Source organism: Aegilops tauschii, chromosome 1 (genome assembly GCF_002575655.3).
Source record: "Aegilops tauschii subsp. strangulata cultivar AL8/78 chromosome 1, Aet v6.0, whole genome shotgun sequence".
NCBI classification, from domain to species: Eukaryota; Viridiplantae; Streptophyta; class Magnoliopsida; order Poales; family Poaceae; genus Aegilops; species Aegilops tauschii.
The window spans coordinates 112,352,208-112,424,296 of NC_053035.3; the positions used below are offsets into that span (position 1 = coordinate 112,352,208).

The following is a 72,089-nucleotide window of genomic DNA, read 5'->3' on the forward strand; positions in this document are numbered from 1 at the left end:
TCCCACAAGCTTGGGGGAGGCTTCTCCGATTACTTAATGCTTTGCCTGATCATCCTCTCAAGAAAAATGAAATACTTGATATCTTTTATAATGGACTAACCGATGCTTCCAGACACCACCTGGATAGCTGTGCTGGTTGTGTTTTCAGTGAAAGAACTGTTGAGCAAGCTGAATTGCTATTGAATAATGTATTGAGTAATGATAATGATTGGACACTTCCTGAACCAACTCCGAAGAAAAGGGGTATTCTATTTCTCAGTCCTGAAGATATGCAAGAGGCAAAGAAATCTATGAAAAAGGGTATTAAAGGTGAAGATGTTAAGAATTTACCACCTATTGAAGAAATACATGGTCTTGATAACCCGACACAGGTAGTAAAGGTAAATTCTCTCTATAGATTTGATGAAGGTGATATTCCTCGTCATAAATCTGCTAGCCAATGCTTAGATGGGTTTGATAATTTTATTGCTAAACAAGAAAACTTCAATGCTTATGTTGGTAGACAATTGAAACGTAATCCTTATATGATTGAACACTTGAGTGATTATATGTCTAGAGTAAAGGGTGAACTTAAACTTATTAGTAAACGTGCTTCTATGGTTACCACTCAAGTAGAACAAGTGCTTAAAGCTCAAAATGATTTGCTTAATGAATTAAATAATAAGAAAAATGATAATGTTGTTAGAGTTGTGACTAGAGGGGGGTAGATTGACTCAGGAACCTTTGTATCCTGAGGGCCACCCTAAGAGAATTGAGCAAGATTCTCAGAGAACTAATGTTGAGGCACCTGGTTCTTCTAAGAAGAAGAAAAAGAAAAATGGTAGGACTTTGCATGCTTCTAGTGAACCTGTTGTTGACACACCTGAGAATCCCAATGATATTTCTATTTCTGATGCTAAAACACAATCTAGTAATGAACATGAACCTAGTGATATTGTTAATGATGATGCTCAACCTAGCAATGACAATGATGTAGAGATTGAACCTGCTGTTGATCTTGATAACCCACAATCAAAGAATCAATGTTATGGTAAGACAGACTTCGTTGCTAGGAAGCACGGTAAAGAAAGAGAACCATGCATTCAGAAACCCATGCCTTTTCCTCCTAAACCATCCAAGAAAAAGGACGATGAGGATTTTGAGCGCTTTGCTGAAAAGATTAGACCTATCTTTTTGCGTATGCGTTTGACTGATATGCTTAAAATGAATCCTTATGCCAAGTATATGAAAGACATTGTTACAACTAAAAGAAAGATACCGGAAGCTGAAATTTCCACCATGCTTGCTAATTATACTTTTAAAGGTGGAATACCTAAGAAACTAGGAGATCCAGGAATACCAACTATACCATGCTCCATTAAAAGAAACTATGTTAAAACTGCTTTATGTGATCTTGGAGCCGGTGTTAGTGTTATGCCTCTCTCTTTATATCGTAGACTTGATTTGAATAAGTTGACACCTACTAAAATATCTTTGCAAATGGCCAATAAATCAACTGCTATACCTGTCGGTATTTGTGAGGATGTGCCTGTTGTGGTTGCAAACGTTACTATTTTAACGGACTTTGTTATTCTTGATATTCCCGAGGACGATAGTATGTCTATTATTCTTGGTAGACCCTTTTTGAATACTGCAGGGGCTGTTATTGATTGCAACAAAGGCAATGTTACTTTTCATGTTAATGGTAATGAGCATACGGTACACTTTCCAAGGAAACAACCTCAAGTCCACAGTATCAATTCTATTGGAAAAATTCCAACGATTACTATTGGTGGTTTTGAATTTCCTCTTCCTACTGTCAAGAAGAAATATGATGTTCTTATTATTGGGGACGTGCATATCCCCGTTGAGGTAACTTAGTGTTATTCCAAAATTCTCCGGTTTCATGCAATTCGGAAAGAGTTTGTTAACAAGACTTGATCAACCTTGTTAGTGGATCCCTTTTTGATGAGCATGAGATGGATGAAGTTAGAAAGCACAACTCTCTGTACCCTCCTTTTACTTTCTGTTATTTAGATTAAATAAAGAAAAAAATAGTATTTTATGTCTGTTATCTGAATTATCCTTGCAATAAAAAATACCCTGAAAATAAAAGTTCCCCAAATGTCCTGAAAATGAAATATGATTTTTTGTAGAATATTTAAGAATATCTGGCACTGAGAACGCACCACAGGGGGCCACCACCTGGCCACGAGGGTCCAGGGCGCGCCCGCTGCCTCGTGGGCCCCACGTGGACCCCCTCCACTTATTCCTACACCCACTCACTTCGTCTTCCTCCAGAAAAAATCCTCCCATAGCTCAAACCCGTGTTGTAGCTCATCTTGCTGCCATTTTCGATCTCCTTGCTCAAAGCTCCATTCACAAAACTGTTTTGGGGGATTGTTCTTCAGTATGTGACTCCAATGGGTCCAATTAGTTTTTGTTCTAGTGCTTTATTTATTGCAATTTTTTGCTGCTTAGGTGACCCTGTTCTTGAGCTTGCATGTCAAATTTATATGGTCCCAAGTAGTTCTAATGCATGATATAGTCTCTAGGCACTTGTGGGAGTAGTTGCTATCAATCTTGTTGAGTTTGGTTCACTTTTATTTTGAGTCACTAAAACTTACAGAAATTTTCAGAGGGAGAAAATGTTGAAGAGATTGTTGAGAGGTTCTTCGAGCCGAAGCTCGAAGGATAAGCAAAATGAAGAGAACAAAAAGCCCAAATACAATCATCCTCGCACCGCGGAGGTTCGGCCATGTGAATGGCCTTGCGATGAGTTGAGAGCCGCGGAAATTTATGATGATTTTTGTCACTTGGCTGAGAATGCAGACCTTACCGACTTCCTCCACGACCAGCGTGAACAGTATCTCCTACTCACTAATATTTTCGTACAAAATTTTTATTTTCATGCTAAGAAATCACCACCTTCAGTGGAGTTTCATTTATATGATGAGTTTAAGGAGATGTCACTTTGTGATTTTTGTCGGGCTGCAAGATATCCTTTGTAGGCAGCATCGAGGAACCACACCGTAATGATGTGGAGGAATTTATTGATAAAATTGTTGTAGGGGAAACGAGGAAAGTTTCAGATGCTAGAATTACTAGTATACATTTTCCTGTTCTACGTTACTTTGCAATATTTTCTAGTAGATGCTTGATTGGTCGCGGAAACAGTGGAAATCTTAGTGCTCCTGATATTGTTATTTTGCGCCATGCTTTGTTTCATGATACAACTTTCAGTTTAGGCGCTATTATTGCTAAACGATTAAGTCTGAACCGTACAAAGGGCCCCATCTTCAGTGGCATCTTTGCTTCGCGCCTTGCTGCACACTTTGAGATGCCTATTAGGCATTATGAGAAAGAGGAAAAGTTGCTGCCTGATACGTCCATTTTGCATCATGCTTTTATATCGATATTTATTGCATTATGGGCATTTATTACATGTTATGTCACAATACTTATGCCTATTCTCTCTTATTTTGCAAGGTTTACATGAAGAGGGAGAATGTCGGCAGCTGGAATTCTAGGCTGGAAAAGGAGCAAATATTAGAGACCTATTCTGCACAGCTCCAAAAGTCCTAAAACTTCACGGAAGTCATTTTTGGAATTAATAAAAAATACTGAGCGAAGAAAGTACCAGAGGGGGCCCACACCCTGGCCACGAGGGTGGGGGGCGCGCCCCCTGCCTCGTGGGCCCCCTGGCAGGCCTCTGGTGCCCATCTTCTGCTATATGAAGTCTTTTACCCTGGAAAAAATCATAAGCAAGCTTTCGGGAAGAAACTCCGCCGCCACGAGGTGGAACCTTGGCGGAACCAATCTAGGGCTCTGGCAGAGCTGTTCTGTCGGGGAAACATCCCTCCGGGAGGGGGAAATCATCGTCAACGTCATCACCAACGATCCTCTCATCAGGAGGGGGTCAATCTCCATCAACATCTTCACCAGCACCATCTCCTCTCAAACCCTAGTTCATCTCTTGTATCCAATCTTTGTCCCAAAGCCTCAGATTGGTACCTGTGGGTTGCTAGTAGTGTTGATTACTCCTTGTAGTTGATGCTAGTTGGTTTATTTGGTGGAAGATCATATGTTCAGATCCTTTATGCATATTAATACCCCTCTGATTATGAACATGAATATGATTTGTGAGTAGTTACGTTTGTTCCTGAGGACATGGGAGAAGTCTTGCTATAAGTAGTCATGTGAATTTGGTATTCGTTCGATATTTTGATGAGATGTATGTTGTCTTTCCTCTAGTGGTGTTATGTGAACGTCGACTACATGACACTTCGCCATTATTTGGGCCTAGAGGAAGGCATTGGGAGGTAATAAGTAGATGATGGGTTGCTAGAGTGACAGAAGCTTAAACCCTAGTTTATGAGTTGCTTCGTAAGGGGCTGATTTGGATCCATATGTTTCATGCTATGGTTAGGTTTACCTTAATACTTCTTTTGTAGTTGCGGATGCTTGCAATAGGGGTTAATCATAAGTGGGATGCTTGTCCAAGAAAGGACAGCACCCAAGCACCGGTCCACCCACATACCAAATTATCAAAGTAACAAACGCGAATCATATGAGCGTGATGAAAACTAGCTTGACGATAATTCCCATGTGTCCTCGGGAGCGCTTTTCTCTATATAAGAGTTTGTCCAGGCTTGTCCTTTGCTACAAAAAGGATTGGGCCATCTTGCTGCACCTTGTTTACTTTCATTACTTGTTACCCGTTACAAATTACCTTATCACAAAACTATCTGTTACCGATAATTTCAGTGCTTGCAGAGAATACCTTGCTGAAAACCGCTTATCATTTCCTTCTGCTCCTCGTTGGGTTCGACACTCTTACTTATCGAAAGGACTATGATAGATCCCCTATACTTGTGGGTCATCAAGACTCTTTTCTGGCACCTTTGCCGGGGAGTGAAGCGCCTTTGGTAGGTGGAATTTGGTAAGGAAAATTTTATATAGTGTGCTGAAATTTTCTGTCACTTGTTACTATGGAACATAATCCTTTGAGGGGCTTGTTCGGGGTATCTTCACCCCGACAAGTAGAGCAAAGAGTTTCTCCTCAACCTACTGAACCTACTGAAAATGTTTACTTTGAAATTCCTTCGGGTATGATAGAGAAACTGCTAGCTAATCCTTTTACAGGAGATGGAACATTACATCCCGATTTGCACCTAATCTATGTGGATGAAGTTTGTGGATTATTTAAGCTTGCAGGCATGCCCGAGGATGTTATCAAGAAGAAGGACTTCCCTTTATCTTTGAAGGGAGAGGCATTGACCTGGTTTAGGCTATGTGATGATATGGGATCATGGAATTACAACCGATTGAAATTGGAATTTCATCAGAAGTTTTATCCTATGCATCTTGTTCATCGTGATCGTAATTATATATATAATTTTTGGCCTCGTGAAGGAGAAAGCATCGCTCGAGCTTGGGGGAGGCTTAAGTCAATGTTATATTCATGCCCCAATCATGAGCTCTCAAGAGAAATGATTATTCAAAAAATTTATGCTCGGCTCTCTATCAATAATCGCTCCATGCTCGATACTTCTTGTACTGGCTCTTTTATGATGAAGACTATTGAATTCAAATGGGATTTATTGGAAAGATATAAACGCAACTCTAAAGATTGGGATCTCGACGAAGGTAAGGAGTCAGGTATAACACCTAAGTTTGATTGTGTTAAATCTTTTATGGATACCGATGTTTTCCGTGAATTTAGCACTAAATATGGACTTGACTCTGAGATAGTAGTTTCTTTCTGTGAATCCTTTGCTACTCATGTTGATCTCCCTAAGGAGAAGTGGTTTAAATATAATCCTCCCATTGAAGTAAAAGTAGTTGCACCTATTAAAGTTGAAGAAAAGACTATCACTTATGATGATCCTGTTGTTCCTACTGCTTATGTTGAGAACCCACCTTTCCCTGTTAGAATAAAGGATCATCATAAAGCTTCAACTGTAGTCAACAAAAGTAATATTAGGACACACAAACCCCCTGAGCAAGTTAAAGTTGAACCTAAAATTGCTATGGTTAAAGATCTCTTGGCTGATAATATTGATGGGCATGTTATTTACTTCTGTGATGAAACTGCTAGAATTGCCAAACCTGGTGCTAAAGATAAACATAGACCTGTGGTAGGCATGCCTGTTATTTCTGTTAAAATAGTAGATCATTGTTATCATGGCTTGTGTGATATGGGTGCTAGTGCTAGTGCAATACCTCATTCTTTATACGAAGAAATTATGCATGATATTGCACCTGCTGAGATAGAAGATATCGATGTTACCATTAAGCTTGCCAATAGAGATACTATTTCACCGATTGGGATTGTTAGAGATGTTGAAGTCTTGTGTGGGAAGGTTAAATATCCTGCTGATTTTCTTGTTCTTGGTTCCCCACAAGATAGCTTTTGTCCCATTATATTTGGTAGACCCTTCTTGAACACTGTTAATGCTAGGATAGACTGCGAAAAGGATGTTGTTACTATTGGTTTGTGTGATATGTCTCATGAGTTTAATTTTGCTAAATTTAGTAGACAACCCCGTGATGAGGAATTGCCTAGTAAAGATGAAATTATTGTTCTTGCTTCTATTGCCGTGCCTCCTAGTGATCCTTTAGAACAATATTTGCTAGACCATGAAAATGATACGTTTATGAATGAAAGAAGGGAAATAGATGAAGTATTCTTTAAAGAGGGACATATTCTGAAACACAACTTGCCTGTTGAAAACCTAGGGGATCCTCCTCCACCCAAGGGTGATCCAGTGTTTGAGCTTAAACCGTTACCTGATACTCTCAAATATGCTTATCTTGATGAAAAAAAGATATATCCTGTTATTATTAGTGCTAACCTTTCAGAGCATGAAGAAGAGAAATTATTGAAAACTCTGAAGAAGCACCGTGCTGCTATTGGATATACTCTTGATGATCTTAAGGGCATTAGTCCCACTCTATGTCAACACAAAATAAATTTGGAGAAAGACGCCAAACCAGTTATTGATCACCAACGACGGCTAAATCCTAAGATGAAAGAAGTGGTAAGAAAGGAAATATTAAAGCTCCTTGAAGCATGTATAATGTATCCCGTTGCTGATAATCAGTGGGTAAGTCCTGTCCATTGTGTCCCTAAGAAGGGAGGTATTACTGTCGTTCCTAATGATAAAGATGAATTGATTCCGCAAAGAATTATTACAGGTTATAGGATGGTAATTGATTTCCGCAAATTAAATAAAGCTACTAAAAAAGATCATTACCCTTTGCCTTTCATTGATCAAATACTAGAAAGATTATCCAAACATACACATTTTTGCTTTCTAGATGGTTACTCTGGTTTCTCTCAAATACCTGTGTCAGCTGAGGATCAAGAAAAGACCACTTTTACTTGCCCTTTCGGTACCTTTGCTTATAGACGTATGCCTTTTGGTTTATGCAATGCACCTGCTACCTTTCACAGATGCATGATGGCTATATTCTCTGACTTTTGTGAAAAGATTTGTGAGGTTTTCATGGATGATTTCTCTGTTTATGGATCCTCTTTTGATGATTGCTTGAGCAACCTTGATCGAGTTTTGCAGAGATGTGAAGAAACTAATCTTGTCTTGAATTGGGAGAAATGCCACTTTATGGTTAATGAAGGCATTGTCTTGGGGCATAAAATTTCGGAAAGAGGTATTGAAGTTAATAAAGCTAAAGTTGATGCCATTGAAAAGATGTCGTGTCCCAAGGACATCAAAGGTATAATAAGTATCCTTGGTCATGCCGGTTTTTATAGGAGGTTCATTGAGGACTTCTCAAAAATTTCTCGGCCTCTGACTAACCTATTACAAAAAGATATACCTTTTGTCTTTGATGATGATTGTGTGGAAGCATTTGAAATACTTAAGAAAGCATTAATTTCTGGACCTATTGTTCAGCCACCTGATTGGAATTTACCCTTTGAAATCATGTGTGATGCTAGTGATTATGCTGTAGGTGCTGTTCTAGGACAAAGAGTTGATAAAAAATTAAATGTTATTCAATATGCTAGTAAAACTCTAGACAGTGCCCAGAAGAATTATGCTACTACTGAAAAAGAATTCTTAGCAATTGTATTTGCTTGTGATAAGTTAGACCTTATATTGTTGATTCTAAAGTAACTATTCACACTGATCACGCTGCTATTAAATATCTTATGGAAAAGAAAGATGCTAAACCTAGACTCATTAGATGGGTTCTCTTGCTGCAAGAATTTGATTTGCATATTATTGATAGAAAGGGAGCTGAGAACCCCATTGCAGACAACATGTCTAGGTTAGAGAATGTTCTTAATGACCCACTACCTATTGATGATAGCTTTCCTGATGAACAACTAAATGTCATAAATGCTTCTCGTACTGCTCCATGGTATGCTGATTATACTAATTACATTGTTGCTAAATTTATACCACCTAGTTTCACATACCAGCAAAAGAAAAAGTTTTTCTATGATTTAAGACATTACTTCTGGGATGACCCACACCTTTATAAAGAAGGAGTAGATGGTGTTATTAGACGTTGTATACCTGAGCATGAACAGGAACAGATCCTACGCAAGTGTCACTCCGAAGCTTATGGAGGACACCACGCTGGAGATAGAACTGCACATAAGGTATTGCAATCCGGTTTTTATTGGCCTACTCTCTTCAAAGATGCCCGTAAGTTTGTCTTATCTTGTGATGAATGTCAAAGAATTGGTAATATTAGTAGACGTCAAGAAATGCCTATGAATTATTCACTTGTTATTGAACCATTTGATGTTTGGGGCTTTGATTATATGGGACTGTTTCCTTCCTCTAATGGGTATACACATATTTTAGTTGCTGTTGATTACGTTACTAAGTGGGTAGAAGCTATTCCAACTAGTAGTGCTGATCATAACACCTCCATTAAGATGCTTAAAGAAGTTATTTTTCCGAGGTTTGGAGTCCCTAGATATTTAATGACTGATGGTGGTTCACATTTTATTCATGGTGCTTTTCGTAAAATGCTTGCTAAGTATGATGTTAATCATAGAATTGCATCTCCGTATCACCCACAATCTAGTGGTCAAGTAGAATTGAGTAATAGAGAGCTCAAATTAATTTTGCAAAAGACTGTTAATAGGTCTAGAAATAATTGGTCCAAGAAACTTGATGATGCATTATGGGCCTATAGAACTGCATATAAAAATCCTATGGGTATGTCTCCGTATAAAATGGTTTATGGAAAAGCATGTCACTTACCTCTCGAACTAGAACATAAGGCATATTGGGCCATTAAAGAGCTCAATTATGATTTCAAACTTGCCAGTGAGAAGAGGTTATTTGACATTCGCTCACTTGATGAATGGAGAACTCAAGCCTATGAGAATGCCAAACTATTTAAAGAGAAAGTTAAAAGATGGCATGACAAAAGGATAAAGAGCGTGAGTTTAATGTAGGTGATTATGTCTTGCTATTCAACTCTCGTTTAAGATTTTTTGCAGGAAAACTTCTCTCTAAATGGGAAGGTCCTTACGTTATCGAGGAGGTCTATCATTCCGATGCCATAAAAATCAACAACTTCGAAGGCACAAATCCGAAGGTGGTGAACGGTCAAAGAATCAAACAATATATCTCAGGTAGTCCCATAAATGTTGAAACTAATATTATAGAAATCGTAACCCCGGAGGAATACATAAGGGACACTTTCCAGAACGTTTCAGACTCCGAAAAGGAATAGGTACGTGGTACGGTAAGTAAACAGACTCCAAAACAGTTCTAATGGCAATTTTTCTCCATTTTGGAATATTTAGAAAAATAGGAAAATAAGAAGTAGTCCGGGAAGGACACGAGGAGTCCACGAGGGTGGAGGGCGCGCCCTACCCCCTGGGCGCGCCCCCCTGCTCGTGGGCACCTCGTGTGCCCTCCGGATTCCGTTTTCTTGCACGATACTTCTTTTGGTCGGTAAAAATTCATTATATAATCCCCCGAAGGTTTTGACCACCGTACCATGCAATTATCCTCTGTTCTTGTTTCGAGCTGTTTTTTCGACAGATCTAGATCACCATGACGTCTCCAAGTGCCCCCAAGGACAAGTTCTTCGAGAAGGTCATCAACCCCTACCTCGCGGAAGTGCTGCAACATCCTCAAACCATTGAGATGCGTGAGGGGTTGCTGCACATCCGCGATGTTGAGGGACCAAGGAGGACCGGAAGCGTGGAGACAAGGCTCGAGGCAATGGAGCAACAAGTTTTCAAGTGTCAGGAGATGGTGGAGCGCGGACTTGACTCCAATCACATAATGATCACGGAGTTCACCAACAACCACAAGCTGGATGCCAAGGACATTGGGGAGGCCATCTTCAAGCTTCACGAGAAAATCGAGCACCTCCAAGCCCAGATCTATGACCTGCAAAACCAAAACTGTGAGTATGAATATAGATTCAAGAGGATGAGTTTGGCTGCAGATTTAAGGATCCCGGAGACTCGATCATCCTTCTATGATGGTGAGCCTATGCCTGGAAGATGGACGACAAGCCTACATCATCAACAACCCTATCACCACCACTTCTGAGGAAGGAGATATAATCACATGGGTATGGGCACTCCCCTTGGCAACTGCCAAGCTTGGGGGAGGTGCCCCGGTATCGTATCACCATCACACTCCTATCTTTACCGTTTTTCTTAGTTTGATCCTTTTGGTAATATCTTGATCTAGTAGAATAAAGTTTTAGTGTGATTTAGCTTTGAGTTTTGCTTTATGATCCTTCTATGTAATCGAGTCCATGAGCCATATATAATAAAGATTAGTGTTGAGTCAAGGGCTTGATTATTTTGCTATGATCTCGAGGGAATAAAAGAAAAGAGAAAGAATAAAAAGAAGTAAAGAGATCATATTGATCTTATGGAGAGTAATGACTTCACATATAAAGAGTATGATGAATAAAAGTTGTTGAGAGTTGACAAACATAGTTTTGGTCATCGTTGCAATTAATAGGAAGTAATAAAGGAAGAGAGGTTTTCACATATAAATATACTATCTTGGACATCTTTTATGATTGTGAGCACTCATTAAAGTATGACATGCTAAAGAGTTGATGTTGGACAAGGAAGACAACGTAATGGGTTATGTTTTCTTATATCCGAAATAAAGTATATTGTCATGGATCATCCAGCATGTTGAGCTTGCCTTTCCCCCTCATGCTAGCCAAATTCTTTGCACCAAGTAGAGATACTACTTGTGCTTCCGAATATCCTTAAACCCAGTTTTGCCATGAGAGTCCACCATATCTACCTATGGATTGAGTAAGATCCTTCAAGTAAGTTGTCATGTTGCTTGCAATAAAAATTGCTTTCTAAATATGTATGATCTATTAGTGTGGAGAAAATAAACTTTATACGATCTTGTGATATGGAAGCAATAAAAGCGACGGACTGCATAATAAAGGTTCATATCACAACTGGCAATATAAAGTGACGTTCTTTTGCATTAAGATTTCGTGCATCCAACCCTAAAAGCACATGACAACCTCTAATTCCCTCTAAGAAGGGCCTATCTTTTACTTCTACCTTATGCAAGAGTCATGGTGATCTTCACCTTTCCTTTTTACATTTTATCCTTTGGCAAGCACATTGTGTTGGAAAGATCCTGATATATATATATCCAATTGGATGTAAGTTAGCATGAATTATTATTGTTGACATTACCCTTGAGGTAAAAGGTTGGGAGGCAACACTATAAGCCCCTATCTTTCTCTGTGTCCGATTAAAACTCCATAACCATAAGTATTGCGTGAGTGTTAGCAATTGTGAAAGACTAAATGATAGTTGAGTATGTGGACTTGCTGAAAAGCTCTTATATTGGCTCTTTCCGATGTTATGATAAATTCCAATTGCTTCAATGACTGAGATTTTAGTTTGTTGGTTCTCAATGAAGTTTCTGATTCATACTTTACATTGTGAATAGATTATTACTTGAGCATAAGAAATCATATGACAATATCCATATATGTTGCTGTTATAAGAATGATCATGATGCCCTCAAGTCCGTATTTTATTTTATCGACACCTCTATCTCTAAACATGTGGACATATTCATCGTTATCGCTTCCGCTTGAGGACAAGCGAGGTCTAAGCTTGGGGGAGTTGATACGTCCATTTTGCATCATGCTTTTATATCGATATTTATTGCATTATGGGCTGTTATTACACGCTATGTCACAATACTTATGCCTATTCTCTCTTATTTTACAAGGTTTACATGAAGAGGGAGAATGCCGGCAGCTGGAATTCTGGGCTGGAAAAGGAGCAAATATTAGAGACCTATTCTGCAAAGCTCCAAAAGTCCCGAAACTTCACGGAAGTCATTTTTGGAATTAATAAAAAATACTGAGCGAAGAAAGTACCAGAGGGGGCCCACACCCTGGCCACGAGGGTGGGGGGCGCGCCCTACCCCCTGGGCGCGCCCCTGCCTCGTGGGCCCCCTGGCAGGCCTCCAGTGCCCATCTTCTGCTATATGAAGTCTTTTACCCTGGAAAAAATCATAAGCAAGCTTTCGGGAAGAAACTCCGCCGCCACGAGGCGGAACCTTGGCGGAACCAATCTAGGGCTCTAGCAGAGCTGTTCTACCGGGGAAACATCCCTCCGGGAGGGGGAAATCATCGCCATTGTCATCACCAACGATCCTCTCATCAGGAGGGGGTCAATCTCCATCAACATCTTCACCAGCACCATCTCCTCTCAAACCCTAGTTCATCTCTTGTATCCAATCTTTGTCCCAAAGCCTCAGATTGGTACCTGTGGGTTGCTAGTAGTGTTGATTACTCCTTGTAGTTGATGCTAGTTGGTTTATTTGGTGGAAGATCATATGTTCAGATCCTTTATGCATATTAATACCCCTCTGATTATGAACATGAATATGATTTGTGAGTAGTTACGTTTGTTCCTGAGGACATGGGAGAAGTCTTGCTATAAGTAGTCATGTGAATTTGGTATTCGTTCGATATTTTGATGAGATGTATGTTGTCTTTCCTCTAGTGGTGTTATGTGAACGTCGACTACATGACACTTCGCCATTATTTGGGCCTAGAGGAAGGCATTGGGAGGTAATAAGTAGATGATGGGTTACTAGAGTGACAGAAGCTTAAACCCTAGTTTATGAGTTGCTTTGTAAGGGGCTGATTTGGATCCATATGTTTCATGCTATGGTTAGGTTTACCTTAATACTTCTTTTGTAGTTGCGGATGCTTGCAATAGGGGTTAATCATAAGTGGGATGCTTGTCCAAGAAAGGACAGCACCCAGCACCGGTCCACCCACATACCAAATTATCAAAGTAACGAACGTGAATCATATGAGCGTGATGAAAACTAGCTTGACGATAATTCCCATGTGTCCTCGGGAGCACTTTTCTCTATATAAGAGTTTGTCCAGGCTTGTCCTTTGCTATAAAAAGGATTGGGCCATCTTGCTGCACCTTGTTTACTTTCATTACTTGTTACTCGTTACAAATTACCTTATCACAAAACTATATGTTACTGATAATTTCAGTGCTTGCAGAGAATACCTTGCTGAAAACTGCTTATCATTTCCTTCTGCTCCTCATTGGGTTCGACACTCTTACTTATCAAAAGGACTACGATAGATCCCCTATACTTGTGGGTCATCACTGCCCCCCTGTTTTTCTAGATTATAGGAGTATGGTAGCACATGATTTTATTGTTAAAAGTAAGAAGAAACTACTTAAGTATAGTTTGATATCTGGTAAAACTCACTGTGAGGTTATTACCTTGCCTGCACCCTCTCTGTTTAATATACTTTCAGGCACGTACCTCATCTTGCCAGAGGCCATTTATGCATACTGGAGTCTGGCACAAGTTCCAGAGCCTGAACCTGAGCCACCACTTGACCCTTATCGACAGTCTGTTTATCAGTGGGATCCGAAGGAGATCACCAACCAGTGGCACCCAGAGGACACTCCTCCGTACACCAGAGAGAGTAGCTTCGACCCGTGGCCCTAGACCAACTTAGTCCAAAAGCCTAAGCTTGGGGAGTACGTATTTCTCACCGACATTACATTCATGTTCACACACTCATGCCAGTTGTCGGTGCTCATACTTTTTTATTGTACTATCCATGCTAGTTTATTTTCTGTTTTAAGCCTTCTTCTTGTGTGTTTGAAAAACCTTAAGAAAAAAATTAGTTGTAGTTTTTAGCTAGTTTACTTTCCATGCGTGAAGTAGTAATAACTAAAAGAAAACCCAAAAAGATTTCTCGTTCTTCTTTTGCTTGTTGGGAGCTCTCCCGTGTAAATAGTTTTATTTCCTTTCTTTTCTTTGGGGGTCGAGAGGAGAAGACCATGATGAAAATGTTGAAGTGGCTCTTATATGCATTATTGTTGATTTAACAAAGAGCCCATATTACCTTGTCTTCTCATGTGTATTAAATGCTTGCAGATTCCAGCTTAGTGCAATGCACGTGCACTATTATTATTATCCACACCATTCGATCGTGCAAGTGAAAGGCAATAATGACGATATATGATGGACTGATTGAGATGAGAGAAGCTGGTATGAACTCGACCTATCTTGTTTTGTAAATATGATTAGTTCATCGTTCCTGATTCAGACTATTATGAATGAAACATGTTTGCAATGACAATTAGAGATTATAGTTGCTCATGACATGCTTAATTTGCTAGGAGTTTATAATGGTTTACCTTGCGTGCCAACATGTTATTAAAATGGTTGTGATGTGGTATGATAGGGTGGTATCCTCCTTTGAACAATTCGAGTGGCTTGACTTGGCACATGTTCACGCATGTAGTTGAAACAAAATCAACATAGCCTCCACGATATTTATGTTCATGGTGAATTATATCCTACTCATGCCTGCACACAGTGTTGATTAATTTTAACGCATGTTCATGACTGTTGTCACTCTCTAGTTGGTCGCTTCCCAGTCTCTTTCTAGCCTTCACTTGTACTAAGCGGGAACTCTGCTTGTGCATCCACTTCCATAAATCCCAAAGTTATTCCATATGAGTCCACCATACCTTCCTATATGCGGTATCTACCTGTCGTTCCAAGTAAATTTGTATGTGCCAAACTCTAATCCTTCAAATGAAATTCTGTTTTGTATGCTCGAATAGCTCATGTGTCAACTAGGGTTGTCTATATCTTCCATTCTAGGTGGGTTATTCTCACGAGGAGTGAACTCCGCTCCTCATTCATGAGAAAATGGCCAGTAACCGGGATGCCCAATCCCAAGCTCAAACCAAATCAAAATAATTGCAAACAAAACTCCCCCAGGACTGTTGTTAGTTGGAGGCACCCGTTGTTTCGGGCAAGCCATGGATTGATGCTTGTTGGTGGTGGGGGAGTATAAACTTTACCATTCTACTTGGGAACCGCCTATAATGTGTGTAGCATGGAAGATATCGAGACCTCTCGGTTGTTATGTTGACAATGAAAGTATGCCACTCAAAATATTTTTTATCTCTATTTCAAAACTCGAGCTCTGGCACCTCTACAAATCCCTACTTCCCTCTGCGAAGGGCCTTTCTATTTACTTTTATGTTGAGTCATCACCCTCTTATTAAAAAGCACCAGTTGGAGAGCACCGCTATCATTTGCATGCATTGCTATTAATTTACATTGTGTATGACTATGACTGGATCTCTTTTACCATGAATTACAATGTCTAGTCAGTCCTTGATCTTCAGAGGTGCTCTGCATTTATGTTTTGCGGTCTCAGAAAGGGCTAGCGAGATACCATCATGTTATATCATATTATGATTGTTTTGAGAAAGTGTTGTCATCCAAAATTTATTATTGTTGCTCGCTAGTTGATTATGCCATTGATATGAGTAAACATGAGACCTAAGTGTTATTGTGAATATGGTTAGTTCATAATCTTTGCTGAAAACTTGAATGCTGGCTTTACATATTTACAACAACAAGAGCAAACAGAGTTTGTAAAAGTTTTTCTTTATCACTTTTAGTTTGTCAACTGAAATGCTTGAGGACAAGCAAAGGTTTAAGCTTGGTGGAGTTGATATGTCTCCAACGTATCTACTTTTCCAAACACTTTTGCCCTTGTTTTGGACTCTAACTTGCATGATTTGAATGGAACTAACCTGGACTGACGTTGTTTTCAGCAGAATTGCCATGGTGTTATTTTTGTGTAGAAATAAAAGTTCTCGGAATGACCTGAAACTTCATGGAGAATATTTTTGGAATTAATAAAAAATACTGGCGAAAGAATCAACACCAGGGGGCCCACACCCTGTCCACAAGGGTGGAGGGCGCGCCCACCCCCCTGGGGGGCGCCCCCTGCCTTGTGGGCCCCCTGAGGCTCCACCAACGTCAACTCCAACTCTATATATTCATGTTCGGGAAGAAAAAAAATCAGGGAGAAGGATTCATCGCGTTTTACGATACGGAGCCGCCGCCAAGCCCTAATCTCTCTCGGGGGGGCTGATCTGGAGTCCGTTCGGGGCTCCGGAGAGGGGAATCCGTCGCCGTCGTCATCATCAACCATCCTCCATCACCAATTTCACGATGCTCACCGTCGTGCGTGAGTAATTCCATCGTAGGCTTGTTGGACGGTGATGGGTTGGATGAGATTTATCATGTAATCAAGTTAGTTTTGTTAGGGTTTGATCCCTAGTATCCATTATGTTTTGAGATTGATGTTGATATGACTTTGCTATGCTTAATACTTGTCACTAGGGCCCGAGTGCCATGATTTCAGATCTGAACCTATTATGTTTTCATGAATATATGTGAGGTCTTGATCCTATTTTGCAAGTAAATAGTCACCTACTATGTGTTATGATCCGGTAACCCCGAAGTGACAATAATCGGGACCACTCCCGGTGATGACCGTAGTTTGAGGAGTTCATGTATTCACTAAGTGTTAATGCTTTGGTCCGGTACTCTACTAAAAGGAGGCCTTAATATCCCTTAGTTTCCAATAGGACCCCGCTGCCACGGGAGGGTAGGACAAAAGATGTCATGCAAGTTTTTTTCCATAAACACGTATGACTATATTCGGAATACATGCCTACATTACATTGATGGACTGGAGCTAGTTCTGTGTCACCCTATATTATAACTGTTGCATGAGGAATCGCATCCGACATAATTTCCATCACTGATCCAATGCATATGAGCTTTTCACATATTGACCTTTGCTTAGTTACTTTTCCGTTGCCACTGTTGCAATTACTACAAAACTGCTACTGTTACTTTTGCCACTGTTACCGTTACTTTCATACTACTTTGCTACTAAATACTTTGCTGCAGATATTAAGTCTTTCAGGTGTGGTTGAATTGACAACTCAATTGCTAATACTTGAGAATATTCTTTGGCTCCCCTTGTGTCGAATCAATAAATTTGGGTTGAATACTCTACCTCAAAAACCAAAACGCCACCCCGGTGCCCGGTGGCTCGTCATCCGGAGGCGTGAGGAAACGCGCGCGGCAGACGCCGGGCGGCGTGCTCCCGGACGCCCGCAACCTGTTCGAGGGAATGTTGTTCGCCGTCGACGAGGACTACATGCAGAACCTCATCTTCGAGGGCGGTGCGCCGGCCGCTGGCTACGATCTCGACGAGACACAAAGCCAGGACGGCCGCGGGGCGTTCACGCCGGCCGCTGGCTATGATCCTGATCAGATGACCTTCATGCGTTATCAGATCGACATGGACCTGGACGGCTTCGCACTCGACCACGAGTTCCCGGACGACCAACTCCAAGAAGGAGGACAAGCGGGATGCGGCATCCAACGCCTTGATCGCAAGCGTGGAGGGCATGATGAACAAGAAGAACTCAAGGAAGAAGGAGCGCCGACGCTTCGAGGAAGAGCAAATGAACGCCTTCATGGAGATCCAAAGGAGGAGGCTTGAGATGGACTCGAAGACTCAAGCCAAGATGCTCGAGCTGGAGGCGGAGAAGCAAGCCAAGATGCTTGAGCTGGAGGCGGAGAAGCAAGCCAAGATGCTAGAGATCGAGGCCACCAACGCCAAGACCAAGGCAAAAGAAGTGGCTCTCGCGAGCATGATGACCGGGGTGGAGATCATGAAGGTGGATCTCAACATCGTGTCGCCAAGGAAGAGGCCGTGGTTCGAGAAGATGCAGGCCGACATGCTCAAGTTCACCGACGAGTGATCTCATGGCCGTGAGCGCCTTTCTTTTTTGTATGCCGGCTTGCGTGCTGGCATGACCACGTGGCCGCGATGACCATGTGTGCCGGCACGATCTATGGCCGTTGGCATGATCTGTGGCCGTAGACCTTTATTTTTAAATTGAATGTGGACATGAAATGGGTCGGCGCATTGGGCGCACTGCCGACTCAAATGCAAAACTGGGTGGACGCCGAGCGAGCGGTCGACCCAAACGGACAACAAGCGAACAAATGCGCCGTCCGTTTGGATCGGCCCGTTGGAGTTGCTCTAATATTTTCAACACATTGTTTAAGTTTTCAGAATCATGTTTTTCAAAAGTATCCCGAGACTTCCAAAAGGCATAAACAGCGTCGACGCAGCTCTGCCCGCCATTTGGAGCAGAGCGGCCTCTCGTAATCCCGTTTCCAGTCTTCTCGTCCACACCTCGCGACCCCGTGGGCCCACGCCCAGCTCACGCACTCACGCCTCTTCAATTCATCTTCCCACCAAATTTCCCCCCTCTGCCCCGCGGGGCCGCCCCCAATTAATGACCCGCTCCTACCCCAGCAGGAGCCAGAAAACGTCCAAACCCGCCTGCCGTTCTCACCCGCGAGGACCCTTTCTTCCTCCCGGACCCAAGAAGACTGTGCTCAAAATCTCGCCAACCTAACCTCCGGGCCACCATCGCCATCACCATCGCTCCTTCCAAAATCCCCATCCAGCCGAGCATTCGGATTGCCATTCCTTTGTCCGCTTCGCCCAAAAGTTAAAGCGGCGGCGGCGTGCCGTTGTCCGCTTCTCCGCCAGTTCCGTTCCACCTGTGCTCCATCAGCCCATCCCTCTTCTTGGCTGGCTTCAAGAAAAGACCGGTTCTGGCTCTGGCTCTGGATCCTCCGCTTTCCCAACCGCCTGGCTGAAGTTCTTGCGGGGGCGAGGCAGCTTGTTTGGGCGGAGGCAAGAGGCGATTCAGAATTTCAGCTGCTGGGACTGGGAGGCCTGCACTGCAAAGGTAGCCCCTCGTGTCAGCTGGGGGATTGGGTTGATTTCACTCGAGGGATTTTATTCTGTTTTTCCGGGCTCCTGCATGTTGGAGATGATACTGATTTTGTCTTGTGGGACTATTGTGCAGATCCAGTTCGCGGTGGATGGAGCGATGCTGCGGGTGTGCTTGATAAGGTTCTTGCTTGCCTGATAAGCAAGGTTTCTTTCTGGTGGCTCCTCCTCCTGCCGACCAAGACACAGAAAATCTAAGCCTGTTCACACCTTCTATTGCTTCAATTTCCGAGTGCTCTTGCTGCCTGAGATGACATCAGTTTTGAGGGACTGCATGCCTTGGACTCTGGAAGAGATTCATCATCTCTACTCTCTTCAGCTGTTCTAGCTCCCCCCTTTTCCTTGCTGGCTGGCTGCATCTTTGTTCAATTCAGGGTTCTTGTGTCCCTGTAGCCCCAGTTTCTGTTTGGATTCATCATGGGCACCACTACCGGGCAAAAGACAGCTCTGCTCCTTCTTGGGACCCTCTGGGTTCTTCTTGGTACCTGCAATGCTGCTGAATTCTCCCCTGCAGACAACTACCTCATCAACTGCGGCTCCACGGTCGACGCTAATCTCCACGATGGGAGGGTCTTCAAAGCAGACAATTCCGGCTCGACTATATTGACATCACATCACAGCGTCCCTGCAAACACCTTGCCGGATGCAGTCATAAGTTCTGACAATCCTGTGCTGTATCAAACTGCAAGGATATTCATTGTGCCGTCGTCCTACTCCTTCAACATGAAGAGCCGTGGCCGGCATTTTGTCCGGCTACACTTCTTCGGTTTCAGATACCAGAGCTATGATCTTGCCGCGGCAAAGTTCAAAGTGTCCACCCAGCATGTTGTGTTACTGGACAATTTCACTCCGCCGAGCAATTCCTCACCGTTGGTCAGGGAGTATTCGCTGAATATTACCGAGGATATGCTAATTCTCTCATTTGTGCCTCTGGGAAACAGCACATCTTTCATCAATGCTATTGAAGTAATATCTGTTCCTGATGACCTGATACAGGATTCAGCGCAAACTGTGAATCCCTCCGGCCAGTATCTCGGCCTTGCAACACAGTCATTTCAGACATTCTACAGGATTAATGTGGGTGGACGGGAGGTGACCGTTGTCAATGACACACTCTCGCGTTCATGGGATACTGACCAGAACTTCTTCATAAATTCCACTACCACTGAACTGTTTGCTTACCAAGGGAGGCTGAATTATCAGAAAGGAGCTGCAACCAAGGAGGATGCACCGGACAGTGTGTACAACACTGCAAGGCGGTTGGCTGTGCAAAATAGAACCAGCCCAGCGTCCAACATGACATGGCAATTTGATGTTGACGGTCGTTCGAGCTATCTGATCCGGTTCCATTTTTGTGACATAGTGAGCAAGGCAGCATATTCCCTCTACTTTGATATTTATGTGGATGGCGGGTTAGCGTTAGAAAATCTTGACCTCTCTGAAAAAGTTTTTGGTACCTTGGCTGTGCCATACTACACGGAATTTGTCTTGAAGTCAAGCAATCCTTCTGGTAAGCTAAGTGTCGGCATTGGGCCTTCCAGCTTGAACAATGTGGCACTAGATGGCATCTTGAACGGCCTGGAGATCATGAAGATGAACATCAGTACTGGCACTATTTATGTTGTGTGGCCACCAGCAACGCCAAAAAGGAAACTGGCTATCATATTGGGCCCTGTTCTCGGAGGTGTTGGTGCTGTTAGCATTGCTATTATTCTCTGCTTTGTCCTCAGAAGAAAGAAGAAGGAGAAGAAGCCGCGGCGGGCACCGACAAGTCGACCTTCAAGTTCTTGGTCACCACTTACCCTCAATGGCCTTAGCTTCCTTAGCATAGGTACCCGAACAACCAGCCGGACCACTCATACATCTGGGACAAACAGTGATGTAAGCTACCGAATACCTTTTGCTTTGCTGCAAGTGGCAACAAAACACTTCGACGAGCAGATGGTTGTCGGAGTTGGGGGGTTTGGGAAGGTATACAAAGCAGTTCTGCAGGACAGCACCAAAGTCGCAGTCAAGCGGGGCAACCAGAAGTCCCACCAAGGGCTCAAAGAATTCCGGACAGAGATCGAGTTGCTGTCGGGGCTGCGACACCGTCACCTCGTGTCGCTCATCGGATATTGCGATGAGCAGAACGAGATGATCTTGGTGTATGAGTACATGGAGAAAGGTACGCTGAAGAGTCACCTGTATGGCAGTGACATGCCTCCCCTCAGCTGGAAGAAAAGAGTGGAAATCTGCATAGGGGCTGCAAGGGGGCTCCACTACCTGCACACAGGTTTTGCAAAGTCGATCATCCATCGTGATGTCAAGTCGGCAAACATTCTCCTCGACGAAAATCTCATGGCCAAGGTTTCTGATTTCGGTCTCTCGAAGACGGGACCTGAGTTGGATCAGACACATGTTAGCACTGCGGTGAAAGGGAGCTTCGGGTATCTTGACCCTGAGTACTACCGGAGGCAGAAGCTGACCGACAAGTCGGATGTGTACTCATTCGGCGTGGTCTTGCTGGAGGTGATCTGCGCGAGGCCAGTCATCGACCCGACGCTTCCAAGAGACATGATCAACCTTGCAGAATGGGCAATCAAGTGGCAGAAGAGGGGAGAGCTTGGTCAGATCGTCGATCAACGGATCGCTGGGACAATCAGGCCAGAGTCATTGAGGAAGTACGGTGAGACGGTCGAGAAGTGTCTTGCGGATTACGGCGTCGACCGCCCTACCATGGGTGATGTCCTGTGGAATCTGGAGTTTGTGCTCCAGCTGCAGGAGGCCGGCCCGGACATCTCCAATGTGGACAGCATGAATCAGATCTCTGAACTTCCTTCAGGCGCCAGAAGGATGGGCTCTCTGGAGATCGGTACCGCAGACGAAGCAGACGAAGGCCGCACGAACATGGATTACTCTCAGATGTCGACCAACGATGCCTTCTCGCAGCTGATGAACACTGAAGGGAGGTGAACTGGACTGCATTGTTTCTGTGTCACTAAGGAAGTTGGTAAAAACATGTTGACCTGGGGAAAAGAGATGTCTGTTGCTTGTCCATACCATGTATTGTTGTTTCCGACAAGCCCTTAATTGCATTCATGTTCTGATATATGTTTTGTTCTTTGAATTATACTCCCTATGATGATCTGTTAGATGTTTGTCAGCATATTCAAGAAGTGTTAACTACCTATTTGGAACACATGGACTTAATTTTCAGCCAAAAACAATTCCTCACGAATTTGACAGAAAATTGACCATTCATGGAGGTGCAGGAACACTAGATAGACCATAACCAGCTTGCTGATCCTGATTCATTTTTTGAACGATGCCTAAAAGGTGCTCCCTCCGTCCCATACTAGTAACGCTCTTATATTATGTGGGACGGAGGGAGTAGAACAGTAGTTTACGATTAAGGGGCAACAATTATTTAGCTAGTGACGTCTGGACAACACTGATCATGCTAGCCAAGTCCAGATAATCGCAACTGCAAAAAGACTTTTTCAGGTTCAGACAAGGCGGCATAACACACGTCAACATTTGTCAAACATGAAAAATTCACGACTCAGACAGGTTTGACAGGTTTAGACGGGGAGGCATAACGCGATCCGATGTTCGACAAACATACTAACATAGTGTACCAACATAAGAGTTCGGCCCAAGAGACGATGCAACAATATTAATTCAAGTTGAGGGTGGTGCGCAGCGTTCACCATCACTCCCAGGGGCTAGGGCTCATTCTGTTGGTGGCTGGGCGGCTATCGCGGGCGGGACTCAGGCTGTTGCCTCTCACACCGTTATGTGAACCATTGACTTCAGCTTGCTCCCTTGGTGGGTGGCTCTTGCCATTTGGTGCTGGGCTGCGGTTCAAACCGGAAGGTGAAGCACTCCTCCTAGGGCTGTAACTAGAGCTTCTTGGTCGCCTTTCCTCGTGGCCAACAGCACGATCATCCCTCCTCGGATAAGGCGATCGGCTGTTAATAAGAAAATCACAGCATTGATGATTAATGATACTGCTAGGAAAGCAACTCAGCAGAGAAGAATGTAAAACAACAGGCACATGTTATACAAAGTTAACGAGAGTGCTCTTTGAACTATGCCACCACAATATTCACTTAATTTCCATACATATCAATAGCATCCATCAAATTATGGCACTCACTCACCAGATACCTGCTCTCTACAGACTCAACAATATTCATTTAATTTCCATACATATCTTCAGCATCCATCAAAATATGGCACAAACTTATCACCAGATACCTGCTCTCTACAGACTCACTGATCACATATCAACATATAGCAGTGGCAGGCATGAATAGATATATATGACTATCAAAGGTAAGAGATTACTACTACATGGCTGAAAGGTAAACCTATTGCATTTGACCAAATCTATAGTAGGGTAACTCTCATAATAGTATGTTTATTTATTTACAAGATCCAATCATCACAATGCTAACAAGATATACTAGTATACCCAGACATATTCGTCCTTGGCATAACCACATATAGTTAAGCACTGGACGATTGCACAAACATCAGTCATCATGGCAAAAAAATTGGTTCATACCTGTAACTCCTGCTTAGGCTCCTTTCGCGATGAGGTGGTGGGGAGCGTGAGTAGCTTCTTCCCCGCCTGCATTTGCAAAAGCTAAAAATCAAATGTGCAGTAATAAAAGGTAACATCACAAGGAAGCTCATTAAAGGATGCAAGGAAATACTTGAGATTCTTAGGACTGTTTTGGCAGTTTTTTTCTATATGGCCCTTTTCTCCACAGCGATAGCACTTATTTTTCCAGTCGCCAGCATTGCAGTCACGAGCCCAGTGCCCATCAATCCCACAGTTAAAGCAGCGGCCAGAACCAGGAGGGGGTCCTCTGCCCAAGTACTCGCGGGAACCTCCTGGGCCACGCGGGATCTAGAAAAGCAACACAGGCTTATCAACTGAAGTCGAGGACAGCAACATTAAGAATACAGCAACTGTGCAACAAGTAATCAAACATCATTATCCACCGCAATTAGAAAATCAGAGTCATGTAGCTGCAAAAATGCATATCTATACCTATACCTATTTTTTTATTTTTTTTTACTAATAAAGGGAATAGATATTCTTGGTCCGTCATGTGTATTTTGCAGAAAAATCCCTGATGTTTCTAAGTATCAATCCGCAGTCCATTAGTAACAACAACAACAACAACAACAACAACAACAACAAAGCCTTTAGTCCCAAACAAGTTGGGGTAGGCTAGAGGTGAAACCCATAAGATCTCGCAACCAACTCATGGCTCTGGCACATGGATAGCAAGCTTCCAACCCTGTCCATAGCAGTCCATTAGTAATAAGTCGACAAAAAACGGTTCGGCCTTTTTTTTCTCACGCACATGGGCCCACCCACTTGGGCGGTCAGTAAATCCGGCAAAAAAGTTGCAGATACGAGGGATCCAACTCACTACCTGCCATCAAGTTTCCTTACGTCGATCCAACTGACCTAACTCATATTTGTGAAAACAAAAGACGTTTTGTATTTATTATATAGTACCAATCGCTCCTTTGAACACAACATCACCAATTTATAAATGTCTGCGATCTGAAATCAATAAGTGCCTCGAGATTAATAAAGAGCGGGCCGGTGCATCCGGAATTAATGGAGAGAGACCCAAGATTCATGGAGGAATTAGTGGGTGGAAATGATCCGATTAAAACAGCTGATGCACAATGCCACGCCGCTCCTGTTGGCCAACTAGAATTAATTAACCGGAGAGGGGGAGGTCGCTTGGCCAATTAAAATTAATTAATAGGAGAGGGAGAGGGATCCATTGAACATGCATGAATATAACCGCTTGATTAAATCAAGGAATTAATTCGTGGGAGAGAGGATTCGTGAGACATGCAACAAAGCCTTTAGTCCCAAACAAGTTGGGGTAGGCTAGAGGTGAAACCCATAAGATCTCGCGACCAACTCATGGCTCTGGCACATGGATAGCAAAGCTTCCACGCACCCGTCCATAGCGACCAACTCATGGCTCTGGCATAAGAATTCGTGAGACATGACCCAATTAAATTGGTGATTCGTGGCATGATGCAGGTGTTTTTTGCATATTATAAAACATATATAATTTCCCGCAAAAAAAGACCACACATATAATACCTATAGACTCAGTTATTTTTGACAAAAAATTGGGGTGCATCAGGTCCCGCTCCATCATGTTGGACGTCAAGGAAACCCTGGTGCGGGAGCTAGAGACGGACACCTGTTTCAACTACGGCCGGGGGTCCGCCCATTCGCGCTGACACCATTGAGATAGAGGTCAGCATCATGGATGGCTACGTACGGCTTATCCACCGCCATGAACCCCAACTTGCTCGCTCTGTCAATCTCATAACTTGTGTCGAGATCTTATTTGCGCTCGCAAAGGTTCCGTGTTTTGCGTGGAAATTGGAATATCATTAACTGGTCACAATACGACAAGAGTTTTGTGTAACTTTCCTAATTTTCAAAGGAACATTCAAAAATTCATAGCCTACCTACTGCAGTCTTACCGTGGGTAGCACATTTTTTACTGCAACGAATCTTAACAAGGTTCATCATCCAGTCTCCTTCCATAAGGGCCTTGACTTCCTTCTTTAATTAACAGTTTCATTGATCTTATATGTATTACTTAATTATCTGTTGAGCTGTTTAACTACATTGTGTTCTGCTCCATGATAATCGGTGTTTGCTCCGGACGATGCATGCATCAAGTTTAAATGAGACTGGGGCCGCCCACCATCGTTGAATAGTTTGATAACTTGGCCACCATTGGTGACGGTAGTGAAGATTAGAAGTGACAACATGGATGGGCCGCTAGGAGCGTGCAAGCATTTGTTTCTCCAATGAAACGCGCGGGCACAATTTCTAGTAATAAAAGGATTAAACTATGTGCATAGAGGAGAATTTTCAGTCCATCAAAGGCTCATTTGTAGATGGCATCAGGGTGAAGTTTACAGTAGCAACGAACATTCATAAACAACAAAAGCTTACCCCTCTTGCAAACTCAACAATGATGCGGCTCCCATCAATCTCTTGGCCGTCAAGCTCATACCTTGCATCATCTGCATCCCGGGGATCGCTAAACTCCTGCAACATGATCCAGAAAAACAAAAATAGGGATGGGCTTAACATGAAAATCTAACAAAGTAGACAATTAGCTGCGCATATTCCAGGAATAGAACATGGAAATCACGGGTGTAAGAGGTTACTTACAACGAAGCCATAATCATACTTCAGCTCCACACATCGTATTCTGTACAAATGGTTGACAAAAACAGGAACACCATCAAGATGGTATGAAAAATGCATCACCAGCCATCACACAAAGTAAACATCTACTCGTAGAATAGGCAACAGAATATTTCCAAAGAATCGCCAAAATCTTCTGTAACTTTGGAGCAACACACCAATTTCCACCAAAGGCACCCTCACAGCATTGACACCAAGGTAATAGCCCCTCAATACCTTCAACAACATTATTCAAGTCAAAGCTGGAAAGGTTTATCTGACATGCGATGGCAAATTGGCAACACCCAGTAGCACTATGTAAATGGTCGAAATCAACAGATTATGCCGCAACAGAAGGAAACTTAAACTTCCGAAGCTTGCTAGTTGCTAGTCTCTACTAACAGGTAAGCCAATAAACAGCTAAACAATTACAAGTAAATAGCTAAAAATGACACCTCTACCGAAAGTAACCTAGCAGAGCCTATTGATATAGCTGGATTAAAATTACATTATCAGTGATGCAGTAGTAGTCTTGACTCTAGGCTACATCAATGCCGAGGAACCTAAATTGACCCATACAACAACAACAACAGCAACAAAGCCTTAGTCCCAAACAAGCTGGGGTAGGCTAGAGGTGAAACCCATAAGATCTCGCAACTCTTTTGGGTTTCATCTCCATAAGAGTGGCTGAGTTTTGACATTGGCTCGCCAAGCCTATCACAACCCTTCTCCTTTACCCGGGCCGTGGACCAGGTGTGTTGTTGAGACAACATAGGCGGAGTTCTAAATTGACCCATGATCTAGGGAAATATGCCTTTGCCTAAGAAGTATGCACAAATTAGAGCAAGCCAGGTGCAGCAAGTAGATGGTTCCCAAATTGCATGCAAACACTTGTTAAATCAAGTGGTGCACAAAAGGCGTAAACCAGATCCAATTTCCTCACCTCCCATATCTGCCGAAAAGGTACTCAACATCCTTGGTCCGGGTGTGCGTAGAAAGATGGCCCACGTACAACTTGGTGTTGCCACCATATCGGTCATACCGATCATAACGGTCATTATAGCGATCATAACGGTCGTCATAACGATCATAACGGTCATCGTAGCGATCGTAACGGTCATCATACCGAGGCATCTTGAACTGCAAGACAAAATTGACCACGTTAAGGCATGTAGCCAAAATATTGTAGAACAAAGACATGTAAACATGCAAATGCACCTATACACATTTGGTCAATATATCCAGTGATTAACACGAAGGCGCTTCCATAAAATTTCGATACAAACAGCAAGGGAGTCACATTGAAATAAACAATTTCCTATATATCGGGAGGAGGCGGAAGATAATAGATAACACAAAAAGTACTCCGATACTAGAATGTGCTCTCATGCTTTGCAACACCATATTATTAACTCACTGCCAAAAGTTTCTCACGTGAAACAATAGAAGATTGAGCACACATCTCTTTGGGAAAAAAAGGGGATCCAAGTATGCACCAAGACCGGCGTATAGCAGATTAACAGGGGCATGCCTACATATGCAAATGCACCTACGTTTTCATAACATGCTGCACCATCATTACCTGTATACAATAGTCTAACTATTCAGAAATTAAGACGCTTCTATGCAATTTCTATACAGACGGCAGCGGAATTGCCTCAAAATAAGCTAGATTTGCCCTCTATAGGTGAAAGGGGGCTGGAATTTAAAGGAGAACACAGAATTAATTCCCATTGAAGATCAAATTATGCTTCCCAACAGCACAGCAACTCAAATACCGATTTCTTTCTGGCATAGCACGACGAGAATAGCTGAAATCTTTGTTTGAGAGATGAACACTGAGACCACCACCAATCAGACATCACCAAAGCCGTAGCACGCTAAACCCGAGCAAGCGCGAATATTTCCCAAACCTATCAAAATGCTACCAAATGAAAAGGTGGAAGGGCCCCTCTCTAGAATCTTCTAGCGAAGAACAACCTCTTCATCGTTTCGACCATGCATGATCGCGGCAAACCCAAGAACAAGAAAACGCAGCCGAAGGACGCATAGCACGCGAACAGAATCAAGCCGACCACGCGGCACGGGAGAAGAGGAGACGAGATCCGAGAAACGAGCCGCGCGCGCGCGCTCGCGCGGCAATGCGCACGCCCCCGCGAGATTACGCGCTCACCGAGCGGCCGAAGAAACGAACGGGGAATCTCGCGGAAGAGATAATCGAGTCAGAATTACGGTGGCGTCCACCTACCTACCCCGCGGCGCGAGTGGCGGCGGCAGCGGCAGCGGCGTGGCGAGAACCCTAGCCCGGCGAGGCGCCGACAGCGGAGACGGGGACGGCCACGGAGAGAGAGCAATCGGCGGCGGTCGAGGAGCAGTTTATATGATGGCTATCTGGGCTTGGATGAGGCCTGTCCGGGGTCCAGTTGTTGTGGGTTACGGGCCTACAGGGTCAAGGGAGAGTGATGTGACCACAAGTTGCAGTCTCTGCCCTCAAAGAAAAAAAAACGAGTTGCAGTCTAAAAAAATAAAAACTATCACCTTTAGCAAGACTTTCAAGCTTGATCTCATTAAAAAACAGAAAGTTCAATAAATCTAAATAAAACCTAACGGCAATTTTAGGGGAAATTTTATCTGGCGTCCATAAGATATTTGGCATCTGTGAGCGAATGCCCTCCCCATCGTTGCACATATCTCAATGCAGGGCCGACGACCGGTTAAAAGTTTGAAAGTAGTTCGCTATAAGATAAAAGCCAACGAATGTTCTACTTTTCAAAACACCCTAGGGTACTACATTGGCTAGCATGGGATACCTGGGTTAGAATCCCATGCCCTCCTTTTTTGCCTACTTCTTTTCACACTGATGGAATCTCCTTTTACATGGCAACTTTTTTAGAAAAATTTGATATGGTGGTTTATAAAATTGCAAAATGTGTCACATGGCAATTTAGACATTTTTTTCACAAGTCAAGTTTATTTTTGTACACGGCAGTTTTATTATTAAGAGATGGCATTCATCATTATTAAGAGATGGCATTTCTATTATTTAAGAGACGGTATTTTATTATTAAGAGATGACATTTTATTATTATTATTATTAAATGGCATTTTTATTATTAAGAGACAATACTTTATTGTTAAGAGATGACAGTTTTATTATTAAGAGATATCATTTTTTGATTATTATAAGAGATGGCATTTTTTTTGTATCCACATAAAACATTTTTTCGTCTATAACATCACACTTTTAAAAGTTTACCATGTCAAATTTACTATGTTTTTCTAGATCACACGACCTTTTTTATCATACTCATTATAAATTTATAAATTAGAGTAAGGGTAGTTTTATAAATTAGCATGACATTTTTCATAATTTAGACCAAGGGCAAATTGTTTTTGTATAAGATGGCATTTTTTATCGGATACTACTTTTTTAACATAAATCATGGAAAAATGTTTTTTCATGTTTTTTTGTGTAGAAAAAACTTTTGTAATTGGGTCTGGAGGCCTGGAAGCCGAAGGGGAAGCTAGGGCGGCCTTTCTGGGTTGGTTTCGTTGGTCGATCGGCCAGCCAGGGGAGTGTCCCTGCCTGGTGATCGTCAGCAAGATTTTGGGGGCCATTTTTTTGTAAGGGATAGGAATCACACTATTGATCCTAACCAAGGTTTCGAATTTTGAAACCAGTAAAATTTCGACCACCATCGAAACTATTGAAATAGCTGAAAATTCATAAATTTCAAAATTCATTTCATACAAATCAACAATTTTTTTAATTTGAATTTAAACAATTTAATAAATAGTTATTGTGGCTATAATTTCACATAAACGATTGATCTATCCCAAAGGTCAGTTCATGTATAAATTGTTTCAATTTGCATTTAAACAATTGAATAAATAGCTATTGTGGCTATAAATTCACATAAACGATTGATCTAACCAAAAGGTCAATTCATGCCATCAGTTATGGTAGACCCATGTTCGAATCTTAGCTATGTCGTTTTTTTGATAAAGATTTATACAATGTGCATAAATAGTTTAAATTTGAATGTAAACAATTGACTAAATAGCTATTGTGGCTATAGTTTCACATAAACGATCGATCTATCCCAATGGTCAGTTCCTGACATCTGTTATGGTAGACCCAGGTTTGAATCTTAGCTATGTCGTTTGTTTGAAAAACATTCATACAGCACGCATAAAATTGAAATAAAAGCAAAGAAATACAAAATTGGGTTTCAACCCCTAGACTTGGGTCATGTTGTGTAGAGAGCTGCCGACCACTAGGCTATGTGAAGTAATATGTAGTAATAAGGATTCCACCTTATTTTATAAAAAATGCTAGACTTACGGGAATCCTTCGACGGACGGAAGCTACGGGATTGGCTGGCCTAATCTCATTGATTCTATCCTCATAGGTTTAGCCGTGGGACTAAAATTGTGATAAATCCTAAATCTTCATCTCATCTTCGTAAACACTTTCTGTAGAAACTGCTCGTAACTGTAGCAAAGTTCTTATTTTATACGAACAAAATTAAATGCCGATTTTTCTTGAAACAAAACACGAATATTTCACAAACCATCGAAACCATGAAAAAAGATCCTTGATCCTACTTCCCATCGGACCACTCCTTGTCTCCTACCATGTATTATGCCATTTAAAAGAAAATCATCTCCAATAGCTTCCTGCTTCATCCCATAAAAAACCTACTCCACACTACCGTTTTTATCCCTTGAAAACCCTCGTCCACTCCTTTTTGTGTGTGAACAACCCAGCGCGGGAAGGATTTCTCCCTTTGAGTCCTTCCACGCCACTGTCACTCCACTAGTAGGAAAACAACCTTTGTCCCGGTTCTGAAACCGACACTAAAGGATGGGGACTAAAGGTCCCCTCCTTTAATTCCGGTTCAACACGAACCGGGACCAAAGGCCCACAACGTGGCACGAGCCCACGCCGTGGTCTGGGGGACCTTTAGTCCCGGTTGGTAACATCACCCGGGACTAAAGGATTTTTTTTGATTTTTTTTATTTTTCTCTAATCATCATGTCGGAGGGATTGACCACGGATAGCCTCATTAGCACCCTATAGTACTTCAAGACATCGGGACTAGCTGCGCCCCCTCACACCTTTCGGACGAAAGGCCGATCCCTTGGGCCGACTGGTCCAACGGGTTGGCTGCCAGAAGACGGTGTGCTCCCAACACGCGGCCCCAGAGAGCCGACATCTAGCAGGCGGCTCGGCGCCCCCTCAAAGTTTGCACCCACTTACTGCGACGAGACGAGGCGTGGCTACAGTACAATCTGCCACCCCCGAATCCAGGGTGGAACGTGGCCACAGTGCGGGTGTACCAAGCGGACATCCCTCGCCCGGCGCGGCACTGTTGCCATGCAGCCCATGACATCACCTACGTCAGAGGGAGCCATGCTCCCACGATGGGTGGTCGGTACGGCCCGCAGACGGTGGGTCCTACCTGTCCGTGAGCCACTAGAAGACGGCGAATCCCGAGCAGGCGGCATCGAGAGCAGGCCGACCCTAGCAGGCGGCCCTCCTTCCCCTTGGAGTCTGCGCACCATTAATCTGATGAGATGGGGTGTGGCTACAGTGAGCACCCGCCAGGCGGCGGGACTGTAGCCATGCCCCCCGACAAAGCCTTCGTCATCAAGGGCGAGGCTATAGTATAAAGCAGTCAACTTGGCCCGCAGGCGGCGGGCCCCACCTGTCGACCGAGTTTACGACAGCCGGCGGGACCACCAGGCGGCGGGCCCCAGCAGCCGGCGCCCAGAGACACTGACGACCGGGTCCTACACCCGGCTGGATTATCATTGTACCCCTGGGGGTAGGCCTATATAAACCCCCAGGCTCACCCATGCAAAGGGTTCAGAACCCTAGCACTCACACACACACCCATAGAAGGAGAAGATAGAGCTAGCCTTGCCCTTCTTCCTCCTCTAGCCGAAACAGCTCAAGGAGCACACTTGTAGCTACTCTATTGACGACAGTCATCATGTGGAGACCCCGCAGAGCAGGACTAGGGTTGTTATCTCCACGGAGAGCCCCGAACCTGGGTAAGACTCGTAGGCATTCGAGGTCTCGCTCACTCCCACTTCTAGGACCCGGCGACGTACTCCTGCCCCCATCCATGATAAGCTACCCCCTGGCATATGTCGCTAGATATCCCCGACATTTGGCGCCCACCGTGGGGCTAAGTGCACCATTGGCCGGAAACACGTTCTGGATGGGAACCCTCTTCCTTCCTAGCGAGCGCAGCCAGCCCGGCACGCCTGATAGCGTTTGCGTCGACGCGCTGCGCGGCGTGGAAGCCGCTTGTGCCGCAAGTTGCCTCGCTGATCTCATTGGCGGGATCCGCCTCTCCGACGAGCCCGCGCCTGACGCGGGAGCGGCCAGCTCCAAGAGCTGCCTCGTCGACCTCCTCGGCAAGCTCCACATCGCCAATGAGCCCGCCTCCGACTTGGAGTCCGTTGGCTCCACCGACCCGCCCGTCGAGATGCTCATCGACTCCGACGCGGCGTACACCGATGCCTTCCCTGGAAACGTGGTGATCATCGATGACCCGCTCCCTCCCGCGGTCAACAACGCCAGCGCCAGCACCATCACAGAGGTGCTGGTCACTAGCCATGACGGAGCCTCTAACGGGGCCGGCCAGGACCCACTGCAGGCGGCAATGCGGGGCCTGTCCGTGCTCGTGGTGGCAGACGCCGATGGGGCAACGTTGGAAACATTCCGCGTCTCGCTCCTCGACAGCGCCAACAAGTTGGCGGCCATGAGGCGCCTCACTGAAGCCTACCAGCGCGAGATCGACCGCGCCATGTGTGGCATGCCGGCTGCTGGCGAGCCTAGTCGGGTGGGCAAGATTCGGCAGCGTGGCGCGGCTATCTCCAGCATGCTGGGAGCCGAACGCCTGGTCTATGCCACCCCGATGGAGAACTTGCGTGCGGCGGCAGACGAACTGGACCACCTGGAGGGCGACGAGCATCGCTGCATGACGACGCGCCTCCAGCAGCTCCTCGACACAGCTACCGCGCAGCAGGAAGCTCGCCGCGTGGTGGAACCCGGCGTGCAATCCGAAAACCACCCCCCCCGGCGTGAGCACGGGGCGACCTCCCGGTCCCTGACAGGCGGTGCCCGCGATTGGCAAGATCAAGAGCCAGCTGCTAGCCGCATTCGGCACACACGCATCACGACTGTGCGCGACCAAGACGGCCGCCCACGAGCAGAAGAGCGACGGGACGATCGTTCGCTTCCCCCTCGCAGGGAGAGGCAGGCTTCCCCACCGCCTGTTGAGCATCCGACTCTCGAAGGCCGGCTAGGCCCCCGTGGAGGAGTTGGAGAGAACGACGCCCGCCATCGGATCGACCGACTTGCTCGGTCCCTAGCGGTAGAAGAAGAAGATGCAATCGGCCCGCCCTGTTTCGGCCCCTGCATTCGCGACAAAGCCCTTCCCCAAAGGGTTCTCGCTCCCTCGAGACACTCCCAAGTACAACGGCCCAGTGAAGCCGGAGGACTGGCTGGTCGACTACTCCACAGTCGTCAGCATAGCAAATGGAAACAAGCGCGTTGCCGTGAACTACATTCCGCTCATGCTCCAGGGCACGACCCGGACATGGCTAAACAGCCTCAAGCCCTACAACGTCAACAGCTGGCTGGACTTCGCCGATGTCTTCACCCGCAACTTCACCAGCACCTACAAGCGGCCGCCCAAGCCGCGCCAGCTTTCCATGTGCATCCAAGGCCCGACTGAGTCCACCCGTGACTACCTGACGCGCTGGGCTGAGCTGCGCAACTCTTGCAAAGGTGTGCACGAGGTGCAGGCCATAGAATACTTCACCGCCGGGTGCAGAGAGGGCACCCTGCTCAAACACAAGCTCCTCTGCGACGAGCCGGCCACGCTAGACGAGCTGCTGATCATAGCAGACAAGTACGCCACGTCCGACTCCTCCATGAAGTCAGAGCTCCGGATGGACGCGTCCGGGAAGGTGATCCCCCCAGCTCCTCAGACGCCGGCTGGTGAATCCAGCCAGCGACAGCAGCCGAATGACAACAAAGCACAAGGCCCTGTACCCGGCTTCCACCAGCCGGCAAGTGGCAACAATTGAAGACCAGCAGCCGGAGGGGCAGCCCGGCCCCAAGCATCAGAAGGGCGGCAAGCCTGCTTGGTTGCCCGCCTTTTCCTTTGAGCAAACCCTTGATGCTCCCTGCAAGTTCCACAGCGGCGCGAAGCCGTCCAACCACACCACCTGGAAATGCCACTGGCTCACCCGAATCGCCAAGGGCGAGGGCCTGCCTCCTCCGCCTGCCGGCGCCCCGCCTCCGCCTCCTCAGCAGCCGGCGGCCTGTGCAGCCGGCATGATCCAAGATGAGTTCCCCGAAGCCAACGCCACCTACGTCGTCTTCACCAGTGAAGCCGATGACAAGCACAGCCAGCGTCAGCAACACCGGGAGGTGAATGCCGTCGCCTCAGAAGTCCCAGAGTTCATGCACTGGTCCAAGAGGCCCATCCGCTAGAGCCGTGTTGATCACCCGGCCGTGATGCCCTTGCCGGGTTCCTATGCCTTGGTGTTGGACTCCACCTTCTCAACGGAGAGGCGAGCTTGCCGCTTCTCCCGGATCCTGATAGACGGCGGTAGCATCATCAACATCCTCTACCGCGACACCATGGAGAAGCTGGGCATCAAGGAGAAGCAGCTCCTGCCCAGTCGGACTGTTTTTCATGGCATTGTACCCGGCCTTTCCTGCTCTCCAATCAGCAAGATCAAGATAGACGTCTTGTTCGGCGACAAGGATCACTTCCGCCGCGAGCCAATCTGGTTCGAGGTGGTTGACCTGGACAACCCCTACCACGCGCTTTTGGGCCGGCCTGCGCTGGCCAAGTTCATGGCAGTACCGCACTACGCCTACCTCAAGATGAAGATGACGGGCACCAAGGGCATCATCACCATAGCCGGCGACTACCAGAGGTCCGCTGCATGCGCTGCTGCCAGCAGTCGGCTGGCCGAGTCCCTCATCATCGCTGCAGAGAAACGCCTCCTTGACCAGGTTGTGGCCATGTCCGGCAAGCAGCCGGACATGTCGCCTGACCCCAAGGAGTCAGAGGCCCAGGGCTCCTTCCAGCCGGCCAAAGAAACCAAGAAGATCCCCTTGGACCCAGAGCACCCGGAGAGGCACGCTGTCATAGGGGCCAACCTTGACAGCAAATAGGAATGCGAGCTCATCGATTTCCTCCGTGAGAATCGGGACATCTTTGCATGGTCTCCCAAAGACATTCCAGGTGTTCCGACGGACTTCGCCGAGCACAAGCTGCATGTGAGGCCAGATGCAAAGCCGGTCAAGCAACCCCGCTGCTTCCTGTCAGAAGAGAAGAGAAGAATTGTTGGTGAAGAGATCGCCTGGTTTCTGGCAGCCGGCTTCATCATGGAAATGTTCTACCCAGACTGGCTCGCCAACCCAGTCCTTGTATTGAAGAAGAACAGCAAGTGGCGCATGTGTATTGACTACACTAGCCTCAACAAAGCCTGCCCCAAGGACCCTTTTGCCTTGCCTCAGATAGACCAAGTGATTGACTTCACAGCCAGATGCGAGATGTTGTCTTTTTTGGATGCCTACTCCGGTTACCACCAGATCAAGTTGAACCCGCCCGATCGGCTGAAGACCGCCTTCATCACATCATTCGGAGCCTTCCGCTACCTGACCATGATGTTCGGCTTGAGAAATGTCGACGCCACGTTTCAGCGTTGCTTGCAGAAGTGCCACCTCAAGCAACTCGGCAGAAATGCCCACGTCTATGTAGACGATATTGTGGTGAAGACGGAGAAGCGCGGCACACTTCTAGAGGATCTCAAGGAGACCTTTGACAATCTATGTCGTTTTCAAATCAAGATCAGCCCGGAGAAGTGTGTCTTTGGAGTCCCAGCTGGCCAGCTCCTTGGTTTCCTTGTCTCTGAACGCGTCATCGAGTGCAACCCCGTGAAGATCAAGGCCATTGAGCGGATGCAGAGACCCACCCGGCTGCGGGACGTCCAGAAGTTCACCGGGTGCTTGGCATCTCTCAGCCGGTTCATCAGTCGGCTGGGCGAGAAGGCCCTCCCCCTGTACCAGCTAATGAAGAAAACCACTTGCTTCGAGTGGAATGACAAGGCGGACGAGGCATTCCTCCAGCTCAAGAAGATGCTGACCGCGCCACCTGTCCTAGCCGCTCCAGCTACTAACCCATGCTCCTCTACATCACCGCCACTAGCCGGGTGGTCAGCACCGTGATCGTGGTCGAGTGCCCAGAAGACGGCAAGGCACAGCCGGTCCAGAGGTGCTGTCGGCCTCCAAGCAGAACTATCCAAGCAGAACTACCCCCACTACCAGAAGATGTGCTACGGCGTGTACTTTGCTGCCAAGAAGCTCAAGCAGTACTTCCAGGAGCACTCCATCACGGTTGTCTTCATTGCCCCACTTGCCGAGATCATAGGCAACAGAGACGCGTCAGGCCAGGTGGCGAAATGGGCCATCGAGCTAGCTCCCCACACCATCCTCTACCAGCCCCGCACCGCCATCAAGTCCCAAGCACTGGCCGACTTCCTCGTCGACTGGGCCGGGACCCAGTACCTGCCGCCAGCGCCGGATTCCACCCATTGGCGGATGCACTTTGATGGCTCGAAGATGCGCACCGGTTTGGGAGCCAGCATCATCCTCACCTCTCACAAAGGCGACAAGCTCAAGTACACGTTGCAGATTCACTTTGCCGCCTCCAACAACGTGGCCGAGTACGAGGCGCTCATCCACGGGCTCCGACTGGCCAAGGAAATCGGCATCCGCCGAGTGCTATGCTACGGCGACTCGGACTTGGTAGTCCAGCAGTCGTCCGGCGAATGGGATGCCAAGGATGCAAACATGGCGAGCTATCGCTTCCTCGTCCAACAGATCAATGGGTACTTCGATGGGTGCGAGTTCATTCACATGCCACGGGCCGACAACGAGGAAGCTGATGCCCTGGCACGGATTGGCTCCACCCGGCAGGCAATACCAGCCGGCGTATCCCTTCAGTGCCTGCGCAAACCGTCCATCAAGCCTTCGCCGGAATCAGAGTCCATCTTCATGTCGGCTGCCCCCGGTGCAGTCGGATCCGGCTCAGGGACTGCAACACTCGCACCCGGCGCGGGGACTTCATAACCCGGCCCGGGAGCTGCAGCAGGTGGCCCGGGGACTGCAGCACTTGCGTCCGGCCTGGGGACTTCAGAACCCGGCCCGGGGGCTGCAGCAGTCGGCCCGGGGACTTCAACGACGCAGCAAGCGGCAGCCGGCTCCAACCCGTCGCCTCCCAACCCAACCGCGCTGGTACCAGTGGCCATGATGACAGTGGTAGAAGCACCATCATGGTCGCATCCCATCCTCAACTTCTTGGTGAGCAGAGAGCTACCAGTCGATGAAATTCTGGCCCGGCAGGTGCAACGCCGGGCAGCAGCATACACAATAGTGAACAGAGAGCTTGTCAGGCGCAGCGTGACTGGCGTCTTCCAGCGCCGCGTAGAGCCGGAGAAGGGCATGGCAATCCTCAGATATATTCACAAAGGCGAATGCAGCCACCACGCGGCCTCCAGATCCCTTGTCGCCAAATCTTTCCGTCATGGATTCTTCTGGCCGACTGCTTTGGACGATGCCAAGGAATTGGTCAAGAAGTGCAAAGGATGCCAATGCTTCGGCTCCAAGCAGCACCTGCCAGCTTCTGCACTCAAGACCATCCCTCTCACTTGGCCGTTTGCCGTCTGGGGGCTGGACATGGTGGGCCCATTCAAAACAGCACGCAGCGGCATGACCCATCTGCTGGTCGTCGTGGACAAATTCACCAAGTGGATTGAAGCGAAGCCAATCAAGAAGCTGAATGGGCTGATTGTTGTGACCTTCATCGCAGATATCACCGTCCGGTACGGCGTACCGCACAACATCATCACCGACAATGGCACAAACTTCGCCAAAGGCGCTTGGCCCGTTTCTGCGCGACGCAGGGCATCCGACTGGACTTAGCGTCTGTTTCCCATCCGCAGTCAAACAGCCAGGTCGAGCGAGCAAACGGCCTCATCCTGTCCGGCATCAAGCCTTGACTGGTCGAGCCGCTGGAGCGCTCGGCCGGCTGCTGGATCGAAGAGCTGCCAGCCGTCCTTTAGAGTCTCCGAACTACGCCAAACAAAGCAACCAACTTCACTCCCTTCTTCCTCGTGTACAGGGCCGAGGCCGTCATCCCAACTGACATCGAGTTTGACTCGCCTCGTGTCACCATGTACACAGAGGCGGAAGCGTGAGAAGACGGCGTCGACCTGCTGGAGGAGGCCCGGCTGCTCGCACTCAGCCGGTCCGACATCTACCAGCAGGGCCTGCGCCACTACCACAGCCGGAAGGTTAAGCCACGATCCTTCCGCGAGGGGGGCCTTGTGCTCCGGCTGATCCAGCGAATAGCCGGCCAACACAAGCTCTCGGCTCCTTGGGAGGGGCCTTTCATCATCAGCAAAGCCATGGGCAATGACTCCTACTACCTCATCGACGCACAGAAGCCCAGGGCACGCAAGAGGGACGATACCAGCAAGGAAACAGAGCGCCCATGGAACGCGAATCTTCTCCGTCGATTTTACAGTTGATGCATTGTATGTACCACGCTACCTTTTGTATTATGCAAAGACAATGGGCCCCTCGGGGAGCACTCGGGGGCTACCCTTTTTATCTATATGATAAGATTTCGCCTATGAATGTATTATTTCATTCTTTTGCCCTGCATCGGGTCCGGTTAGCCGGCCCGGGGGCTTGCCGCCTTGACCTAAGCTGGTACCACCTGCAGTCAGACAAGTAGTGTGCCGACATCTAAGCCCTCTCTTGCCGTAAGCCGCAGTTCGTAGAGCGACTATCCGGCTGGCAAGAGCTAAAGGCAGGAAAGGATGTCCACATGAAAAATGACTAAGGAAGAACGCCAGCATAGGGAAAGCTGGCTCCTCGCCTTACCCGTCCGGCTGCTGCGCAGCTGCTTCTCTTGAGCACTGCGTTGGTTTTCCCTTGAAGAGGAAAGGGTGATGCAGCAAAGTAGCGTAAGTATTTCCCTCAGTTTTTGAGAACCAAGGTATCAATCCAGTAGGAGGTTACACACAAGTCGCCTTATACCTGCACAAACAAATAAGAACCTTGCAACCAACGCTATAAAGGGGTTGTCAATCCCTTCACGCCACTTGCAAAAGTGAGATCTGATAGAGATAAAAAGATAAATATTTTTGGTATTTTTATGATATAGATTGAAAGTAAAGATTGCAAAATAAAAATAGATTGGAAACTTATATGATGGAAAATAGACCCGGGGGCCATAGGTTTCACTAGTGGCTTCTCTCAAGATAGCATAAGTATTACGGTGGGTGAACAAATTACTGTTGAGCAATTGATAGAAAAGTGCATAATTATGAGAATGTCTAGGCATGATCATGTATATAGGCATCACGTCCGTGACAAGTAGACCGAAACGATTCTGCATCTACTACTATTACTCCACACATCGACCGCTATCCAGCATGCATCTAGAGTATTAAGTTCATAAGAACGGAGTAACGCATTAGGCAAGATGACATGATGTAGAGGGATAAACTCAAGCAATATGATATAAACACCATCTTTTTTATCCTCGATGGCAACAATACAATACGTGCCTTGCTGCCCCTGCTATCACTGGGAAAGGACACCGCAAGATTGAACCCAAAGCTAAGCACTTCTCCCATTGCAAAAAAGATCAATTTAGTAGGACAAACCAAACTGATATTCGAAGAGACTTGCAAAGATAACCAATCATACATAAAAGAATTCAGAGAAGATTCAAATATTGTTCATAGATAATCTTGATCATAAACCCATAATTCATCGGATCTCGACAAACACACCGCAAAAAGAGTTACATCGAATAGATCTCCAAGAGAACCGAGGAGAACTTTGTATTGAGATCCAAAGAGAGAGAAGAAGCCATCTAGCTAATAACTATGGACCCGAAGGTCTGTGGTAAACTACTCACACATCATTGGAGAGGCTATGGTGTTGATGTAGAAGCCCTTCGTGATTGATTCCCCCTCTGGCGGAGCGCCAAAAAAGGCCCCAAGATGGGATCTCACGGGTACAGAAGGTTGCGGCGGTGGAAATAGGGTTTCATGGTGCTCCTGGATGTTTTCGGGGTATATGGGTATATATAGGAGGAAGAAGTAGGTCGGTGGAGCTGCGAGGGGCCCACGAGGGTGGGGGCGCGCCTAGGGGGGCAGGCACGCCTCCCTGCCTTGTGGCCTCCTCGATTCTTTCTTGACGTCCACTCCAAGTCCTCTGGATCACGTTTGTTACAAAAATAACTCTCCCAAAGGTTTCATTCCGTTTGGACTCTGTTTGATATTCCTTTTCTGTGAAACACTGAAATGGGCAAAAAAATAGCAATTTGCACTGGACCTTCGGTTAATAGGTTAGTCCCAAAAATAATATAAAAGTGCTTAGTAAAGCCCATTAAACATCCAAAACAGATAATATAATAGCATGGAACAATCAAAAATTATAGATACGTTGGAGACGTATCAAGCATCCCCAAGCTTAATTCCTGCTCGTCCTCGAGTAGGTAAATGATAAAAACAGAATTTTTTATGTGGAATGCTACCTAGCATATTTCTCAATGTATTTTCCTTTATTGTGGCATGAATGTTCAGATCTGAAAGATTCAAGACAAAAGTTTAATATCGACATGAAAATAATATTACTTCAAGCATACTAACAAAGCAATAATGTCTTCTCAAAATAACATGGCCAAAGAAAGTTATCCCTACTAAATCATATAGTCTGGCTATGCTCTATCCTCATCACGCAAAGTATTTAATCATGCACAACCCCGATGACAAGCCAAGCAATTGTTTCATACTTTTGATGTTCTCAAACTTTTTCAATCTTCACGCAATACATGAGCGTGATCCATGGACATAGCATTATATGTGGAATAGAATGGTGGTTGTGGAGAAGACAAAAAGGAGAAGATAGTCTCACATCAACTAGGCGTATCAACGGGCTATGGAGATGCCCATCAATAGATATCAATGTGAGTGAGTAGGGATTGCCATGCAATGGATGCACTAGAGCTATAAGTGTATGAAAGCTCAACAAAAGAAACTAAGTGGGTGTGCATCCAACTCGCTTGCTCACGAAGACCTAGGTCATTTTGAGGAAGCCCATCATTGGAATATACAAGCCAAGTTCTATAATGTAAAATTCCCACTAGTATATGAAAGTGACAACATAGGAGACTCTCTATCATGAAGATCATGGTGCTACTTTGAATAACAAGTGTGGTAAAAGGATAGTAACATTGTCCCTTCTCTCTTTTTCTCTCATTTTGTTTTTTTATTTGGGCCTTTTTCTCTTTTTTTTATGGCCTCTTTTTTTTCGTCCGGAGTCTCATCCCGACTTGTGGGGGAATCATAGTCTCCATCATCCTTTCCTCACTTGGGACAATACTCTAATAATGATGATCATCACACTTTTATTAACTTACAACTCAAAAATTACAACTCAATACTTAGAACAAAATATGACTCTATGTGAATGCCTCCGGTGGTGTACCGGGATATGCAATGAATCAAGAGTGACATGTATGAAAGAATTATAAAGGTGGCTTTGCCACAAATACGATGTCAACTACATGATCATGCAAAGCAATATGACAATGATGAAGCGTGTCATAATAAACGGAACGGTGGTAAGTTGCATGGCAATATATCTCGGAATGGCTACGGAAATGCCATAATAGGTAGGTATGGTGGCTGTTTTGAGGAAGGTATATGGTGGGTGTATGATACCGACGAAAAGTGCGCGGTAATAGAGAGGCTAGCAATGGTGGAAGGGTGAGAGTTCGTATAATCCATGGACCCAACATTAGTCATAAAGAACTCACATACTTATTGCAAAAATCTATTAGTTATCGAAACGAAGTACTACGCGCATGCTCCTAGGGGGATAGATTGGTAGGAAAAGACCATCGCTCGTCCCCGACCGCCACTCATAAGGAAGACAATCAATAAATAAATCATGCTCCGACTTCATCAAATAACGGTTCACCATACGTGCATGCTACGGGAATCTCAAACTTTAGAACAAGTATTTCTCAAATTCACAACTACTCAACTAGCATGACTCTAATATCACCATCTTCATATCTCAAAACAATTATCAAGTATCAAACTTCTCATAGTATTCAATGCACTTTATATGATAGTTTTTATTATACCCATCTTGGATGTTCATCATATTAGGACTAATTTTATAGCCAAAGCAAACTACCATGCTGTTCTAAAAGACTCTCAAAATAATATAAGTGAATCATGAGAGATCAATAATTTCTATAAAATAAAACTACCACCGTGCTCTAAAAGATATAAGTGAAGCACTAGAGCAAATTTATCTAGCTCAGAAGATATAAGTGAAGCACATAGAGTATTCTAATAAATTCCGATTCATGTGTGTCTCTCCCAAAAGGTGTGTACAGAAAGGATGATTGTGGTAAACTAAAAAGCAAAGACACAAATCATACAAGACGCTCCAAGCAAAACACATATCATGTGGTGAATAAAAATATAGCCTCAAGTAAAGTTACCGATAGACGAAGACGAAAGAGGGGATGCCTTCCGGGGCATCCCCAAGCTTAGGCTTTTGGTTGTCCTTGAATTTTACCTTGGGGTTCCTTGGGCATCCCCAAGCTTAGGCTCTTGCCACTCCTCATTCCATAATCCATCAAATCTTTACCCAAAACTTGAAAACTTCACAACACAAAACTTAATAGAAAATCTTATGAGCTCCGTTAGCGAAAGAAAACAAACCACCACTTCATGGTACTATAGTCATAGATTCATCAAAATAAGCAAACAACACACGAAAAACAGAATCTGTCAAAAACGGAACAGTCTGTAGTAATCTGTATCAAACGTATACTTATGGAACTCCAAAAATTCTGAAATAAATTGCTGGACGTGAGGAATTTGTCTATTAATCATCTTCAAAAATAATCAACTAAATAGCAATCTCCAGTAAAAAGTTGTAGCTAATCTCGTGAGCGCTAAAGTTTCTGTTTTTTACAGCAAGATAAAAAAGACTTCACCCAAGTCTTCCCAAAGGTTCTACTTGGCACAAACACTAATAAAAACGTAAAACCACATCTAAACAGAAGATAGATGAATTATTTATTACTAAACAGAACCAAAAATCAAGAAACAAAAATAAAATTGGGTTGCCTCCCAACAAGCGCTATCGTTTAACGCCCCTAGCTAGGCATAAAGGCAAGAATAGATCTAGGTATTGCCATAATAATGGTAAGGTAAATCACGAAAACTCATCTCATATTCCCTACGTTCAGCAGCAAGTTTTCTTTGTGGCAAGCAAAAGTAATCAAAAGGGATAAATTTAATGGGACAAAAGTCCCCAAGATCAAGCTCGGGAGGTATGGGTTCCTCCTTCGGCCCCTTATATTGCACAACCAATTCATCATGAGCCTTTGTTCAAGAGAAAAACCTAACCCGTTGTTATGAATAGCAAAATCATCATTGAGTTCAGAAATTCTATCAACTATTACATCGGTAGGAACTTTCTTTCTAAGGTTTTCATTGTAAGCAACATGATCTAAAGATCGCAAACGCATTAAGTCTTCTTGATTAAAAAGGATAGCCTCTATGGGAGGACGACCAGCGTCCACCCTATAATGCGCAAAAATTTCAGTGGCCTCTTTCATTATAAATCTAAACTCATGTGCCAAAAAGATAGTAGCCGCTCGCTTAACAGAAGAATGCTCGATATTGGAAAACTCTAGAAAAATCCTTTGTATGCATGGATGCATATGGATAAATTGTCTTTCAAGTTCAACTACGAGCAAGGATACAGCATCCGCAAGACTACTAGTTCTATGAAGAATAGACCCACCCATAGAGGGCAGGGCACCGGCACAAGTAAATAAATCTTGAATAACTCCTTTTCCAATAATATTATCGCTACCAATCCAAAACTTTTTAGTGTGTAAAATAGTAGGATCTTCAAGAGGATCATCAAAAACATCAAAGTTTTCCATATTATTATCCTTATCAACGATAACCTCCCCAGTTTCAGACATGACGGCAACATAGAGAACGAACACACAAGAAGCAAGCGAAAAGAGACGAACGGAAAAAAGAGGGCGAATAAAACGACAAGGGTGAAGTGGGGGAGAGGAAAACGAGAGGCAAGTGGCAAATAATGTAATGCGAGGGATAAGAGTTGTGATGGGTACTTGGTATGTCTTCACTTGACTTGGCAACTGCGCCAGAGATGGCTAGATGCTGGGAGATCAAATCTTGACTTGACTTGGCGTAAGCCTCCCCGGCAACGGCGCTAGAAATCCTTCTTGCTTCTCTTGAGCACTGCATTGGTTTTCCCTGTAAGAGGAAAGGGTGATGCAGCAAAGTAGCGTAAGTATTTCCCTCAGTTTTTGAGAACCAAGGTATCAATCCAGTAGGAGGTTACACACAAGTCGCCTTATACCTGCACAAACAAATAAGAACCTTGCAACCAACGCAATAGAGGGGTTGTCAATCCCTTCACGACCACTTGCAAAAGTGAGATCTGATAGAGATAAAAAGATAAATATTTTTGGTATTTTTATGATATAGATTGAAAGTAAAGATTGCAAAATAAAAATAGATTGGAAACTTATATGATGGAAAATAGACCCGGGGGCCATAGGCTTCACTAGTGGCTTCTCTCAAGATAGCATAAGTATTACGGTGGGTGAACAAATTACTGTCGAGCAATTGATAGAAAAGTGCATAATTATGAGAATATCTAGGCATGATCATGTATATAGGCATCACGTCCGCGACAAGTAGACCGAAACGATTCTGCATCTACTACTATTACTCCACACATCGACCGCTATCCAGCATGCATCTAGAGTATTAAGTTCATAAGAACGGAGTAACGCATTAGGCAAGATGACATGATGTAGAGGAATAAACTCAAGCAATATGATATAAACCCCATCTTTTTATCCTCGATGGCAACAATACAATACGTGCCTTGCTGCCCCTGCTGTCACTGGGAAAGGACACCACAAGATTGAACCCAAAGCTAAGCACTTCTCCCATTGCAAGAAAGATCAATCTAGTAGGCCAAACCAAACTGATAATTCGAAGAGACTTGCAAAGATAACCAATCATACATAAAAGAATTCAGAGAAGATTCAAATATTGTTCATAGATAATCTTGATCATAAACCCACAATTCATTGGATCTCGACGGGTACATCGAATAGATCTCCAAGAGAATCGAGGAGAACTTTGTATTGAGATCCAAAGAGAGAGAAGAAAGCATCTAGCTAATAACTATGGACCCGAAGGTCTGTGGTAAACTACTCACACATCATCGGAGAGGCTATGGTGTTGATGTAGAAGCCCTCCGTGATCGATTCCCCCTCCGGCGGAGCGCCGGAAAAGGCCCCAAGATGGGATCTCACGGGTACAGAAGGTTGCGGCGGTGGAAATAGGGTTTCGTGGTGCTCCTGGATGTTTTCGGGGTATATGGGTATATATAGGAGGAAGAAGTAGGTCGGTGGAGTTGCGAGGGGCCCATGAGGGTGGGGGCGCGCCCAGGGGGCAGGCGCGCCTCCCTGCCTCGTGGCCTCCTCGATTCTTTCTTGACGTCCACTCCAAGTCCTCTGGATCACGTTTGTTCCAAAAATAACTCTCCCGAAGGTTTTATTCCGTTTGGACTCCGTTTGATATTCCTTTTTTGTGAAACACTAAAATAGGCAGAAAAACAGCAATTTGCACTGGGCCTTCAGTTAATAGGTTAGTCCCAAAAATAATATAAAAGTGCTTAGTAAAGCCCATTAAACATCCAAAGCAGATAATATAATAGCATGGAACAATAAAAAATTATAGATACATTGGAGATGTATCAGTAGCCGGCCGGCCGGCTTCTCGCTTGACTAGCTACATTCTGGACGACCGAAGTACTTGTCTATCCTAAACAGCCAAGTCCCTGACCCAGCCACAGACTGTAGAGCGGCTGTCCGGCTGGCAGGGCGACAGTTAAAGGAAGGCGGCAAATGAAAAAGCCAAAAAAAGCAAAACCAAGCCAGAACCCGGCAAGAGCGCAAGCTTGTGCGAGAATAAAGTTATTTACATAGCAAAAGGCCCATGGCCAGTATTCCATGGAGTTTGAATTACACCCCTAGCGGGTGGAACTGCGCAAATTTAACTTGTCATTCTAAGTACAAAACAGAAAAAGCACAAAAGATAAAATGACCGCGTAGGCCAGGGGCGCTGCAGGCGGAGTGGAAAGGACGGCAGAGGCAGAGGCGCCGGCTTGTGGGGTGTCCGACTGGTGGGTGTCGGCCTGGTCAGCACCGGCGGCGGTCGGCACGGCCTGCAGCGGCTCGCTGGTCGAGGCTTGATCCGGCTGAGGCCGGCTGCTCGCTCCATCATTCGGTGCGTGTCTTCGCCTTCCTCGTCCTCGTCCTCATCCTCCTCGCCCTCGTCGCTGGAGGCGATCTCCTTTGTCGAGTCCTCCCCCTCCTCCGGGTTCAGCCCAACCCAGTTGGGCAGCACCTCAGCGCCGTCGTCGTCCAACTCCGGGACGAAGACGGCGGTGTCGGTGAACTCGGTGATCGCCGCCGCGCACCGCCTCCAGCTCTGGTCCGGCCTCCTGCCTGAAGGTGGCCAGCTGCGCTAGCATCAGATCCGGGTACCAAGCCTTGGCGAATTCCAACACTGTCCTGGCGCTTGCTCGAGCCGCGGCGCCCTTCCAGACCTCGAACCACCCGACTGTTACCTCCAGCCAGTTGGCAGTCCGACTGGGGGTGCAGGGGACCTGAGCGTCCGGCCAGAGAGCGGCCAGCACCTGTGACCCGACACGCTGCAGGTGGCGAAGCAGACGGTAAGCTGGCACCAAGCGTGTCTTGATGGCCAGAAGCTGCTCGCCAAGGTTGCAAGGTGCGTTCGGCGGAATGTCTACGCCCGCCCTCCTCCTGATCGCACCGCGCCTCGGTGGCCTGGCTGACGGTGACAGACTGATCGGGAAGAAATTCTGCACAAGAAGAATATCAAAGAATTAGAAGCCAGAAGCCGGCTCCCGCAGCAGTCGGCGACTGTGCAACAAAAGAAGAAATGACTTACCATCGATCATGTCCTCGATCTCGCCGTAGCAGTTCGACAGGAACTTCCCCCTCTCGGCCCAGTTCGAGCGCTGAGCCTCGTACTCGGCCTTGAGGAGGGCTTCGCTGTCCTTTAGCTTCTGTACCTCCGCCTGGTCCGCCAACTCCTTCGCTAGTCGGTCGCGCTCCTGGGCGGCTTGACTGCACTCCTGCCCCTTGGTGTGAAGTTCGGACTCAACCTCACCTAGGCGCTTCTGCAGACCAGCAGCGGCCTCTGCCAAGACAAGAAAGAGAAAACGTCAGCATCAACCGAAAGCAAGTAGTTGCTGGAAGATCCAGCCCGACTGATCAGCAGTCGGCCCGAATCTCGGGGGCTACACCCAGCGGGTGTGCTGACGCGCCCCCGTGGAAAGATCAGCGATCCGCTTGGCCAGCTCCTGGTGCTGGGAGTTGTAGGCGGCCGCGTGAAGGTTGTGGTAGTCCTGCAACAAAGACAATGGAAGAAAAGACACTTCAGCACTCGGAAGCTCACCTTGGGGTTCCGACCCGCCTGCTTAGTAGCCGGCCCGTAACTCGGGGACTACACCTAGTGGGTGCGCTGACGTGCCCCCACGGAAGATTACAAGAATTAAAAAACAAGAAGCGAATAGCGTACCCGGACGGCCGCCTGCCTTGCCAAAAGCTCCTTCTTGTACTGCAGGAGGGTGGCACCATGGGTGTTGAACTGGGCCAGGATGTTCTGCACTGCCACGTTGAGGACACCCGAGCCAGCCCCGGACGTCCATTCCGGAGAAGCGGCGTTGGTGGCCTCAGTGCCGGGCGGGGACGAGCTCACGGCCCCAACCTCTATCGGACTTGGCACCGAGACCGCCTTCACCGGGCGCTGGCATGCGGGAATGCGGATTGTGGCAATCCGGCCCACCACCAGGTCACCACCAGATGGCGGCACCACCGGCGCTTCGGGCCGACTGCCCTGCGCGCCGGCAGTCAGCGCGCGCGGAGGCACCTCCGTCTCCAAGACGACGGGGGTCAGCTCCTCTCCTCCCCAGGGCCGGCTGGTCGGCCCTAGCCCCTCCAGTCGGCGCCTGGCCCTCCAACACCGGCGGCTCCGCATGCTGTGGGCCGGTGGCCTCCGGAGCCCTGCCACGGGATGCCTCCTCCTCCTGCGCCTTGGCGGCCACGTCTGCCTGCTCCTTGGCCGCCGCGTCGGCTTGTGCCTTGGCCGCCGCATCGGCTTTCGCTCGTGCCGCCTCGGCCACTTCCGCATCTGCTCGGGCCTCGGTGTCCCGCTCCTGCTGTGCCTCCAGCGTGTTTTTCTCCGTCGCCTCCCGAAGGGCGGCGACCGGGTCCACGTGGCGTAAGACTTTGGGGCTGCCTGCCACCCCAAACACCGAGGCGGACGGGGCCCACGAGAGAGAAAGCAGGGCCCTGCACGACATAGCAAGAAGAAGCTAAGAAGAGTTTGTGAAAAAAGAGAAGCAAACGCAAGACAAAACACAAAAGCACTTACGCGAACACCATCGGGCGCTGCTTCGGGCCCTTCCAGATGATGGCCGCCTTCGCGGCCTCTTGCCGCTTGGTCGTGGCGACTGAGGCCTTGGCCTTCTTGGACGGCCGGTTGCCGAACATCCCGACGTCGGCCCGACGCTTCGGCACGCCGGGTGCTCTAGTCGGCGCCGTCGAGGAGCCGGCGCTTGTCCTGTCGGCGTCGAGGGCGCGGCTCGTTGTCCTCCTCGTCATCGTCCGGCCACTCCCCGAGGCCCCCTCCTGCGGAGCCACCTGCTCCCTCGCCGCCGCTTCATGCGGCGTCGTCCTTCTCCATGGCGGCCACCCCCAGCTCGGGGTCGTCCACGTCGCTTTCTGCACGGTACGCCAGGTACTGATGGCCTGGGGCCGGCGCGCCAGTTGCCGTCTGGCCCGGGAAGCGCTGCATCACGGTCGGATGGACAGGCGGCAAGAAGAATTTGTGGCAAGCAAAGAAAGAAAATCAGAGACTTACCGGGGCGGCGGGTTGACGCGGCTGTACGGCTCCTTGCCGAACCGCCAGCTTCCCTCGACGAGCTTGCAGTCGGAGAAGTGGTTGACTAGCCGGACCACCTCCGTGTCCAGCAGCACCTTGGTGGACATCCGGCACGGGTCCCGGAGCCCACTCATGTTGCTGATCAGATGGGGCCGGGCTTGGAGAGGCAGCACCCAGCGCTCCACGAAGGCGACCAACAAATCCAGGGCCTTGAGGCCCTCCGACTCCGTCATCTCTTGGAGCTGGGTGAGAGCGGTGGAGACGGCGGTCGACAGCGTCCTCGGCCGGAACTTCCAGTTGGTGCGAGGCTCAACAGGCGGGCCGGCTGCGTAAGCCGGCAAGTTGACATAGTCCCGCGTCGCGTGGATGTTCTGGACATAGAAGTACGACTTCTGCCAGAGCTTGGCCGACTGCAGTAGTGCGAGGGCCGGGAAGCAGACGCAGGCCCTGCACTGGGCCGCCTCGTCTTTGGCGGCGGAGCCGAGCTTGAGGTAGAAGAGCCGCCCCCATAGCTCAAGCGAGGGCAAGACGCCAAGGTACCCCTCGCAGAGGGTGACAAAGGTGGCAAGCAGCACCACCGTGTTCGGCGTGAGATGGTGGGGTTGGAGTTGGTAGAAGTCGAGAAAGGAATGAAGAAAGCCGCTCGCCAGCAGGCCAAAGCTGCAGAGGAAGTGCGACCGAAAGACGAAGCGCTCGCCGTCCTCCAGCACCGTCGAGATCTCCCTCTTGGGGGAACACGCACCTTCACGTTCGCTGTGCGGGGAAGCCGCCACGTCTGGCGGAGGAACTCGAGGTGGTCTTCATGGACGTTGGAGCCCTCTCAATCACCGTGGCGTCCGCCGCGCGCCATGGATGTGGTTGCTCGGTGTCGGCGCGAAGAGGTCACGCGATGGTGAGGTGGTGACGATTCGGAGAAGTCAGACGACGGCGGGCTACAGCGACGCTCCGGCGGCGAGCAGCAGCACGGCAGCAGCAAAGAAGACAGAGGAAGAAGATGGAGGGCAATGAGGGCGCGCGTGCGTTCTGCCGCGCCCTTCTCCCCCTACTTATAGGCGTGTGGCGGCGGAGCCGAGGAGGCAAACCGTGGAGAGGCGTGGGATTAACTGCACCCACGCCCCGCATGACCCCGCACTTTCCGCGCCTTAACGGCGCGTAATTAAAGCGTCTGAGAAGTGCAACCGCTCGCCTCGCCCGCAGCGGATCCGCGCATGCGCCGAGGCCCCGTTGTGGCAGGCCCGGGCCTGCAGCGACGTCCCGTCCCGCGCGTGGGCCGGTAGGCCGGCCTGGTCTGCTGGCGCGGCGTGGCAAGTAGGCAACGGGCGGCAAGCCTGTCGCCTGGCTGGCCCGCCACCCGGTGCCTACCCTGACGTTTCGAATTCACCAGTCGGCCGGCCCCTCCTTGGCCGGCTCCTAACAGTTGGCATCGCCAGAAGACGGACGAAGCAAGATTACTAGATCACTCGGAGTAGGAAACAGCAGAGGCTCCTCGATTTCAGCCGCGGCGTGATACGTCTCCAACGTGTCTATAATTTTTGATTGCTCCATGCTATATTATATTCTGTTTTGGACATTATTGGGCTTTATTATACACTTTTATATTATTTTTGGGACTAACCTATTAATCGGAGGCCTAGCCCAGAATTGCTGGTTTTTTCCTATTTTAGAGTTTCGCAGAAAAAGAATATCAAACGGAGTCCAAACGGAATGAAACCTTCGGGAACGTGATTTTCGAAACGAACATGATCCAAAGGACTTGGACCCTACGTCAAGAAAGCAACCAGGAAGCCACAAAGTAGGGGGGCGCGCCTACCCCCCTGGGCGCGCCCTCCACCCTCGTGGGCCCCACGTTGCTCCACGAACGTACTCCTTCCTCCTATATATACCTACGTACCCCCAAACTACCAGATACGGAGCCAAAAACCTAATTCCACCGCCGCAACCTTCTGTACCCGTGAGATCCCATCTTGGGGCCTGTTCCGGAGCTCCGCCGGAGGGGGCATCTATCACGGAGGGCTTCTACATCAACACCATAGCCTCTCTGATGATGTGTGAGTAGTTTACCTCAGACCTTCGGGTCCATAGTTATTAGCTAGATGGCTTCCTCTCTCTTTGTAGATCTCAATACAATGTTCTCCCCCTCTCTTGTGGAGATCTATTCGATGTAATCTTCTTTTGCGGTGTGTTTGTTGAGACCGATGAATTGTGGGTTTATGATCAAGTTTACCTATGAACAATATTTGAATCTTCTGAATTCTTTTATGTATGATTGGTTATCTTTGCAAGTCTCTTCGGATTATCAGTTTGGTTTGGCCTACTAGATTGATCTTTCTTGCAATGGGAGAAGTGCTTAGCTTTGGGTTCAATCTTGCGGTGTCCTTTCCCAGTGACAGTAGGGGCAACAAGGCACATATTGTATTGTTGCCATCGAGGATAAAAAGATGGGGTTTATATCATATTGCATGAGTTTATCCATCTACATCATGTCATCTTACTTAAAGCGTTACTCTGTTCTTATGAACTTAATACTCTAGATGCATGCTGGATAGCGGTCGATGTGTGGAGTAATAGTAGTAGATGCAGGCAGGAGTCGGTCTACTTGTCTCGGACGTGATGCCTATATACATGATCATACCTAGATATTCTCATAACTATGCTCAATTTTGTCAATTGCTCAACAGTAATTTGTTCACCCACCGTAAAATACTTATGCTCTTGAGAGAAGCCACTAGTGAAACCTATGGCCCCCGGGTCTATTTTCCATCATATCAATCTTCCAACAACAAGCTATTTCCATTGCCTTTTATTTTGCTTTTATTTTACTTTGCATCTTTATCATAAAAATACCAAAAATATTATCTTATCATATCTATGAAATCTCACTCTCGTAAGTGACCATGTAGGGATTGACAACCCCTTATCGCGTTGGTTGCGAGGATTTATTTGTTTGTGTAGGTGCGAGGGACTCGTGCGTGGCCACCTACTGGATTGATACCTTGGTTCTCAAAAACCGAGGGAAATACTTACGCTACTTTGCTGGATCACCATTTCCTCTTCAAGGGAAAACCAAAGCAGTGCTCAAGAGGTAGCAAGAAGGATTTCTGGCGCCGTTGCCGGGGAGGCTTACGCAAGGTCAAGTCAAGATTTGGACTCCCGACAACGAGCCATTTCTAGCGCCGTTGCCGGGGAGGTCTACCTAAAAGTCAACATACCAAGTACCCATCACAAACCCTTATCCCCGTATTACATTATTTGCCATTTGCCTCTCGTTTTCCTCTCCCCCACTTCACCCTTGCCGTTTTATTCGCCCTCTCTTTTCCGCTCGCCTCTTTTTCGCTTGCTTCTTGTTTGCTCATGTGTTGGATTGCTTGTTTGTCACGATGGCTCAAGATAATACCAAATTATGTGACTTTACCAATACCAACAACAATGATTTCCTTAGCACTCCGATTGCTCCTCTTACCGATATTGAATCTTGTGAAATCAATGCTGCTTTGTTGAATCTTGTCATGAAAGATCAATTCGCCGGCCTTCCTAGTGAAGATGCCGCTACTCATCTAAATAGCTTCGTTGATTTGTGTGATATGCAAAAGAAGAAAGATGTTGACAATGATATTGTTAAATTGAAGCTATTTCCTTTTTCGCTTAGAGATCGTGCTAAAGCTTGTTTTTCATCTTTGCCTAAAAATAGTATTGATTCTTGGAATAAGTGCAAAGATGCTTTTATCTCTAAGTATTTTCCTCCCGCTAAGATTATCTCTCTTAGAAACGATATTATGAATTTTAAGCAACTTGATCATGAACATGTTGCACATGCTTGGGAGAGGATGAAATTAATGATACGCAATTGCCCTACGCATGGTTTGGATTTGTGGATGATTATACAAAAATGTTATGCCGGATTGAATTTTGCTTCTAGAAATCTTTTAGATTCGGCCGCGGGAGGCACTTTTATGGAAATCACTTTAGGAGAAGCTACTAAACTCCTAGATAATATTATGGTTAATTATTCTCAATGGCACACTGAAAGATCTACTAGTAAAAAAGTGCATGCGATAGAAGAAATTAATGTTTTGAGTGGAAAGATGGATGAACTTATGAAATTATTTGCTACTAAGAGTGTTTCTTCTGATCCTAATGATATGCCTTTGTCTACTTTGATTGAGAATAATAATGAATCCATGGATGTGAATTTTGTTGGTAGGGATAATTTTGGCAACAACGCGTATAGAGGAAACTTTAATCCTAGGCCTTATCCTAGTAATTCCTCTAATAATTATGGTAATTCCTACAACAATTCTTATGGAAACTTTAATAATATGCCTTCTGAATTTGAGACTAGTGTTAGGGAATTTATGAATTCGCAAAAGAATTTCAATGCTTTGCTTGAAGAGAAATTGCTTAAAGTTGATGAATTGGCTAGGAACGTTGATAGAATTTCTCTTGGTGTTGATTCTTTAAAACTTAGATCTATTCCTCCTAAGCATGATATCAATGAGTCTCTCAAAGCCATGAGAATTTCCATTGATGAGTGCAAAGAATGAACCGCTAGGATGCATGCTAAGAAAGATTGCTTTATGAAAGCGTGTTCTTCTAGTTCCTTTGAAAATAAAGATGAAGATCTAAAGGTTATTGATGTGTCCCCTATCAAATCTTTGTTTTGCAATATGAATCTTAATAATGATGGGACTGAATATGATCCACCTTTACCTAGAAGGCATTCCAGAAATTCGGAGTTTTTAGATCTTGATGCTAAAATTGATAAAAGTGGGATTGAAGAGATCAAAACATTAGATATTAATGAACCCACTATTTTGGATTTCAAGGAATTTAATTATGATAATTGCTCTTTGATAGATTGTATTTCCTTCTTGCAATCCGTGCTAAATTCTCCTCATGCTTATAGTCAAAATAAAGCCTTTACCAAACATATCGTTGATGCTTTGATGCAATCTTATGAAGAAAAACTTGAGTTGGAAGTTTCTATCCCTAGAAAACTTTATGATGAGTGCGAACCTACTATTAAAATTAAGATTAAAGATCATGAATGCTATGCTTTGTGTGATTTGGGTGCTAGTGTTTCCACCATTCCAAAAACTTTGTGTGATTTGCTAGGTTTCCGTGATTTTGATGATTGCTCTTTAAACTTGCACCTTGCGGATTCCACTACTAAGAAACCTATGAGAAGAATTAATGATGTTCTTATTGTTGCAAATAGGAACTATGTGCCCATAGATTTTATCATTCTTGACATAGATTGCAATCCTTCATGTCCTATTATTCTTGGTAGACCTTTCCTTAGAACGATTGGTGCAATTATTGATATGAAGGAAGGGAATATTAGATTCCAATTTCCATTAAAGAAAGGCATGGAACACTTACCTAGGAATAAAATAAAATTACCATATGAATCTATCATGAGAGCCACTTATGGATTGCCTACCAAAGATGGCAATACCTAGATCTATCCTTGCTTCTATGCCTAGCTAGGGGAGTTAAACGATAGCGCTTGTTGGGAGTCAACCCAATTTTATTTTTAGTTTTTTGCTTTTTGCTTATGTTCAGGAACAAATATTTGTTCTAGCATCTGGTTAGAGGTGTTTTTATGTTTTAATTAGTGTTTGTGCCAAGTTTAACCTATAGGATCTTTTTGGATGATAGTTATTTGATCTTGCAGAAAATTCCAGAAACTTTCTGTTCACGAAAATAATTGTTAAAAATCACCAGAACGTGATAAAATATTGATTCCAATTGATTATGATCAATAAACAAATTTTCTAGGTCGTCCTATTTTGGTTGAATTTTTGGAGTTCCAGAAGTTTGCGTTAGTTACAGATTACTACAGACTGTTCTGTTTTTGACAGATTCTGTTTTTCGTGTGTTGTTTGCTTATTTTGATGAATCTATGGCTAGTAAAATAGTTTATAAACCATAGAGAAGTTGTAATACAGTAGGTTTAACACCAAAATAAATAAAGAATGAGTTCATTACAGTACCTTGAAGTGGTCTTTTGTTTTCTTTCGCTAACGGAGCTCACGAGATTTTCTGCTGAGTTTTGTGTTGTGAAGTTTTCAAGTTTTGGGTGAAAGATTTGATGGATTATGGAACAAGGAGTGGTAAGAGCCTAAGCTTGGGGATTCACATGGCACCCCCAAGATAATCTAAGGTCACCTAAAATCCAAAGCTTGGGGATGCCCCGGAAGGCATCCCCTCTTTCGTCTACTTCCATCGGTAACTTTACTTGGAGCTATATTTTTATTCACCACATGATATGTGTTTTGCTTGGAGCGTCTTGTATTATTTGAGTCTTTATTTTTTAGTTTACCACAATCATATTTGATGTACACACCTTTTGAGAGAGACACAGATGATTCGGAAATTATTAGAATACTCTATGTGCTTCACTTATATCTTTTGAGTTATATAGTTTTTGCTCTAGTACTTCACTTATATCTTTTAGAGCACGGTGGTGGATTTGTTTTATAGAAACTATTGATCTCTCATGCTTCACTTAGATTATTTTGAGAGTCTTAAATAGCATGGTAATTTTCTTAAATAAACCTAATATGCTAGGTATTCAAGATTAGTAAAAACTTTCTTATGAGTGTGCTGAATACTAAGAGAAGTTTGATGCTTGATGATTGTTTTGAGACATGGAGGTAGTGATATCAAAGTTGTGCTAGTTGAGTAGTTGTGAATTTGAGAAATACTTGTGTTGAAGTTTGCAAGTCCCGTAGCATGCACGTATGGTAAACGTTATGTAACAAATTTGAAACATGAGGTGTTCTTTGATTGTCCTCCTTATGAGTGGCGGTCGGGGACGAGCGATGGTCTTTTCCTACCAATCTATCCCCCTAGGAGCATGCGCGTAGTGCTTGTTTTTTGATGACTTGTAGATTTTTGCAATAAGTATGTGAGTTCTTTATGACTAATGTTGAGTCCATGGATTATACGCACTCTCACCTTTCCATTATTGCTAGCCTCTTCGGTACCGTGCATTGCCCTTTCTCACATTGAGAGTTGGTGCAAACTTCGCCGGTGCATCCAAACCCCATGATATGATACGCTCTTTCACACATAAACCTCCTTACATCTTCCTCAAAACAGCCACCATACCTACCTATTATGGCATTTCCATAGCCATTCCGAGATATATTGCCATGCAACTTTCCACCGTTCCGTTTATCATGACACGTTCATCATTGTCATATTGCTTTGCATGATCATGTAGTTGACATAGTATTTGTGGCAAAGCCACCGTTCATAATTCTTTCATACATGTCACTCTTGGTTCATTGCATATCTCGGTACACCGCCGGAGGCATTCATATAGAGTCATACTTGTTCTAGTATCGAGTTGTAATCATTGAGTTGTAAATAAATAGAAGTGTGATGATGATCATTTTCTAGAGCATTGTCCCAAGTGAGGAATAAAAAAAAAGAGAGAAAGGCCATAAAAAAAGAGAAGGCCCAAAAAAAATGAGAGAAAAAGAGAGAAGGGACAATGTTACTATCCTTTTACCACACTTATGCTTCAAAGTAGCACCATGATCTTCATGATAGAAAGTCTCTTGTTTTTTCACTTGCATATACTAGTGGGAATTTTTCATTATAGAACTTGGCTTGTATATTCCAACAATGGGCCTCCTCAAGTGCCCTAGGTCTTCGTGAGAAAGCAAGTTGGATGCACACCCACTTAGTTTGTTTTGTTGAGCTTTCATATATTTATAGCTCTAGTGCATCTGTTGCATGGCAATCCCTACTCCTTGGATTAACATCAATCGATGGGCATCTCCATAGCTCATTGATTAGCCTCGTTGATGTGAGACTTTCTCCTTTTTTGTCTTCTCCACATAACCCCCATCATCATATTCTATTCCACCCAAAGTGCTATATCCATGGCTCATGCTCATGTATTGCGTGAAGGTTGAAAAAGTCTGAGATTACTAAAGTATGAAACAATTGCTTGGCTTGTCATCGGGGTTGTGCATGATGAGAGCATTCTTGTGTGATGAAAATGGAGCATGACTAAACTATATGGTTTTGTAGGGATGAACTTTCTTTGGCCATGTTATTTTGAGAGGACATAATTGCTTAGTTAGTATGCTTGAAGTATTATTATTTTTATGTCAATATTGAACTTTTATCTTGAAACTTTCGGATCTGAATATTCATACCACAATTAAGAAGAATTACATTGAAATTATGCCAAGTAGCATTCCACATCAAAAATTCTGTTTTTAACATCTACCTACTCGAGGACGAGCAGGAATTAAGCTTGGGGATGCTTGATACGTATCCAACGTATCTATAATTTTTTATTGCTCCATGCTATATTATATTCTGTTTTGGACATTATTAGGCTTTATTATACACTTTTATATTATTTTTGGGACTAACCTATTAACCGGAGGCCCAGCCCAGAATTGTTGTTTTTTTGCCTATTTCAGAGTTTCGCAGAAAAAAGAATATCAAACGGAGTCCAAACGGAATGAAACCTTCGGGAACGTGATTTTCGGAACGAACATGATCCAGAGGACTTGGACCCTACGTCAAGAAATCTACAGGGACGCCACAAGGAAGGGGGCGCGCCTACCCCCTGGGCGCGCCCTCCACCCTCGTGGGCCCCATGTTGCTCCACCGACGTACTCCTTCCTCCTATATATACCTACGTACCCCCAAACTACCAGATACAGAGCCAAAAACCTAATTCCACCGCCGCAACCTTCTGTACCCGTGAGATCCCATCTTGGGGCCTGTTCCGGAGCTCCGCCGGAGGGGGCATCGATCACGGAGGGCTTCTACATCAACACCATAGCCTCTCCGATGATGTGTGAGTAGTTTACCTCAAACCTTCGGGTCCATAGTTATTAGCTAGATGGCTTCCTCTCTCTTTTTTGATCTCAATACAATGTTCTCCCCCTCTCTCGTGGAGATCTATTTGATGTAATCTTCTTTCGCGGTGTGTTTGTTGAGATCGATGAATTGTGGGTTTATGATCAAGTTTATCTATGAACAATATTTGAATCTTCTGAATTATTTTATGTATGATTGGTTATCTTTGCAAGTCTCTTCGAATTATCAGTTTGGTTTGGCCTACTAGATTGATCTTTCTTGCAATGGGAGAAGTGCTTAGCTTTGGGTTCAATCTTGCGGTGTCCTTTCCCAGTGACAGTAGGGGCAGCAAGGCACGTATTGTATTGTTGCCATCGAGGATAACAAGATGGGGTTTATATCATATTGCATGAGTTTATCCCTCTACATCATGTCATCTTACTTAAAGTGTTACTCTTTTCTTATGAACTTAATACTCTAGATGCATGCTGGATAGCGGTCGATGTGTGGAGTAATAGTAGTAGATGCAGGCAGGAGTCGGTCTACTTATCTCGGACGTGATGCCTATATACATGATCATACCCAGATATTCTCATAACTATGCTCAATTCTGTCAATTGCTCAACAGTAATTTGTTCACCCACCGTAAAATACTTATGCTCTTGAGAGAAGCCACTAGTGAAACCTATGGCCCCCGGGTCTATTTTCCATCATATCAATCTTCCAACAACAAGCTATTTCCATTGCCTTTTATTTTGCTTTTATTTTACTTTGCATTATTTTACTTTGCATCTTTATCATAAAAATACCAAAAATATTATCTTATCATATCTATCAAATCTCACTCTCGTAAGTGACCGTGTAGGGATTGACAACCCCTTTTCGCGTTGGTTGCGAGGATTTATTTGTTTGTGTAGGTGCGAGGGACTCGTGCGTGGCCTCCTACTGGATTGATACCTTGGTTCTCAAAAACTGAGGGAAATACTTACGCTACTTTGCTGCATCACCCTTTCCTCTTCAAGGGAAAACCAACGCAGTGCTCAAGAGGAGCACGGCGCCCCACCAGCTTCGGGGACTACTGTCGAAGGGATTGACCACTGGTAGCCTCATCAGCACCCTATAGTATTTCAAGACATCGGGGCTAGTTGCGCCTTGACACCTTCCGGACGAAAGGCCGACCCCTTGGACCGACTGGTCCAACGGGCCGGCTGCCAGAAGATGGTGTGCTCCCAATAGGTGGCCCCAGAGAGCCGGCATCTAGCAGGCGGCTCGGCGCCCCTCAAAGTTTGCACCCACCTACTGCGACAAGACGGGGCGTGGCTACAGTACAACCTGCCACCCCCGAATCCAGGGCGGAACGTGGCCACAGTGCGGGTGTACCAAGCGTACATCCCTCGCCCGGCGCGGCACTCTTGCCATGGAGCCCATGACATCACCTACGTCAGACGGAGCCATGCTCCCACGATGGGCGGTCGGTACGGCCCGTGACACGTCTCCAATGTATCTATAATTTTTGATTGGTCCATGCTGTTTTATTATCAACCTTGGATGTTTTATAATCATCTTATATCATTTTTTGGTACTAACCTATTGACATAGTGCCAAGTGCCACTTGCTATTTTTTCCATGTTTTTTACATCGCAGAAAATCCTTATCAAACGGAGTCCAAATGCCACGAAACTTTACGGAGTTTTTTATGGACCAGAAGGAAGAAGTTGGGCCCTGGTTGCACCTGGGGGAGTCCCGAGGAGGGGACAACCCACCAGGGCGCGCCAGGAGGCCCAGGCGCGCCCTGGTGGGTTGTGCCCACCTCGGGTGCCCCCCGGACCGCCCGTTTGCTCTATAAATACCCCAATATTCCAGAAACCCTAGTACGGTCGACGAAATATTCATCCAGCCGCCGCAGATTCCAGAACCACCAGATCCAATCTAGACACCATCTCGGATGGGGTTCACCACCTCCATTGGTGCCTCTCCGATGATGCGTGAGTAGTTATTTGTAGACCTTCGGGTCCGTAGTTAGTAGCTAGATGGCTTTCTCTCTCTCGCTCGCTGAATTCTCAATGCAATGGTCTCTTGGAGATCCATATGATGTAATTCTTCTTGCGGTGTGTTTGTTGGGATCTGATGAACTTTGAGTTTATTATCAGTCACATCTTTTTATATCCATGAAAGTTATTTGAGTTTCTTTGATCTCTTATATGCGTGATCTCTTATAGCCTCATATTTATTCTCCGACATTTGAGTTTTGTTTAGCCATCTTTATCTATTAATCTTGCAATGGGAAGAGGTGCCCGGTAGTGGGTTCGATCTTACGGTGCTCGATCCCAGTGACAGAAAGGGAACCGACACGTATGTATCGTTGCTACTAAGGATAAAAAGACATGATCGATATCTACCGCCATATAGATAAACGGATCTTGTCTACATCATGTAATCGTTCTTATTGCATTACTCCGTTTTCCATGAACTTAATACACTAGATGCATGCTGGATAGCACTCGATGTGTGGAGTAATAGTAGTAGATGCAGGCAGGAGTCGGTCTACTAAACTTGGACGTGATGCCTATGTATTGATCATTGCCTAGATATCGTCATAATTATTTGAGGTTATCAATTGCCCAACAGTAATTTGTTTACCCACCGTTTGCTATCTTTATCGAGAGAAGCCACTAGTGAAACCTACGGCCCCCGGGTCTTCTTTCTCATATATTTGCTTGCGATCTACTTTTTCCTTACTTTTATTTTCAGATCTACTAAAACAAAAATACCTTGCTGCACTTTTATTTATTTGCGATCTATTTATTTAATCTATTACAATTTTCTCCCGTCCACGCATCATTCCTGGCGCCGTACCCCGAAAGGGATTGACAACCCCTTTAACACGTCGGGTTGCGAGTGGTTGTTATTTGTGTGCAGGGGCTGTTAACGTTGTGTTGCTTGGTTCTCCTACTGGTTTGATAACCTTGGTTTCATATCTGAGGGAAATACCTACCGCCGCTGTGCTGCATCATCCCTTCCTCTTTGGGGAAATACCGACGTAGCTTCAAGCGACATCAAAAGGAACTTCTAGCGCCGTTGCCGGGGAGGATCTTCATCATAACCAGGTTCATCATCACAAATCTCATCTCCTCGCAATTTACATTATTTGCCATTTGCCTCTCATTTTCCTCTCCCCCACTTCACAAAAATTTGCCGTTTTATTCGCCTCTCTTTTTCCGTTCGCCGTTTTCTTGCCGGATCTGTTTTTGAGTGCAATCTTGTTGTGTGGTCATCATGACTCAAAAGGACACCAAGTTATGTGATTTCTCAAGTACCAACAACAATGATTTTATTGGCACTCCGCTTGCTCCTCCTACCACTAGTGCAGAGACTTGTGATATTAATACTGCTTTGCTGAATCTTGTTATGAAAGACCAATTTTCTGGTACTCCTAATGAGGATGTCGCGTCCCATCTTAATACCTTCGTGGAATTATGCGATATGCAAAAGAAAAAAGATGTGGACAATGATGTGGTCAAGATGAAATTATTTTCATTCTCTTTGCGTGATTCTGCAAAAAATTGGTTCTCTTCTTTGCCTCGTAATAGTTTTGATTCTTGGAATAAGTGCAAAGATGCTTTTATCACTAAGTATTTTCCTCCCTCAAAAATTATTTCCCTTAGAACCCAGATCATGAATTTCAAGCAACTTGAACATGAGCATGTTGCACAATCTTGGGAAAGGATAAAAATGATGCTAAGGAATTGCCCAACTCATGGGTTAAATCTTTGGATGATCATACAAAAAAATTATGCGGGGTTGAATTTTGTTTCTCGTAATCTTTTAGATTCCACCACGGGTGGTACTTTTATGGAAATTACTTTGGGTGAAGCCACCAAAATGCTTGATAATATCATGGCAAATTATTCACAATGGCATACCGAAAGAGCTCCTACTAGTAAAAAAGTTAATTCGGTTGAAGAAATTTCTTTTTTGAGTGATAAAGTTGATGCTCTTATGAAATTGGTTGCTAGTAAAAGTGCTCCTATTGATTTTAATGAATGCCTTTGTCTACTTTGATTGAGCAAAATAGTGATGCTACTGATGTGAATTTTATCTCTAGAAATTATTTCAACAACAATTCTTATAGAGGTAATTTTAATCCTAGGCCTTTTCCTAGTAATTCCTCTAATAATTATGGTAATTCCTGTGGAAAACAATCTTATAATAATAATAAGAACACCTCTGATCTTGAGAATAATATTAAAGAATTTATCAACACACAAAAAGTTTTCAACACTTCCATAGAAGAAAAGTTGAATAAGATTGATGATTTGTCTAGAAGTGTTGATAGAATTGCTCATGATGTGGAAAATCTCAAGATGAAATTTTTTGTGCCTAAAGTGGATGAATCAATTAAAGCTCTTTATGTTTCTATGGATGGAAGTAAGAAAAGAACTGCTATGCTTAGAGCTAAAAGAGAATTTTTAGAGAAAGCTTTTTCTAGTGATTATTATTGCAAAGATGAAGAAGATCTTAAAATGATTGGTGTTTCTTTTATTGATTCCTTGTTTAGTAAAGTTAAGAATGATGAAAAAGGGACTGGAGAAGAGTCTTAGGTAGAAGGCATCCCAATATTTTGGAGGGTGAAAATCTTGTTAAGAAAATTGATAAAAGTGGGTTTGGAGAGGTCAAAACTTTAGCTAGTGATGTGCCCAGTCTTTTGGATTACAAAGACCTTAATTATGATAGTCTCAATCCATGATAAATTCACCCCATGCTTATGAACAAAATAAAGCTTTTACTAAACATATTGTTGATGCTATGATGAAATCTCTTGAAGAAAAATTGGAATTAGAAGTTTCAATTCCTAGAAAATTGCATGATGAATGGGAACCTACTATCAAAGTCAAGATTAAAAATTATGAGTGTTTTGCTTTGTGTGACTTGGGTGCTAGTGTTTCTACAATTCCAAAATCTTTATGTGATGTGCTTGGTCTTACTAATCTTGAAGAATGTTCTTTGAATTTGCACTTGGCGGATTCTACTATTAAAAAGCCTATGGGAAGAATTAATGATGTTCTTATTCTTGCAAATAGGAATTATGTGCCCATATATTTTATTGTTCTTGATATTGATTGCAATCCGTCTTGTCCTATTATTCTTGGTAGACCGTTTTTACGCACTATCGGTGTCGTGATTGATATGAAAGAAGGAAATATTAAGTTCCAATTTCCTTTGAGGAAGGGTATGAAACACTTTCCGAGAACTATAATTAAGCCACCTTATGAATCAATCATGAGGGCATCTTATGGATCTCGAACCAAAGACGACAAAACTTAGATCCTTGCTTTATGCCTAGCTAAGGGCGTAAAACTATAGCGCTTGTTGGGAGGCAACCCAATGAATAAAATTTATTTTTGCTTTTTGCTTTCTGTTTTTGTGTGCTTACACAATTATGCTACTGTTATGATTGTGTTTTTTGTGTTTTAATTAGTGTTTGTGCCAAGTAGAACCTATAGGATCTTCTTGGGTGATAGTTGTTTGATCTTGCTGAAAAAGACAGAAACTTTGCGCTCACGAAAATAATTCTCGTTTTTTATCAGAAAGAGATTTTGCCCTGATTCTTTTTGCAGAAGATTAATATACAAATTTCTCAGGTCGTCCTATTTTTTCAGAATTTTTGGAGTTCCGGAAGTTTTCGTTTAAGTCAGATTGCTACAGACTGTTCTGTTTTGACAGATTCTATTTTCTTTGTGTTGTGTGCTTATTTTGATGGCTCTATGGCTTTCTTTGATGAGTTTTTTGCCATGGAAAAGTTGGAATATAGTAGATATAATACAAAAACAAAATATGAATTGGTTTTATACAACACTTATAGCAGCGGTTTACTTTCTTACACTAACGGATCTCACAGAGTTTTTGTTGAGTTTTGTGTGATTGAAGTTTTCCAGTTTTGGGTTATCTTACGATGGATGAAAGAAGGATAGAAGAGCCTAAGCTTGGGGATGCCCAGGCATCCCAAGCTATTATCCAAGAATTAGCAACCAGCTAAGCTTGGGGATGCCCCCGAGTGGCATCCCCTCTTTCTTCTAACGACCATTGGTATTTTACTCGAGACTATATTTTTTTATTCGTCACATGATATGTGTTTTGCTTGGAGCGTCTTATATGAGTCTTTGCTTGTTTTATTTTGTGTTTTAATTCATCAATCCTTGCTTGACACACCTATTTGAGAGAGACAAAATTATGTCATGACTTGTTAGAATTGCTCTCTATGCTTCACTTAAATTTTTTATGATCAATGGACTTGCTCTAGTGCTTCACTTATATCTTTTTGAGAATGGTGTGCTTAGTATTTTTGAAGAAATGCTCTCTTGCTTCACTTAGATTTATTTGAGAGCTAGTAAAATTTTAAAGAAAATTCTCTCGTGCTTCACTTAAATTATTTTGAGAGAAAGAAAATTGTTATGCTCATGATCTTCACTCATATTTGTTTGAGCTTATGAAAAGTAACACATGAAAATTAGTTCCAAAGTGATAGATATCCAAGAAGGATAAAGAAATAAAAAATGTCATGAAGATCATTGGACAAAATAAGCTTGATTCTTAGTAATAGTTTTGAGATATGATGATGTGATATGTGAGTTATGTTGGTGAGTAATTGTGCTCTAGTAGGAATATTGGTGTTAAGGTTTGTGATTCCCTATGCATGCATGAAAGTCAATAATCATGCAATGAAAATTATATCCTACTTGTGGTGCATTATTCGGTGTTAATTATGCTTAATGCTTGCTTATGAGATTATTTGTTTCTTGGCTGGTTGCTTCCCAATCTTTTGCTAGCCTTCATTTTGCACTAAGTATGACCTCTACTTGTGCATCCAAAATCCTTTAAACCAGTTTTGCCACATGAGTCCACTATATCTACCTATATGCGATATTCTTTTGCAGTTCTAAGCAAATTTGCATGTGCCATCTCTAATTTTCAAAATAAACTTCTCCTTTGTGTGTTTGTTTGCTCGCGGAACGGTAACGGGTGGCTAATATTTTCCATGCTAGATGTGTTATTCTCAAGATGAGTGTTTATTCACTTGTCATTGCATGAGAGTAAGGCAAAGGTATTAGGGATGCCCAGTCCCGAAATGCAATTTTTTTACTTTATGTTGTCAAATAATAAATTCCTTGAAAAGTGTTGGTATGGAGGGCACCCGTGGATACGATTAGCCATGGAAAGTGAAAGTATGATGGAAAAAGAAATAAACTTTATTTTCTGTTTGGGAACCACCTATGGCATATCTAGCATGGTGTTCGGAACTCTAAGTCGTTTCCGTTGGTGGGATGGATACACCTCCCAAAATGCCTTTACCTCTAAGTTTTTTCGCTTTGAGCTCTGGCACCTCTACAAATCCCTACTTCCCTCTGCGAAGGGCCTTTCTTTTACTTTATGCAATTTTATTTTGAAATTTGAGTCTCCATCTTGTCTTATAAAAAGCACAAACTAGGAGGCAATATGATCGTAATTAAGTATTGGGTGTAGTTAATATTCGAGTGTGTTTCATGAATGGATCAATGTTTGAGCATGATGAGCTAGGGATAACTTTTTTTACCATTGATATTTTGAAAGACATGGTTGCTTGTTGATATGCTTGAGTATCTAAATTATTATGTCAAAACTAGACTATTGCTTTGAATCACATAAAAAGTCCAAATGTCCATGCTATAAAGAAAAGAATATGATATGACATGATAGACAACACTCCACATAAAAAATTCTGTTTTTATCACTTACCTACTCGAGGACGAGCAGGAGTTAAGCTTGGGGATGCTGATACGTCTCCAACGTATCTATAATTTTTGATAGTTCCATGCTGTTTTATTATCAATCTTGGATGTTTTATAATCATTTTATAGTCATTTTATATCATTTTTTGGTACTAACCTATTGACATAGTGCCAAGTGCCAGTTGCTGTTTTTTTCCATGTTTTTACATCGCAGAAAATCCTTATCAAACGTAGTCCAAATGCCACGAAACTTTACGGAGATTTTTTATGGACCGGAAGGAAGAAGTTGGGCCCTGGTTGCACCTGGGGGAGTCTCAAGGAGGGGACAACCCACCAGGGTGCGCCAGGAGGCCCAGGCGCGCCCTGGTGGGTTGTGCCCACCTCGGGTGCCCCCGGACTGCCTCTTTGCTCTATAAATACCCCAATATTCCAAAAACCCTAGTACGGTCGACGAAATATTCATCCAGCCGCCGCAGAGTCTAGAACCACCAGATCCAATCTAGACACCATCTCAGATGAGGTTCACCACCTCCATTGGTGCCTCTCCGATGATGCGTGAGTAGTTCTTTGTAGACCTTCGGGTCCGTAGTTAGTAGCTAGATGGCTTTCTCTCTCTCTCTCGCTGAATTCTCAATGCAATGGTCTCTTGGAGATCCATATGATGTAACTCTTCTTGCGGTGTATTTGTTAGGATCTGATGAACTTTGAGTTTATTATCAGTCATATCTTTTTATATCCATGAAAGTTATTTGAGTTTATTTGATCTCTTATATGCGTGATCTCTTATAGCCTCGTACTTCTTCTCCGATATTTGGGTTTTGTTTGGTCAACTTTATCTATTTATCTTGCAATGGGAAGAGGTGCCCGGTAGTGGGTTCGATCTTACGGTGCTCGACCCCAGTGACAGAAAGGGAACCGACACGTATGTATCGTTGCTACTAAGGATAAAAAGACGAGATCTATATCTACCGCCATATAGATAAACAGACCTTGTCTACATCATGTCATCGTTCTTATTGCATTACTCCGTTTTTCCAAGAACTTAATACACTAGATGCATGCTGGATAGCGCTCGATGTGTGGAGTGATAATAGTAGATGCAGGCAGTAGTCGGTATACTAATCTTGGACGTGATGCCTATGTATTGATCATTGCCTGGATATCGTCATAATTATTTGAGGTTCTATCAATTGCCCAACAGTATTTTGTTTACCCACCGTTTGTTATCTTTCTCGAGAGAAGCCACTAGTGAAACCTACGGCCCCCGGGTCTTCTTTCTCATATATTTGCTTGCGATCTACTTTTTCCTTACTTTTATTTTCAGATCTACTAAACCAAAAATACAAAAATACCTTACTGCACTTTTATTTATTTGCGACCTATTTAATTAATCTATTACAATTTTCTCCCGTCCACACACCGTTTCTGGTGCCGTACCCCGAAAGGGATTGACAACCCCTTTAACACGTCGGGTTGCGAGTGGTTGTTATTTGTGTGCAGGGGCTGTTTACGTTGTGTTGCTTGGTTCTCCTACTGGTTCGATAACCTTGGTTTCATATCTGAGGGGAATACCTACCGCTGATGTGCTGCATCATCCCTTCCTCTTTGGGGAAATACCGACGTAGCTTCAAGCGACATCAGCCCGCAGACGGCAGACCCTACCTGTCTATGAGCCACTAGAAGACGGTGAATCCCGAGCAGGCGGCATCGAGGGCGGGCCGACCCCTATCAGGCGGCCCTCCTTCCCCTTGGAGTCTGCGCACCATTAATCTGATGAGACGGGGTATGGCTACAGTGAGCACCCGCCAGGCGGCGGGACTGTAGCCATGCGCCCCTCGACAAAGCCTCCGTCATCAAGGGCGAGGCTATAGTATAAAGCAGTCAACCTGGCCCGCAGGCAGCGGGCCCTGCCTATCGGCCGAGTTTACGGCAGTCGGTGGGACCCACCAGGCGGCGGGCCCCAGCAGCTGGCGGAGAAGCCGGCGCCCAGAGACACTGATGGCCGGGTCCTACACCCGGTTGTATTACCATTGTACCCCTGGGGGGTAGGCCTATATAAACCCCCAGGCTCACCCATGCAAAGGGTTCAGGATCCTAGCACTGACACACACACCCATAGAAGGAGAAGATAGAGCTAGCCTTGCCCTTCTTCCTCCTCTAGCCAAAACAGCTCAAGGAGCACACTTGTAGCTACTCTATTGATGATAGTCATCATGCGGAGATCCCGCAAAGCAGGACTAGGGGTGTTATCTCCACGGAGAGCCCCGAACCTGGGTAAGACTCGTAGGCGTTCGAGGTCTCGCTCACTCCCATTTCTAGGACCCGGTGACGTACTCCTGTCCCCATCCATGATAAGCCACCCCCTGGCATATGTCGCTAGATATCCCCGACACATCCCTCATAACTGCTGAAGTGTACAACACTCATTCCAAATCTTCTAACTTCCCGGCCGGTCACTCATCCTCTCACTACTCCAGCCTGAGCACGCTTAACTTCCAAGTTCTATTCCCCCTAATTTCCAAGTGTGCACTTGTTATTTTGCTGACAATAGTAAGCTGTCAAACCTATCAACCCTCAGGAGTTTAGCTACGGATGAAGTCACACGTTTCACTGTTTGAGTTTGAAAGTATTATTCTAAAAAAACAATAATTATTTAGTAACACTAATATTTCTTGAATAAGTAGTTTGACCACAGTTTGATCAGATTTGACCAAAATTCAAAAAAACTGAAATAATTATTTAGTAACACTAATATTCTTGAATAATTATTTAGTAACACTAATATTTCTTGAATAAGTAGTTTGACTAGATTTAACCAAAATTCAAAAAAATTGAAATTTCAGCATAACTTTTTTCCTTTTAGAATTTAAGGATTCTAAAATTTTGCAAAACGGCCTACGGCCGTCAATATCGAATGCGGATTTTTGTGCTGAACATTTTGATATATTATACTTTTTTCAACATCGTATGCAAAAGATATAGTCGTTTTACTTTTTCATAACACTTTTTCCAAAACATGTCGAATTTTATGTTTTTAAATTTTCCCTAACTACTAGATGTAGTAACATATAACTACATCTCGAAGGATTTTAATTTTTGAAGTTTTTATCATTTTTTTTTCAAAAATGAAAAGGCGATAGGGGGGTAGAGTTTGAAAATTGCCCTTTAGTCCCGGTTTGTGTCTTCAACCGGGACTAAAGGTGTCTAATCTTTAGTCCCGGTTTGTGTCACAATCTGGGACTAAAGGGGCTCGTGGGGCCCCGGCCTGACGCTAGCCTGCCACCACCCCTTTAGTCCCGGGAATGAACCGAGACTAATGATACTATTAGTACCGGGCCAAAATCGAATCGGGACTAACGTGTCTCACGTAAGGTCATTTTTCTACTAGTGCTCCACCCCGACTTCAGTCATTCCTTGTCCCATTCGACCCCAACAGAACACCGGACGACAACCCCCCACCTCAACTACCTCGACTCCGGCCACCACTTCATGACCCTCACGAGGTCGCTTCCCCTCCGCCATGTGTGACATGGAGCAGCACACCGCGTAGGATGTGCCGCCTCCGTCGAACGCGACAGATCGTCCCAGCTGGACACACCTTCTTCCATCGTCACTTGAATTCTGCTCTAGGTTGTGACATCACCTCCCTAATTCGGCCCTGCTTGAGCTGGAAGGAGGGAGAGAGGACCGGTAAGGATGGAGGCGATTGCGGGCACCCCAGGCGCTGATGGTGGCGATTCCGCACCTGGCCTCGCTCCCGGCGACCTCGGCTCTGGTGCTCAGGCCTTGGAGGGAGGCTGGTCGGCGGCTGTCTCGCCGACGGCCAGGAGGGCGGCCGTGCCTTCCCAGGGTGCGGCCAAGTGGTCGGGGAGTCGTTTCTGGGCTCTGGCAGACGAGGTCTCTGACGGCGAAGAGGAGGTGGAGGCGTGTGACGAGGCGGGGTCAGGGGCGGGCAGCCGTGCGGCCTGCTCCATTGGTGACTTCGTGTCACGCGCGGAGGAGCTCGGGGGCTCCTTCAAGGCCGGGCGCTGGCGTGCTTTTGCGCCCGGAGGTCATGGCCCAAGGCGGGCCGCGCTGCCTGGGGGCAGGGTGCCGCGCGCACCTCCGCTGGGTGAGGGCCGAGGCAGCCCTGAAGCTTCCGACGCGGGGCTGCTCCTGCAGCCTGCGCAGCCTCTGCGCTGCACGGTGCGGGCGGCCCCAGCGGCCACGGTGGCGGCGCCGGCGGAGCGCAGGCTAGGGTTGGGGATGTCACGCCGGGGGCGTTGGCGGGCCAGGCCCATCGGGTGGCAAGCGGCCCAAGTCCGGGGCAAACGCGCGCGGCGGCCCAGCCTCGGGTAGCGCTTGTGGCACAGGGGGTCTCGCCCGCTCTCAGGACCCAGCCCGGTCCACTGGTGGAGGCCCAGCCCATGCCCCCACGTTCCGCGCAGCCATATAAATGGCTCTGGCTACCCCGTGGAACCCTAAACATTTCGTTAGGGTTTCCAGCCTCCAAATCGGAGGTGCGGCGTTTCGGCCACTCCGCCTGTTTTCTCACACCCACTCCCTCACCCACTCCTTCCCCACCTCCTCTGTTGAGATCTTTCGCGGAAGTGGTGGCGATGGGATCCAAGCAAGACCGCCGGGGGGAGAAGCCGCCCATGAGCCGCCGCGGGATCGCAACCGCGGGCAGGCCGACGATGAGGGCGGATGGGGTCCGCCTCCCACCTAGTGGCTCAAGGAGCAGGAACGAAAGAAGAAGAAGAAGGAAGAGTACAAGAAACGCGGTCTCGAGCTCAAGCGCAAGGGGCAGCAGTCCACTGCGGGTGGCGACCGCGTCGGCGACCCCTTCGCGAAGAAACAGAAGTTCAAGTCTGCGGGGGCGGCGGTTCCCAAACCGCCCCTCCCGCCCAGATCTGAGGTGCCTGGCTCGTCCAAGGGCACGGAGGAGGAGCCGATCCCCATTGAAGAATTCGACGGCCCGGAGTGCTTCAAATGTGGACGCACGGGCCACTTCCAGAACCTATGCACCTTCAAGCCGCTGTGTGTGGTGTGCTCCAAGGAGGGGCACACTTCGGTGCAGTGCCCGACCCGCGGCAAGCCCCTGCTCCTCCAAACCATGGGGCACGCCATCTCCGGCGAGGGCTTCTTCTGCCTCCAGTTCCCGGAAGAGGCGTCGGAGGAGCCGCAGATCCTGCTGGGGGCCAACATAGCGGTGCTCTCCATGCCTTCAGGTGCGCTCACGCAAGAGATCCTAGAAGTGGAGCTGCCGCACCTTTTTGAGGGAGCTTGGGACTGGCAGATCTCTCCTCTCCAAGGCGGCGCGTTCATGGTGGTGTTCCCAGATCCCGCAATGCTCAGGATGGCTACGCGGAGCGGCAAGCTTTTCTTATCCCTCAACAACCTCATGGTGGATATTCGAGATGCGGTCCTCGACGCGCCCAAGGGATTGGCAATGCCGGAGGTGTGGGTCAAGCTGGGCGGCGTCCCACCCAAGCAGCGCCGCTCCAACCGGCTCATGGCGGCCACCATTATGCTCGGCCGTCCACTGCTGGTTGATGAGGAGTCGCTGATCCGTCCGGGGCCGGTCCGCATGCGTTTCGCCTGCCGCAATCCAAGCAAGCTCCGCGGTCAGGTCCAGATTTGGTTTAACGGCGAAGGCTTCAACATCTCCGTCGAGCCCGAGCTTCCCCCGGAGCAACTCGAGGCGCCTGCCCTCCCTTCCCCTAACCCCCCTCCCCCCAACCGTGGCTAGGGTCTGGATGGGACGGGGCGTGACGATGACAAGGCTGGTGACAAGGACCTAGATGCTAGTATGGAGGACGACTCCATCGATACGGCGGCGTGGGAGAAGCTGGGCATCACCGATAAAGGCGGGGCGGCGAATCGTGTGCAGAAGCCTATGATGGAGCAGCCCC

At 45.6% G+C, this 72,089-nt stretch overlaps 2 protein-coding genes across 4 annotated transcripts; one reads left to right on the top strand and one right to left on the bottom strand.

Annotated features, from left to right (window-relative positions):
• The first annotated feature begins 18,735 nt into the window (after positions 1 to 18,735).
• Positions 18,736 to 22,270, top strand: LOC109736678 (receptor-like protein kinase HERK 1). Its single transcript, XM_020295885.4, has 2 exons — positions 18,736 to 19,135; positions 19,256 to 22,270. Exon 2 carries the CDS (start codon positions 19,597 to 19,599, stop codon positions 22,132 to 22,134), a length of 2,538 nt encoding a protein of 845 aa, XP_020151474.1. The 5' UTR covers positions 18,736 to 19,135; positions 19,256 to 19,596; the 3' UTR covers positions 22,135 to 22,270.
• Positions 22,271 to 22,636: 366 nt separating this feature from the next.
• LOC109736689 (serine/arginine-rich splicing factor RS2Z33) lies at positions 22,637 to 28,804 on the bottom strand. 3 transcript variants are annotated; one of them, XM_020295894.4, is made up of 7 exons: positions 28,672 to 28,804; positions 27,363 to 27,559; positions 26,405 to 26,444; positions 26,183 to 26,278; positions 23,883 to 24,079; positions 23,732 to 23,797; positions 22,637 to 23,132 (listed from the first exon to the last, which is right to left on the bottom strand). In XM_020295894.4, the coding sequence occupies exons 2-7, from the start codon at positions 27,551 to 27,553 to the stop codon at positions 22,874 to 22,876; spliced, it is 849 nt and encodes a 282-aa protein (XP_020151483.1). In that variant the 5' UTR covers positions 27,554 to 27,559; positions 28,672 to 28,804; the 3' UTR covers positions 22,637 to 22,873. The 3 variants fall into 3 exon arrangements, with proteins under 3 accessions (XP_020151483.1, XP_020151482.1, XP_040255794.1); XM_020295893.4 differs by having other exon boundaries at positions 28,668 to 28,801; XM_040399860.3 differs by having other exon boundaries at positions 26,405 to 26,656; positions 28,668 to 28,760.
• Between the last annotated feature and the right edge of the window lie 43,285 nt (positions 28,805 to 72,089).

Coding starts and splice junctions, on each gene's coding strand:
- LOC109736678 (XM_020295885.4), top strand. CDS start 19,597: ATGGGCACCACTACCGGGCAAAAGACAGCTCTGCTCCTTCTTGGGACC.
- LOC109736689 (XM_020295894.4), bottom strand. CDS start 27,553: ATGCCTCGGTATGATGACCGTTACGATCGCTACGATGACCGTTATGAT. Junction 26,279..26,404: donor AGTATGATTATGGCTTCGTT/GTAAGTAACCTC, acceptor ATCATGTTGCAG/GAGTTTAGCGATCCCCGGGA. Junction 23,798..23,882: donor AACAGTCCTAAGAATCTCAA/GTATTTCCTTGC, acceptor TTGCAAATGCAG/GCGGGGAAGAAGCTACTCAC.